Source organism: Ictidomys tridecemlineatus, chromosome 11, assembly GCF_052094955.1.
Source record: "Ictidomys tridecemlineatus isolate mIctTri1 chromosome 11, mIctTri1.hap1, whole genome shotgun sequence".
In the NCBI taxonomy this organism is placed as follows: domain Eukaryota; kingdom Metazoa; phylum Chordata; class Mammalia; order Rodentia; family Sciuridae; genus Ictidomys; species Ictidomys tridecemlineatus.
Window position 1 is genome coordinate 44,809,905 of NC_135487.1, and position 72,089 is coordinate 44,881,993.

At 44.6% G+C, this 72,089-nt stretch overlaps 1 protein-coding gene and 1 long non-coding RNA gene across 2 annotated transcripts; one reads left to right on the forward strand and one right to left on the reverse strand.

Moving 5' to 3' along the window:
* Positions 1–19,138: 19,138 nt before the first annotated feature.
* On the reverse strand, positions 19,139–21,831 carry Jun (Jun proto-oncogene, AP-1 transcription factor subunit). Its single transcript, XM_005326014.4, has one exon. The coding sequence runs from the start codon at positions 20,891–20,893 to the stop codon at positions 19,889–19,891; it is 1,005 nt and encodes a 334-aa protein (XP_005326071.1). The 5' UTR covers positions 20,894–21,831; the 3' UTR covers positions 19,139–19,888.
* Positions 21,832–22,024: 193 nt separating this feature from the next.
* On the forward strand, positions 22,025–23,809 carry LOC120890779 (uncharacterized). Its single transcript, XR_013427816.1, has 2 exons — positions 22,025–22,988; positions 23,100–23,809. It is a non-coding gene; the product is annotated as an uncharacterized LOC120890779 (long non-coding RNA).
* The last annotated feature ends 48,280 nt before the right edge of the window (positions 23,810–72,089 follow it).

Genomic DNA, 72,089 nt, shown 5'->3' on the forward strand with positions numbered 1-72,089 from the left:
CCTCTCTCTAAATAAAATACAAAGAAAGGGCTGGGAATGTGGATCAGTGGCTCTGAGTTCAATCTCCTCCCTACCACAAGAAAAAAAAAAACTAGCATAGTTCAGAGAAAGGATAATATACAATGAGAAGGTGCACAGGCTGCGGATGTAGTGCGGTGGTAGAGCACCTGCCTAGCACGTGCAAGGTCTTGAAGGAAGTCCCCATCTCTGCAAATAAATAAATAAATAAATAAATAAAGGGTGTGCCATGAACGTCAAGCTCGACTTATTTATCTTGCAGTGGCTGTCTCTGGCCTTTCCTGGACTCCCTCCTCCAGGGAGGGATCCTGCCTGCGGCTCTCCCTTCCTGTTATTTTGATTCTTTTGTTGGATGACTTTGATGAAAGTAGACATGGAAACCCCGGCTGTCAGAGAGCAGAAGCCATCAAGCTCCGCGCTCTTGCCATATTAATGAGAACATTGAGGTCCAGGGAAATGAAATGCTTTGTGCCCAAGTCTTCATGCTTTGTTTCTGACTTTCCGTGCCAAGCTGGTCTTTCCTCTAATAAGACATTGAGCTTTTACTGGGAACAAGGTACACCCTAAAGAGCACAGATATTAGCTCAGTGAACCTGGATTTAGACCTCTGCTTACCATTTCTTTGCTGTTGTGATCTTGAGCAAGTACTTAATCTCTCTGAGCTTCACTTCCCCACCCATAAACTGAAGGTAAAAAATGCTCACTTTGAAGTGGAGCTGCAAGTATTAAAGACACTCAGATCCTATTCCCGAAGTCTCCCTCCCATCTCCCCTCCTGTTTCTCCGTTCCTGAGTTTGACAGGAATCTGCAGAAAATTTATTTATTTGGAAGTTACTTGTGCAGTGCAACATTAATTTGCCATATCAAATATATTGTAAAATAAGCCTACATTTCCCCTACCTTTCATCTGGGGTACTGGTCCTTAAGATGAAAATGATAATTAAATCCTTTTCCCTACACAATGACTCTGCACCAATCTCCGGAAGCTTCATATGAAAAAACAAAAACAAACAAACAATAACAACAACAACAAACTCCTTGAAACAAGAAGCAAAAGAAACAAGAGAGACTTCTGTGGGAAACATAATATAAAAAGTAAGTCTTGAAGAAGGTGGGTTTGGAGGCTCAAAAAAAAAATAAATAAGCCATCATAGGCAGAATTGTTTTTTTCTTTCAAAGTGATTGTTGATGGCACGTAATAACTTTCATTTGTTCCCTGAATTTGAGAGGCTGACAAATAGCAGTCTTATTTTGAATGTCTATTGTTACTCCTGAGGTTTTTATGTAGAGTAGAAAAGATTGTTTTGAACATTTCTCCAGGATAAGTGGAAGCTGTCCTCTTGCTACAAATGATTCATCTGGGAGAAATGATATATAAACAAGACTGCCTGCTTGGGGAGTAGATGGGAGGCAAGTTATTTCAGAAGAACTTTTCATTCTCATGCCAGCTAATGAGAAATCTAGCTCTCAAAATAGAAGGGGTGCTATGGGATGAATACTTTAGGAAGTTTCTGACTCTTACATTCCATAGTCACTATCAAAGAAGGCATTTCCTAAATTTCTAAGGCCAGTTATTTTCTCATGGTAATATCAATAAATTCATTCTGTCTTAAGCTTTGTCTTGGCAGTGTGATGTGGCTGAAAGAGCAGGGGTCCTGGAAGCAGACCCAGCTGAACTTGTACCCAGGGTACACAATTTAAAGAGGTACCTCCTTTCGAGGTTATACAAGTACAGAGTCATTACTTGAATGACCATGAAAGTGAGTGCTTCCTTAAATTTGGCCCTCTGGGTGCCACTCTTGTCTTGCTATACTGGGCCCTGAAATGAGTTAAGAGTCAGGGCCACTTACTGGCTGTGTAACCATAGCGAATCAGTTAGGATTGGCTTTGGTTTGTAACAGAGAAATCCAAGTAAAGATGGCTTATTTCTCTATTACATAAAAATCCATAGTAATATAGGTTGGGGTTGGAATAATGTCCTTATTCCATAATCATCTGAACCTAGATTCTTTCCAGTGCACGGTCTGACATTTTTTGGGTTCATTATTGAAAATGGCAGCATCCAGCTGGGTACAGTGGCACATGCCTATGATCCCAGCTGCTTGTGAGGCTGAGTCAGGAGGATCATGACTTGAAAGCCAGCCTCAGCAATTCAGAGACACTAGGCAACTCAGTGAGAACTTGTCTCTAAAAAAAATACAAAATAGGCTGGGGATATGGCTCAGTGGCCGAGTACCCCTGAGTTCAATGCCTGGTACCCCCCCACCACTCCCCAAAAAGAAAGAAAATGGCAGCATACATGCTCCAGGCAGAAGGATAGAGGAAATTTGTGAGTGTATTATGGATTTTTAACCATAAACTTTTTTTTTTTGGTCTCAGCAATTGAACCCAGGGGCACTTAACCACTGAGTCACATCCTTAGTCTTTTTAAAAAATATTTTATTTAGAGACAGGGTTTCAGGGAGTTACTTAGGGCCTTGCTAAATTGCTGAGGCTGACTTTGAACTTGGAATCTTCCTGCCTCAGCCTCTCAAGCTGCTGGGATTACAGGGAGTGCCACTGTATCCAGCTAGTAATAACATTCTAATTACAAAAAATATAGATCAGATTTTTTTAAAAAAACAAGCCATATGAAAATAAAATATATGTATTTTTGGATAGTTAAATTACATGTTATTCCTATTTCCATCAGTCCCACTCCTAATTCTCAATTTGAGCATCAATATTTCTGTGTGTTTGGTGGTGCTGGAGAAGTCCTTGTACATGATCACTGAGGTACACATCCAGCCCTTAAACACCAAATTTATTCAAATTTTTGGGATAGAGCCATAGTTTTGATCTTCACAATTAAAATTGTTTCCAAAAGGAAGGAAAATATTCCATAATAGACCTTGAAGAAAGGAAATATTCTGATGTATCCTTGTGAAATATTTCTACAGCCACAGGTTTGGAAATGATAGCACTGATAGACGTCTGTGGTATTTGCCTGCTCAAAGTTCCCTCCCCCATCTGGTAGCCACACCCTAATTATTGTTTGTGGAACTACCAGGTTACATTGCTTGCAGACCTGGTAGAAATTGTCAATCAGGCTGTGGATCGGGAAAGGTAAAAATGTAACTCAAACGAAGACAGTAGCCTCCTTCTCTTCTAGCAATTTGTCTCCTGAGTACAGAAATATGAGGGAGCCCAATATTTCATGACAGAGCAGTTCAAAGCCCTTAAACTATTCTGGATCCTATTCTTTTTGTGAAAACCTACTCTTCAGTATTCCCTTCAAATCTTGCTTATGGGGGTTAAAAAAAAAACACAAAAAAACCTCTTTTTTGCTGGGAGGGGTGGAGCACACCTGTAATCCCAGTGGTTCAGGAGGCTGAGGCAGGAGGATCAGGAGTTCTAAGCCAGCCTCAAAAGTAGCAAGGGCCTAAGCAACTCTAAAAAATACCAAAAAAAGGGGTCTGGGCTGTGGCTCAGGCTCAGCGGTAGTGCACTTGCCTGATGTGTGAGGTACTGGGGTTGATTCCCAGCACCGCATATAAATAAAAAAAAAAAAATAAAGGTCTACCAACAACTAAAATAATTTAAAATATACAAAAAAGGGTAAAAGGGCTGGGAATGTGGCTCAGTGGTTAAGTGCCCCTGGGTTCAATCCATAGTTTTTTTTAAAAAAAATCCCTCTTTTGTTTATGTTAGTTATAGTTTGTTTTTTGTCATTTGCAATCAAGAACCCTGACAGCAGCATGTGTTCCTTTTTCTACCTCAAAATTTGGAATTGTGCAGGATGGCCTCCTACCTTGTCCATTCCGTTTTCTTCTCCAGCTTCTCTCAGATGAGATTACTAATGCCTCTCCTCACAGGCTTAGACCTGCCTTGCTTCTGAGCCAACTCATAAAGACTTTGGTTTTCTACTGGGTGGAACTAAGAATTATGTTGTCCCTCTCTATGTTTTAGTGACTAACAGAACTTTTTTGCCCTCAAGACTAAGACCAGCCAGGTGCAGTGGTGCATGCCTGTAATCCCAGCAGCTCAGGAAGCTGAGGCAGGAGGATCCCGAGTTCAAAGCCAGCCTCAGCAATTTAGTGAAGCCCTAAGCAACTCAGTGAGATCCTCTCTGTAAATAAACTACAAAATAGGGCTGGGGATGTGGCTCAGTGATCCAGTGGGCCTAAGTTCAATCCCTCCACCTCCCCCCACCAAAAGACTAAAACCAATGAGATGGTAAGTGAGTTGTATGCAAGATATCAGAGAAGTCCAAGAATTACCTAGAAGGCAGCCTTCCAAGGAAGGAGAGGTGAAAACGCTAAATAGATATCACAGGACAAAGGGGCTCACCTGTTTTTCCCCTCCCACCCCCGTGCCCCTAATATCTGGAGTGTGATAAATCAGTACATATATGATGTACAAAAGATTGAAAAACAGTATCAGGAAGAAGAGTTGAGATTTGTGGTAGTAGAAATCAAGTGAAGAGGTGAGGTGATATTCCAGCAATGGAAAGATAGGAAGTGAGCAAGGAAAGGGAGTACGTGGTGCAAGAGAGGTTGGATTTTTTGTTGTTATTGTTTTCATTCATTTGTGAGTTGTTTTTATTGGTGCATTATAATTAGACGTAATAGTGGGATTCATTATATCATAGTATAATTTGATCAATTTCATTCCTCACTACCTTCCTTTTCCTCCCCGCATCCACTTGCTTTACTTTATTGTTATTATTTTTAATTAGTGCATTATAATTATATGTATAAATGGGTTCTTTGTGGTATATTCACACAGGATATAACACAGTTTGGTAGAGTTCATTCCCAGTACTTCCTCATACACTTCCCTCCTGCCTCCCCTCTCCATCTCCTTCCTCTATTTTATTGGTTTGCCTTCTATTTTTGTGAGCTCCTTTCCCCATACCCATAAGAGATTCAATTCTTAAAGATTCTAACCAAGGCTATCACTGGGATGAATTCTAATCTTCTACAACTTTTTTTTCTTAAGTCCTCTTCTCTGCTAATTGCATCTCTTAATGAGTATCAATGCTAGGAAAACCAGTAGCTGTTATATCTAGCCTCTTGTTCCCCTACCAACTCCTTGGTGGTTTGGCTCAGCCACCAGAATGAATTCTATCTTGGTCTTTTCTCTTGAGTGCTGACGATTTCCCAGGACATGGGGTTCTAGTGCCCTTCTTTGTTACTCCAAATGCTCCTAAGACCAGAGGCTTGCCTCTTTTCTTGACAGGTTCCTGAGATGCTGTCACTAAAGTTAGGCTTCCTACATGATGACCTAGTTAATAAAAATCATAATGACAATACCTAACCTGTATTGGACACTTACAGAGATCATCTGCATAGTGCTCACCACAATCCCGCAAACTGAGTGTTGTTGTTTTGGGTTGGACTGCTATTTGCCTACCGGATGTTGATTCCTCCATTCACAGATATTAAAGATGCCATTTTCCAGTTTCCCTTGAAACTAGGAGTGGTCAAAGATATGGTCAAAGCTTGTGGAGCTTCTGAGGAAGTTTCTTAATGCTGGTACCTCCCTGTCCTTTCTTTCTTCTTCTTGGATGGAATGTGGATGCAATAACTAGAGGGCACTTTGTAATCATGAAGTGACTTTACGATGGAGACCCTGTGCAAAGAGGGGTGGGGCAGGAGCAGAAAAGGAGCATATGCTCCTGGTGACTGGAGAGGGGCCACCCTGACTCTTCAGAGTCCTTCTACAACAGAAGAAACAAATCTCTAACTTTTTAAAGCCATGGTTTATTTGGCTATTTTATTTTATGCAATGGAATCTAATTTTCATTGACTGAGTTATTACTCCACAAGGCAGACCGTTGTAGTGATCCCCAAATATCCATGTGGTCCCAGTCCTTTCTTGCAATTAGGTTGGGACATGGGTCTGATGCTGACATGTGACATGAATCACATGTGAGCTGAGGCAGCTCAGAGCCAATGTGCCTTATCCAGATCTCTCTTTTCTGCCACAGTAACACTGGAAATCACATGATGAGATGGTACTATCACAAGCCAGGAGGAATGGAGACCTCTAAGTCACTGAAAGGCTCCATTGACCTGTCTTTGAGTGACACTTTGGCTCAGAGAAAAATTAACTTTTGCTTTGTTAAGTCACTGTTATTTGTCACCACCACAGCACAGATTCATCGATCTTAATAAATCCCACTTTAAAGATGAAGAGATATGACCATAATGCTATATCTGAATCATTCATCTTGGTGTACTGGAATAACTTATTTGTAAAAAAAAAAAAAAAAACAAACAAACTTGTATGTGCAACAGTTGTTATTATATCCAGGGGTGGTAATAATGCAGGGGATGCAAAGAGAAATTTATACAAAAACACTTAATTTAAATGGTCCAATCAAATACCTGCATAAATAAACAGCAAAATAGTAGGATAAGCCCATAAAGAATCAGTATGCAAAGGCAAAGTAGTGAAAAATAATGACAAGGTTGTTTTTTTGCACCTGGAGTGCTCCTGTTTCCCATATGAATGGGTTTTAGTGATATGACCAGAAGAACTATTAGAGATGGAGTGTTGGAACATTTTCCATAAGCCAACTCCACTTCCTCCATAACAACTGCTAACATCTATTTCATGGTGCTCAATGAAGAGAAGAAACTTTCCCAAAGTCACATATCTAACATTCTAATTCAGTTCCACCCAACTCTAGAACTTCAAATTACCCCCAGCATACCAAGCTAGCAACACCCTGGTAATGCAGATGAGTTTATTCCAACAATTGAAACCTCTTTGGTCTCATTATCCAAAGAGTTCCATGAGCCAAGTGCTCTGCAGCTCCATCCCAGCATGGGCTTCTTGGAAATTCAGTGCTTGTTTCAAGGTCTCCCTACCTGCTGAGTCTTATTCTTCATTCCTGAAATAGGAGCTGTGTCTGGCTCTTGCTTCCTGGCCTCTTGCTAGTGGAGCAAGGACATTTCCAACACATGTGTTTCCCTACTCTGTAAAAATGTGTTTATGTTTGTTCCCCCTTGAAGGTGGACAACACCCATGCTTATGTCCCAGTTGAATTTGTTGGCTGGGCTTTTTCTAATCCATTACTCCCTGAGAAGCAGGGAGCATCACATTTGCTCTCTGGCGCCATCTGCTGGACGTTTCCAGTCCAAGGAACCCCCTGCAGAGGAGCTGTGTATTAAATAATTCATTGGATGAATCCAGCTACTTCATTTGCAAATTTTTCCCCCTTTATGAAGGTGACCAAGTAGCCAAGAGAGTATATAGCAAATGTATTATCTTTAAAGAGACTAGTCGCATCTGTCCTGCTTTTTCCATTCTACCACTTGTGACATTCCTTCATCTCTAACCCTTTCTTCTAAAAATATTTATTTTGTTATTGTACAGAGATCAGGGCATGGGGCATACAGCCGAACACCTGAGAAAACAGAGGGGCTGATTGATTTTCTGATGTAATGAAAAAAACATTGGTTTTGAGTTCATTACTGTGATTCCACAATGGGCACCAAATCCCACTTAAGACCCAGGAGGAAGTCTTCAAAGGGGACGCTGTTCCAGGTTTGTGCCTGGTGAGTGTGCTGCTTCTACGTGTCTTTGCACGGGAATAACCCATGTTTGGGGACCCAAACCTGTCGGATCAAAACCAGGCCCAGTCTTCAGACCTTGAAACAAGTTGAAACAGTGAGTCTTACTCATCTGTTTTCAAAATATAGCCTGTTCTCTTTGCAAAATGCAGTAAAGCTGCTCAGATGAGTGTTGGCTACAATATTTGATATATTAGAGGGAATCCTGACTCTTTCCAGGTTTCTATCCATCTGTTTTAAATTCAAATGGCTTGGTGGAGGGTGGTTTTATTTTATTTTATTTTATTTTTTTTAACCTGAAATGGAATTCAAAACAATAGGGGCAAAAAGTCCTGAGATGAATAGAAGAGAAAATAAAAAGGCCTTTGGACCTCCACAATTCACCTTCTTTGTCAAGGAAAAGGAGTTGGCATTTGTTATAAACTTACTATGTATCAAGTTACCACTGAGGGAATTGAGATTTGCGAGTTGTTGGAATCTTACAGCGTTTTTAATGCATTTGGTGGTTTGATGTAATGATCAAGAGCTTGACTTTCAAAGCCTGTTCCCATCCCTTGCAGACTTAGTCATTTTCTGTAATCACTCCATTTCAGTTTCCTCACCTGGCAATAGGCAGATAATACAGGAGACACTTACCACGAGAGCTACAAGAACAGCTCATGTCATGATCGGTTCCCCACAGCCAGGAGTTGGAGGTTCTGTCCTAAGTTCAAAAGGATGTGGCTTTCAGAAGAATCCTGGGTTTTCCTTTGCTTACTGTCATCTAACTTCACAGGTTATTGGAGACTTGAGGATTTGGGTGCCGTGTTCAGACAAGGAATATTAAACTGCACAGCATCGGGAATCTCTGCCCCTCTGGCCTCCTCCCCCTGAGAGAGCTGTACATTCTAACCACACTGGTCTTGCTACTTCTAACACATGCCTTTGCTGAAGACAGGAATGCTTTCTTTGCACCCCCATATGCCTGACTAATTCCTTCCGGTCTTGCTTAAGGTCATTTCCTTGGGAAGGCCTTCCCTAATAGCCAACCCTCCTCACCCCACTGAATGCTGTGGCAATGCCTCCACTATATCTGCAGGGACGCTGCTTGACACACCTTTGCAGAACTTTGCAAAACTTCTGGGCTTCATAAAGTCATTGTGATAATCTGTTTAATGTGTCTTTTCTTTATCTGACAATAAATGAGCAGAAACTCCATCTACTTTGTCCATGAGTAGTTGAGGTTTGGCTGGTGGGCACTCTGAATCCTGCTTACCTTAATCTCTGATGTCCCCTTTTACTAAAACATCATCACCCCACTTTACTGTCAAATTCTTATTCTTTCCTTTAAGGATGCAATTTCAAGTCACCTCCTCAGTAAAATCATTGCTGAACTCTTAGGTGGGTACTTGTCCCCAAGGTACATTGTATTTGCCTCTAACACAGCAATTAATACATAGACTGTCACCAGTTTTTGATAGTAGTATGATCTCTTCCATAGCTTCTCACCTCCAGTGTTTAGTGGATACCTGGCAAAGAGGAGGCATTCAATAAACTTGGGGGCAAGTGGGGTAAATGAAGAGAATTAACACCATCTTCTGCAAGAATGATGATAATTCAATTCCATGTTAGCATACTAAAATGGAGAGTTTGTAAGACTTGTTAGGCTAGGAGTCTGTTGCCATGTTTTCTCCTAGATGTGTCTCAAGCCACACAGTAGCTCGTCCATTTTCTCTGGAACTTTATACTTGCAACATTGGATTTATCATTCACTTTGTTATGTTTATTAAAAGTTTTTATTACTAGGAATTTTTAGAGACCTTTCTCATGTTCTGGTTTCCAGATGTCAGGATCTCATTGTGAGACGAAAAGAAGAAGGAGAAGGAGGAGGAAAAGATTTCATTGTACACTCGTGTCTCCTTTTCAAATTTTAGTCATGATAAATTTATCTCATTCTCTTTTCTTCTTTTACTACTTAAATAATTGAATTGTGGAAATATTATGCAGATATTGATACTGATGCAGTGAAATGAGCAAGTGAGTAGCAGAAAACACAGAGTGGTAGTAGGTGTGTTGGGTGAGCTGCTTGTCATTTTGGAATCTTGTCTGAAGAATCCGCAACTCTCTGCCATAAGTGTCCTGGGTGACTTCATTTAAAAAAAAAGAAAAATATATATGTATATATATATATATATATATATATATATATATAGTAACATATATATACCTATACGTGTATGCATACATATAAACTGCACATATACATACACATGTATATATACATAGACATAACATGTCAGCAATAGTCAATAGCTCTATTGCAGATGTTTTTACATATGTCATATCATTTAATATAGTCCTCCTGGATATTTTCCACCAGAAGGATATATGTTCTTGATGCTTTATGCCTGGAGCTCCCAACTTATTTAAACAGCCCAGGTTTTAGAATAGTATGCCCCTCTCTCCTGGTTTGTAAAGCTTGATAACAATAAAAATAATAATTACAAAATGAATGGTTCTGGTAGTTGGTAGTTTCTCTTTGACACCCACCCCCACCCCCAGCATCTGCTTTCTCTTAGATTCTGACTTTACCTTAAAGAGTTTCTCTGCCCTAATTCTCTGGCCAGGTGGTTTGAAGGGACTCCATAACCTTGGTTTCAGAGGTGGGCACTTGACCTATGTGAAATCCAGTTGAATATCCACCTCCACCCCTCAGCCACCCAGCAATTGATTCGAGGATGACTAGGAGAGCCAGTAAGGCCCATGAAACATCATGCTGGGGGGATATGAGGAACTGGTGTGACCAGAGAACAGGGTGCTGCTGGACACTGCCACATGGAGACTGAGGATGGAGCTAACTTTTCCACTGGAAAACTGAGTGATGGAGAGAAATCAAAGCCCAATGATATGGGGAAGCCCCAGATCAAGCCAGGTCTAGAGCTTTTCCATGATATATTTCAATGAAATTCCCTTTTGCTTAAACTAAGTTTTCTGTCACTTGCAATCACAGGATTCTAACTGATATGATAATAATAAAAAATACTAATTACAAAATGGATGGTTCTGGTTGTTGGAATTTTCTGTTTGACACCCATCCCTACCCCCAGCATCTGCTTTCTCCTAGATTCTGACTTTACCTTGAAGAGTTCCTCTTCCCTCCTTCTCTGATTTTCCAGCATTAGGCTAAGCCCTTTCACACACCAGCTTATTTGATTCTTATAACAATCCATTGGGAGTGGGTATTATTATTATTCTTATCTCCATTTCATAGCTAATGAGATGGAGGCTTAGAGAAGGTGAATATCTTCTTACACACAGCCAGGGGTTGAGATGAGAGTTCAGGTCCTAGCTACTGTACTGTTTCATAGCAGGGGAACAAGGCTGGAGAGTGGCAGCCTGTTCCTTTCTCAGGATACCACATCCTCTTTTATTTCTCTCCCTCCCCAATCTAACCCATTCTTTCCCCTCCCTGCACCACACTTGGACTCCAAGGAGATAAGCATTAGCCTTTCCACTCAGCAAGCTCATGGTGCCCAGGTTAATAGTCCCCTGCCCATGTTCAGGAGCTGGCTGAAATGACCTCTGTGTAGCCCTTCTGACTCCCTTGTTGTGCAAAACAGGGCTCTTTTCTGGGTGCTGCTGATTACCCTCTCTTTTTTGGCACAGTGCCATTCTTAGGGGCTTCTTTGACAGCACCCAGGGCAATGCAGGCTCATAGGCACCCTGCTTGGGCAAGGCATTTCATTGCCCGGGCATTTGCGTGCAGCTGGCTCTGTCTGAAATCTTGCCTCTTTCTGACTTCACTTCCTGAATGTGCTGACAAGCCTCTGAGCCAAGCCAAACAGGTTCACAATGCTGTGCCTGGAGAGTATTCCCCTGCGAGTGCAGCTGGGGAAACAAAACCTCTCCAGCCCGCAGAGAGGACCTGCCAGGCCTTATATGACCAAGAAGCAGGTCCTGTGAGACCTCGTTGAATCTTGATGGGAAATGTTTTTATTTCTGCGAGGGTGGTGTGTATGTCTGTGGGTTGTGTGTTTTTCTGATCACTTCTTCAATTAACAAGTCTATGCTGAAAAATGGCTAACTATTGCTTGCCTGCTACATACAGGTGCTTTACATAAGTGATCCTCCTGACAACCTCCTGTGTAGCTAGGGTTGGCTTCATTTTTACAAAGGAAGGAATTGAAAGTTAGCAATACTATGGGCCTGCTCCACCTTCTTCAGCCATAAACAGCAGAGGTGAGATTTAATCCAGGGGCACTTATCTCTGAAAACTGTACAGCTCTAACTCAATGCCCCACTTCTCTCTACTAATTCATCATACTTCATTCTTTGTGTATTAAAAGAGTAGTGAGGAACAAGGGAAAGAGCAGAAGTCCTGGTATCTTTTATTTTTTTTTTTTTTTAGAGAGAGAAAGGGTGGGGGAGAGAGAGAGAAATTTTTTTTTTAATATTTATTTTTTAGTTTTCGTCGGACACAACATCTTTGTTTGTATGTGGTGCTGAGGATCGAACCCAGGCCACACGCATGCCAGGCGAGCTCGCTACCGCTTGAGCCACATCCCCAGCCCCTGGTGTCTTCTTAGCTCTTTGAAATTTGGCTAGTGTTCTTCTCTGAATCTCAGTTTTTTTGTTTACAAAATGGGATGATAATGGTAACTGTGTGACAGAGAAGTTGTGAGGTTCGAGTGAGACAGAAATTTATCTGGCAACACTATACAAGAGCAAGGTCAGCTGCGGACAAAGCAAGCCCTTCGGAGTGAGAAAGACTTGGATTCAGCTCAGGCTTCCATCAAACATATATTTCGTGAATTTGAGGGAGGTCTGAACCTTCATTTTCCTATATATAAAATACAGCCTTAACATCTACTGTGGGAAACCAACCTTGCACGTGACTGAGTCACACTCCCCGACTGGGTGCTGAGGCGCTCAGTCACAGAAATGTGGTAGAGCTTTCCCCACCCTTTTTGGGTGTCTCCTGTCTTGCTACAGCCCCATGGATGGAGCTATCCTCCCTCACCTGTTCCTTTGTAATATAATCCCTTGCCCTGTTTAGGATAGAATCTTCCATGGAAATGCCTTGTGTGTGTCCCCTTCCCTTACTGTGCCCTTGGGTGTGGCCTACTCAGGTGTTAGTCAACCTGCTGACAGTGGACATCAGGAAGATAGACTCAGCCCCCTGAAACCTGACCCCTTGCCTCATTTGAAAGGCTTCTCCTCAATAAAAGGGGTCAGGGTGTGCGCTCGCTTGCTGGCGCTCTCTCTCTCTCTCTCTCTCTCTCTCTCTCTCTCTCTCTCTCTCTCTCTCCCCCTCCCTGTGGACCCTTAAGGTCTGAGGAGCCGTCACAGCGACCCCGAAGAAAAAGGTATTTGTGTCTCTTGTGTGGTTATTTTTCACAGCCCAGTCAGCCCAGTTCAACTGGAGTAAACCCTGAGCCTTTTAGTTGCGAGAACAGATTCCCGGCAATCAATCTACCTAGTGAGTCCTTAGCATAATACTTGCTACAAAGTAAATGGTATCTAATTATGATACTATAAAGATGTCAGGTTTTAGTATACAATAATTATGGCAGACATTGTTAATTTCTACTAGAGGATACTGTTCCTACTGTTGGTTTCAACTAGAGTTAGAATAGGTAAAGTGATGCTACAATAACAAGAAGGCCTCAAATTTCAGTATTTAAAAAACAACAAATTCTGGTTTTTTTTTTTTTTTTTTTTTGCTGGTGCTAAATGTTCACTGTAAGTATGCTGGGAGCTCCAAGGAGAACTCTGATCTTTATCACTCTTACTTAGAAAACCATGCTAATGGACTCTCCATCTCCATGCTTTACAGTTGCCAAGGCAGAAAAAAGGAATGTATTGATTCTTAAGGCTTCCACCTGGATACATGTCACTATTGCTTGAATATCATTGGCTGAAGAAAGTCAAAAGGTCTCTCACCCAAATTCAAGTAGGTAGGAGATACAGAAGTCCACCAACCATGGTGGACTCACTCTGTCTTTAGGATGAGTCTAGGTATAGATATATGATCTGCTCCTGACTAATGGACCCTGAGGAGAATTCTACTGGCATGGAGGAAGGGAGATACTAGGAAAGATTTCTCTTGCAAAAAAAAAAAAATGAGAAAAATGAGAGTAAACACCTCTGCATTGCATTGCTAATTGCTAGTGATTACTGTGTTTTCCTGTGATGCCAGGGACTGCTGCAGGTATCTTGACTCCACACAAGAAACTTCCTTGACTCTCTGAGAATGGGGAAAGGGAAAGACAGGAAGCACTTGGAATCCTGACAATGTTGTAGAGCTACTATATCAGCCATCTCTGAACCTCTTTCAGATCTGGACTTTTTGTTGAAACTGTGTCTTCTGTTACTAGCCCCTATAAGCACCCTAACCTGTGGACTATATAACAGGTGGTAACTATCCACCTTCTTGTAAGATTTGATGTAAAGGCAGGCAATGTTCTTCCTTTAAGCATGAATCTAGGATGAATTGATACATTCTGGAAGAGATCAACCATCAGTAGGAGCAGATGGACAGATTGTCCTGAGGAGATTTGAGAACTATCCAAATTCTGTTCCGATGGTCAGTGAGTACCCATAACCTATGAAGGGAGAATCTTGATCAGTGATCTAATAACATAATTTTCTAAAGCAATAATGAGTCAACTCTCAGGCAATATTTTCTAGAATACATTCAAGAAGTGAGTGTATATAGTAAGAAAATGTCAGGACTTCTCAGCACTGAGTATTTGATTTCTTCCCAAGTGCGGGTATTTTGTAGAAGGGCAAAGAGAGTTCATTAGATGTCTCTGTAGCGTGGACAAAATGTCCCAGGGGACTATCTTATTACCTTTGCTCAGATGCTGTGCATATCAAAGAAACTTCTAATGACTAATTCAGTTCCTTAGGGACCTGGATATAAAAGTTAGGGTGTATACTGGGTGAGGGAACAAAGGTCACCATCATATCTGCAACAATTTAGAAAAATCACTTGGCTCTTGATGATTGGTGTCTGAATCATGGTCTCATTAGGTATGGTATATATGAATTTAGAAAAATCACTTGGCTCTTGATGACTGATGCCTGAATCATGGTCTCACTAGTTATGGTATACTTAAAATTCACTGGGTGCCTTGGCTTTTGCTCCTGTGAAACATAGCTACTATCAGTGAGCACCCAGAGTAGTGGTGAAAATAATACGGGATAGAAGGGATGAAAAATATTCTGGAAACTACAAGCATATGAACTGGTGAACACAAATGACATCACTCTTCACTCTCCCCTCTGCCTATTCCACTGCAGGGCTTGGACTTTCATTGAGCTCCTACTGTAAACCCACATTTCCAGGCTCTACCCCAGGCAGACCCCACCTGGGATTCCTAATCCTACTCTTCCACTCTTCACCTGTTGAACTCTTCAGTTATCTAAGAATCCTCAGTTCAAATGCTTCTCCCAGAGAGGCTACACCCAATTTACACTATTTCTCCTTCCTTGTGGCCAGTTTTTTTCCCCCCACTGCGTTGATCTGTGCACACACATTTATTTGTGTTTGCCTATTTAGTGTTTCTTATTAGGTTATAAATGTCATGAGAGGAGACTTCTGTTGATTTGGCTCCCCTCTGTGTTCTTAGTATCTGGCACAAAATGGACCTTCAATATTACAAGTTGAATGAGTGTTGTATGAAGGTGTTATTATATTATTCAATTCCTCCAGTATAATAAAAACATTGGCCTCTTCCAAGTTAGTTTGAGTCCATTAGTCCCAATGAGCTTAATCAGTTCTGGTGACTATAGACAAAGTCAGGTTTGGGTCTTGCAGCCATGAGGACCCTCTCGGTGCCCTCCCCTGGGAGTCCTGGCCTAGGCAACTGCAGGCCCATTTCTCCGTATCTGTTTATTTGAGTTTCCTGATAGAGAGCATTTTTGTAAGATGGCTTTCTTTTAGGATATCAAATGGACCCAGGGGAAGGAAAAACTTCAGTAGCATAGGTGTTGAGTGAGCTTTCCTACATCTCTCTTTAGGTCTAACTTGTCCGAAAGGTGTATAATGAGAAATGTGCTGTGATGTAGCTTGGACAAAGCCATTTTCTTCCCCCGTCTCCCCCGACTCTAGGACTACTTAAATACCAGGCATTCTAGATCAACCAGAGACTTCTTTCTGGTATTACTTCATATCCCCTGCATTCTGTCATTGCAGTATGAATCTTTCCAAAGTTGAGTGGACGTTCCTCCATCACCTATATATTAACACAGAATACATGTCAGTGCACAGTCAGAGCCCTAAATTACTCCTCTGCTTCTTCTCCTCCACTTTTCTCCTCACACCTTCCTTCCCAGCCTCTTGAAGCAGCTTACAAGTCCCTTAATACACTGTGTTTTCTCAAGCTTTGCCTACAAGTTCTTCCCCCAATCTTTTCTGCCTAGAGAATTCCACTGGATCCACTCAAATGATACCTGTCCCATAAACTCTTTCCAAATAATGGATTCTTCTCCCTTCACCCGGCACCTCTTTCTTATAGCATGTGTCTTACGCCAATGGAATAGTCTCTGTTTCCTCTCCATTGTCTCTCACCAGAATGAGTTGGTTTTAATAGTCACATCTGTAACTGCTTTTTGTACCTGCTTAATGATACACACATCTCTCCCACCTCCCATCTCTACCTTCGAATCTAATGTTTCAGGCAGACTCATTTTACATAAAAAGATGCCCACTTGCATTAGTGGAAGACAGAAGGGATGCTCTGTATGGCTGGAGTATGAATGTGTTAACAGCTTAATTCTTTTAAGAATGTTCATCGAGAACTAGCTTTAAAACTTGGTGATTGGCTTTACTTTTCCAGCATGGGGTGGTAGTCTTTGATCCATCTGGGATTGTATACCAGGAAACAGATGAAGCATATTTCTCTAGGAGAGATTACAGCCTGGAAATACATTGAAGGAGGATTTAAGTTCACTCATTCATTCAGTCATCAGAAATGAACATCTAGGGTTGAGGTTGTAGCTCAGTGGTAGAGCACATGCCTCGCATGCATGAGGCACTGGGTTCCATCCTCAGCACCACATAAAAATAAATAAATAAAGATATTGTGTCCATCTACAACTTAAAAGAAAGGTATATTTTAATAAAATGAACATCTACTATGTGCTAGGCCCATTTCAAGAGTCTGGGGATCCCCTGATGAACAGGAGAGGGTCCTGACCAGGAGATATAAATGTTCACAATGGTAACATTGTGTAAGGGCTGTCATAGAAGTATTGATAAAATACTATGATGCTCAGAGGGAAATTATTTATTTTAACAGGAATAGCTTCACAGAGAAAGTATAATTTATACCAAGCAAGCCTTGATTAATGGGTAGGAGTCTTTTTTTTTTTTTTAAACCAGAAGAAAAGGTATTCCAGGCAGAGGGATAAGCTGAGGGGTGCAAGCAGAATCTTGGAAGGGTGAATCAGGGTGGGATTCAGATTCATACAAAGATGTGTTTCTGATAGAAGAGCATGTAGCCATTAGTTCCAGACTAATTCATCTTTTGGGGTTCACAGAACTCTGGGAAGTCCAAATAAAAGCTAATGATCTCTGCCTCCCCACATACCATTATGTAATCATTTCTATTGATTTCATGAATGCTTTATCCCCATGGACATAGTGAGTTAAGAATCCATGAATGAATTATTTATTATATAAATATATATAACAAATTAAAAGAGGACTAATGACTTTATTTGACATTAGCTTTATTCTCTGAGTGTTACCCAAAGAATAACTCATCGAAGGTCCATAATGAAGTTAATTATTGAGTATGTCTATACATAATTAGCTGATTTTCTGCTTTCAAACTTTATGTCACTTGTTAGTTTCCTCTTCAATTTCTCTACCCCTTTTACTTAGAATGATTACATTTGCAGGGATGTACTTTGAGAACATTAGTTGAAAAAATCAAGTGTGGGGATAGGCCTGACTTTTCATTTTTTAAACACTGAAGTCTAAAGTAAACTGGGGAGTGGTGTGGCTTTTCTGTGCTGCACTGTTGTCTGGGCTTAGTCTACCTTTGCAGGTAATTAATTCCCCAGCCTGCTTATTTTTTCTAGTTGACTCTTGTTTAGCTTCCACAGAGCCCCACCCCAATGTGCTTTACTGTCCCTCTGCTGACTATTCCTACATATGGTCAAAATCAACTTACCTTCCGGGTTGCTGACATCGGCAAATTCACTGTTTGGCAAACTCCACTCTGCTCCCAGTAACCCCTTTGTTTAAGAGTGTTATTACAACAGAGTATATCTGATACCTAACCAGGCTGTCCAATCTCTTCCACTCCTAGATGTACTCCTAAGGAGAAACTCTTTGTGTGTTTAGATTTACAGCCACAGGCAGGATATTAGCACTCCCAGACCTGTTGGGTACTAGAGCACTGCTAATGAGCAAACAGCCCTGCCTCAATTAGTGGTTTGTGAAATATTCCTGGATATCAAATTGCTTCTGCTGCTTGATAATCACACTGGCTCTTGGGATGAAAAGCAACCAAGTAAAAATTGTTCCCTTGTTGAGTACTGCCTTGTTGATATAAGTTATATCTGCAGACAGATTTTACTTTCGCCATTTCCCCAGAGCTGAAGTTTGGTTTACATGTATAAGCGGATTGCTGTTTGTATTTTCTCTTGTGAATATTTTCCATAGTATTTAGATTAGCATCTTTTGAAACTGTTTCTATAATAATTATATAAGCCAGTTTATTTTAGAAACAAATTAAGAAATAAATATGGATACAAAATCGTAAACTGCTATACTGTTAATTTTCTTAGGCATACATGTTCTTTTTAGGGGGAAAGGAGAAAAAGAAGATGGAGAGGGAGTTAGGCAGACAGACACTGGGACAATGTTTCATCACAACTTCTAGTTTGACTCTTTCAAAATTATTTTCTTCTTAATTATCGAGTAACTTCAGATTGCAATGTTAACCCCAGAAATTGAAAAGAAAGCTTCAGTCTAAGTATATAGCTTGGGAAGAAAAAGGTAGAAAAGGGAAAGGAATTCAAGATTTGTTATTATTGGTATTTGAATACATTTATTTTGACAAGAATGCTGTTATAAATATTCATAAGCAAAGGCCATTTTTTTCATCTAGGAATTGTTAAAAGTGAAGATTTCAAATTGGATGGATACATCTTTTGTAAAAATTTGCAACAAGCTCCTGTTTTGAGAATAAGCATCTATTGTTAAATTCTAACATTATAAATGGTCACAGCACATGCCACTTGATACAATTCCAAACTTTCCAACTGTTTGACTTCCCGGTGGGCTGCTCCCCTTCGGCCAACCCCCACTTCTTCTTCCAGCCTCCTGAAATACCACACTATCACAAAACCAGTTTGGTAAGCAATTCTGTACAGACAGCTTGGGAAGGGAAGAGTACAACCTGATGATAGGATCAGGTGCATTTATTCCTAAAGTCTAACAAAGAGCAGTTTTTATTGCTTGATAGCAAGAAGTGCTATGGGTGATTTTCATTGATACTCAAGTCTTTCAACTCCACCTAGATACCTTTATCTATAGATAATGCAGAAAAGAGGTTGGGGGATACTTTTCAACATTTTATTGTATTTTCTTAAATATCCTTTCTGGAATTTTCAGAAACAAAACATAAAAAAATTATATACTTTATTACAAATGGTAAACTCAGAGTGCTCCAAATCTCTTATTTACAAACAACACTGGGCAGGATACCCAAACAAACAAACATGAAATAACTTACAAAGGCAGGAAGCTGTTTATTGACAGTAATCAGCTTTCATCAAATTAAAAAAAAAAAGTATATATGTACATACACAGTTGAAGGCAGGCCCCAAAGAGTTCATCTGTAGGCTTGGCCTTCCTTGCCCTTTCAAACCTCCCTCCCGCCTCCCCTGCCCAACCCTCCCCGCTTTGTGTTCTTAAGGAGTACTACAGAAGCAATCTACAGTCTCTATTGCAGTTTGTAAACCCCCGCCCCCCTTTTAATACTGAATGAGATCGAATGTTAGGTCCATGCAGTTCTTGGTCAATGTTAAAGAAAAGTCTATCGTTCTGTTCTCGCTGGGACAGCCCGTTCGAAAAGCGGGGCAGCCCGCAGGCGGGCCCGCTCCCTGGCTTCACGCCAAGGGAAGGCGCGCCAAGTCCTTCCCACTCGTGCACACTGGGGGCGCCGTCAGGACGCAACCCAGTCCAACTTGGATACCCTTGGCTTTAGTCCTCGGACACTTCTTTTTTTCTCTCTGTCGCAACCTGTCAAGTTCTCAAGTCTGTTTCTTGTTTTTTTTCTCCGTTGCCCCTCAGCCCCGACAATCTCTCCTCAAAACGTTTGCAACTGCTGCGTTAGCATGAGTTGGCACCCGCTGTTAACGTGGTTCATGACTTTCTGTTTTAGTTGTGCCACCTGTTCCCTGAGCATGTTGGCTGTGGACGCCAGCTCCGAGTTCTGGGCTTTCAAGGTTTTCACTTTTTCCTCCAGCCTGGCAATCCTCTCCAGCTTCCTTTTCCGGCACTTCGAGGCGGCAATGCGGTTCCTCATTCGCTTCCTCTCCGCCTTGATACGCTCCTGGGACTCCATATCGATGGGAGACAGGGGCGGCGTCTCGCCGGGCATCTCGGGCACGGTCTGCGGTTCCTCCTTCAGGGCCTGCAGCCGCGGGTGCTGCACTGAGATTTGCTGGGGCAGGTGGTGCGGCGGCTGTGGCGGTGGCTGCTGCTGCTGGGGCTGAGCGGGAAAGCCCAGGCCGGCCGCGCCGTAGGAGGGCGCCCCGCCGCCGCTGCTCAGCGCGCCCGGGTTGAAGTTGCTGAGGTTAGCGTAGACCGGCGGCTCGCTATGCAGGCTGGCGCTGAAGCCACCGTTGCCGCTGCCGCCCGCCACTGAGGCCACGGCAGGAGCCACCATGCCCGCCCCGCTGACCGGCTGTGCCGCCGACGTGACGCTGGGCAGTGTGTTCTGGCTATGCAGCTCGGCCAGGGCGCGCACGAAGCCCTCGGCGAAGCCCTCCTGCTCGTCAGTCACATTCTTGGGGCACAGAAACTGGGTGGGGGTCGGCGTGGTAGTGATGTGCCCATTGCTGGACTGGATGATCAGGCGCTCCAGCTCCGGTGACGCCAGCTTGAGCAGCCCTACGTCGGGAGAAGTGAGAAGGTCCGAATTCTTGGCGCGGAGGTGCGGCTTCAGGCTGCCCACCGGGTCGGCTAGGTTCAGGGTCATGCTCTGTTTCAGGATTTTGGGGTTACTGTAGCCGTAGGCACCGCTTTCGGACTGAAGGAACGAGGCGTTGAGGGCATCATCGTAGAAGGTCGTTTCCATCTTTGCAGTCATAGAACAGTCCGTCACTTCACGTGGGGTTTGTTTGAGCTGTGCGGGGTCGCTGGTAAGCAGGGGACACCCGCGCCTCCCGAGCCTTTAGCAAAGAAAGTTTCTCTAAGAGCGCGCGCCCCTGCTGGCTGATCTCCCCCCAGCGCCCTCTTTCCCAGCTCGCTCCAGGGAGCGCAGGGTTAAGACGCCGCCAGCACTCTTACTTGTCCTATCGCGCGCGCTGCCCGGCTTTAAAAAGTCGCGGTCACTCACTGAGCGCTCTTTGGGCGCAGCTGTACCTCGGAGCCAGGTGATGAACTCGCCTCCCGGGCAACGGCTCTCCGGTGGCTCTGGGCAGCACCGATCCCACAGTGGCGGCGGACGGCGGGTGGTGGCCGCCCGAACTCCGATGTCTGTCCCCTCCTCCGCTGCGAGGGGGAGGGGGATGCCCGGCAGCCGCGACTCACGCTCGCCCAAGTTCAGCAACCGGTGCTAGCGAAGCTGAGCGCAGGTCTCTCCTCTCGCCGCTGCCTTCTTTTCTTTACCGTCGCCGCGGCAGCCTACGGCGCAGGATGGGTTTGCAAAAGTTCGTTCCGGGACCCGGGGCCACAAGTCCCTGGTCCTCGAGGCCGGGAAAGTTGCTTGCTTGCTGCTGCTGCTCGCTGACTTCCCCGCGCGGACAGTCGCGGCTCTCGGCGGTTGTCAGCAGTGCCCAGACAGCGGGGCTCTCCTCCCGGGGGCAGCAGGAAAAGGGGATCTCCAGGCACTCCCCAAAACACCAGCCCGGGCGCCACAGGCACTAGCTCTAGGCTGTTGGTGAGAAAAGAACCAGATTTGCAGCTCAGACTCCACTGCCGTCCTCCTGGCTGGCTGAGTGTCTGTCTCCCTCAGTCCGCACCTCCACTCCCGCCTTGCCGCTTCAGCTACACTCAGTGCAACTCTGAGCCCTTATCCAGCCCGAGCTCAACACTTATCTGCTACCAGTCAACCCCTAAAAATAGCCCATGATGTCACCCCAAGGCCTTCCCATTGGCTCGCGTCGCTCTCAAGGGGGCGGGCCCGCCCGTCGCCATGGAGACCCCACCCTAGAAGATTCTTCTCTGGGCCCGCGGAGGCTCACGGGATGAGGTAATGCTCCGCTGCCCTCCTACAGTTGGGCCCTTCTTTCTCCTCCTCTCTCCTTCCCCCTCCCGCGCTCCTCCGGGCCGTCTCTTCCCGGGTCCCCGCCCCGGCGCGTCTTTCCCGGCCCGCCCGGTGCATTGTGGGCTGACGTCTTGGGGTTTGACTGTCTAGTGACGGTGACTGCTGCGAGCGGGTGCTTGCTCGCAGTGTCAGACCCAGGCAAGCTCAAGTTCAGGGCTCAGGAGCGGGATGCGGGGACCTGGAAGGCTAGGGATGCGGGCCAGTCTTCTGGGGCAGAGTGCGCGGACTGGGAATGGAGTTATCTCCCCACGTGGGGGGCTCGGAGTCGGCCGGCCCGGAGACTGGGCGCTGGAGCCCGCGCCCCCCCCCTGCACTTCCGGGGGGCGGGAGCACCGCCCTTAAGGTGGCTCTGTGAGGTCCCCAAGCTGGCGAACGAAAGTGGGCTTAAGTTTGGGGACAATCTTGAGAGTTGGTTCCCTACGTTGAAAACGTTCTGAAGTTTGTCTCTTGTTCAAGTTCAGGGGTCCGCACGGCAGAAGCCGAGCTATTTCATTGCTGGATACGGATTTAGCTGAGTCCCCTGCACCCTACTTCACCCTCCGGGAACGTGCGGGAAAGCGTGCTGGGGGTTCAGCTCTGCTTCACAGGGGCGGTCTCTTTAGGGGTGGAATTGAGGGTGCAGCGTCTAGATGGGAATGAGCATTCCGGAAATCAGAAATTCGGGGAACCGGGATTTCGCCTGCGCCCGACTCCCGCCCCCGCGCAACGTGCGCACCTCCCCACCCCCAGCACACACTATAGCACTCCTTCCGCCCTGATTTGCCTCCGGGAAAACAAGTCGGGAGAGCTGGGGGCACTCGCCCAAAATCACCCTGGAGAACCGGGAGTCTGGAATAGAAGCACGCTTGTATCTCTCCACTCCCTGTCTGGTGGTGGGCCCATATTCTATGCAGCCTCTAGGAAGCGCTAGACCCATGTAAGTGGTTTCTTTTCTGCGGTTAGGATCTTACCCCTGCCCCCCACTCTTAGGGACCAGAGTGTGTGGTGGAAATACTGAAGTCGGGAATCGTGGTTCTCTCTTGGACAGGCCCCCACGGTGTGAAGTGCGCAAATCACGGAACTTCTCTGAGCTTTCATTTGCCTCATCAGCAAGTGGGACTGGAGAGATCCTCCACCTTGGTCTGCCAGGAGTTAATAGCATTGTTACCTTCAGGGAAGTGGTCACTAAACAGCCCCTTCCCTACCCTTTCTTAGAGTTTCCCAGAGCCCCGAGGGAATACCAGGATACTAGTGTGATTAGGGGAACCAGTTGTATTTTCCAGTGAGGAGCAGGAGGGGAGGAAAGGGTTGGCAGTCAGCTTTTCCCCAAGCCTTCCAACTGAGTCTGGGGTTTGACGTATGTCCTATAGCAGTTTTATTTCCTGGGTTATGATTGGGACTTTGCTGCTGCTGAACTTGGGGGAATTCATCCGTGGGTTTGTAGACTAGGGCCTTAAGGTATCTGTGACTTTTGTGATTTCAGAAACCAACAGCAGCTGGTATCAGTGGGAAGTCGTCCAACTTTTCTTCACTCCAGGCACTAACCTCCCTGTCACTCCTGGAGCAGAGGATAACTGGCTACTACCAGCCAGGCACTGCGTTGGGGTGGGGGTGGGGTAATGATACCAGTGATGACAGGATCCAGTTACTTCCCCCAAGGAGGAACATTATCTGTGGCCTGAATCATTATCTGCTGTAATCAGGGAGCTGATGTTCTATATAATGTTTTTATAATAAAACGAAGTTTCATGCACCAAACACCCACAATCCACCAGGTTTTCTAAACAATGTAAATATACCATTGTCTTCTTACAACCATTTTGAGAAGCATATATAATTATCCAGACCAAACCTGGGGAAATAGTCCCAGAAATATGGAGTGTCTTGCTCAGGTCACACGGGCAGCTGGAAATTGATCTCAGATTTGTGTGGCATTCCTTGTATTTTCTCCTTTCCTGCAAACTTTCTTGTAAAGTATTAGTTATCTGCAGAGGAAAGGGTGCTTGGGAGATGGAAGAAATGTTTTTTCCTGAGCTTCTGATTGTAACTCCTATCAGAGCTCTAGTATGTAGAAGCCTAATCTCAGGACCTGGTAAATATATATATTTTTGTCTAAGGGTTCTTTGTGTTCATCTCTGCCTTAGGTGGTGTAGCAGGCCGATTTTCGTCTTGTGTAGAGAAATAGCATATTTCACCCCAAAATTAACAGCTCTGATCATGGCAATGTCTCTGTCTGGAGGCCTTCATTGGCCTCCTCTTTTTTACCAGGAAAGATTTCCACTCCTTTGTCCAGAAGGGGCCAGTTCAGCACCTCCTCTTTCCATCCTCTCCTGTCCCTCCCAGTTCCCTGTCAGGGAAAGCTGAGTTCTTCTGTCCTAATGAGCAACCCTAGCATGGCCAAGTCTTACCCTGTTGAAATTTCCTGCTCCTGTTTTATCCCCACTGTGGGGTCTGCCGGAAGCACTGCTCACCGTGGTCACTTAAGGACTGTTGTTGAGGAGGCTTCGTATTGACGGAAGCTTCCCGACTACCTTGACTGGGGGAGAGTACTCAGCTAATCATGGACTGGGTCTGGGTACATCACTTCTGCTCATATACCACTGGCCAGAGCAAATCATGTGGCCCTGCCAACTTTAAGACTCTGTGACCATGCCAAGTGTCTGAAGAGGAGTGTCTCTCCAGGAGTACTTGAGGAAACTAAGGACTCTTGACAGTCTCCCTTTCTGTTCACCAAATGTTTAGTTCACTCTTGCCCCAAAGACAGTATTTGTTCATCCTTTCCTCAAGTGTGTCAGCCCTGAAGACCCTTCCAGTCACAACATCAGCTCTCTTTCCCAATTTTCTGGATGATGTGTAGAAGAGTCTGCCTCGGATCCAGATGTGTCTCTGCTTTATCAGAAGGAAAGCTACCTCCCCTGCATCCCCCGTAGTATTTATTCTGGGACAGACATAGAATCTCCATTTGGAAAGGGAAGGAATTAGAGATCACAGTTGATGCTGGCCCTCTGAGCAGACATTTTGAAGGTCCTCTCAACCCAGTACCCCCATTAAACCCTGGCTCTGTTTCCTAAGTATAGCCCCTGTCTGTTGTTTTCTCCTGGATTTGCCTCTCATAGTCTGCCTTATCTACATTAAAGTGTATCTTAGGGAATGTATTTTAAAATAAGCCTTTAAGAAATTGAGGGATGGATGGATGTAGGTGATGTCAAGTCTTGAAGACGGCCTCCTATAATCCAGGCTCCTGTTCTTTGGTAGGAACATTTCTCTCAAATATGTAGACTTCTTTTCTACTGGACACCAGGTATGCCATGTGCCAATAGCTGCAGCCACAGTTCTTTTCTAAACAGACTCCTATGGTTTGCATTTTTCTTAGCTTCCTTGCACTCTTACCTACAGATCCCTCACACTCTTGCCTTCAGCTTGGTTTTGAGTGCTTTAATCTTATTGGGCACTGATGGGAGAGCTGTCAGACTTTTTCTCTTCCCTTTTTCAGAGCCATTTTGTCCAGTTGGAAGCAGACACTAAGTTACATCCTGATTTATCCTAAGGTTTTAGCGTTAGGTTCACACCCCTTGACTTGATCCTCGTTCCAGAGCTGATCTTCTTCAAGGTCCTCTTTTTGGTGGAAAACACTTCTTAATTTTATAGTTTGGATTGCCTCTTCTAACCTTGCAAATCCCTGAATCTGTAGGTTATCTCTACTCTTTTTCATTCCTGCTCACTGAGTGGCCAGATCTTTTCTGAGCTCATCTCTTTGGGAAGTTATTTAGGATAATTTCCCAAATGCATCCAGCAGCCACCAACACATGCTGCTAACATGGTTTTACACTTTCTTGCTTTAGTTCAGTAGGTTGGTGACTTTCCTTCTACATTATCACAGATGATGGATTTACCAAATAGATCACTATCCTTTCAGCTTCTGATAACAGTGTTCTTTCATTTTGCCAGCTGATGAATATTGAGTACTTGACGTGTTTATTATTGTTATTACATTACCCTTTGTCTAGGTGCCAACTTTTTTTAAAAAAATATTTTGTTTTTAGTTGTAGTTGGACACAATACCTTTCTTTTATTTATTTATTTTTATGTGATACTAAAGATTGAACCCAGCACCTCACACCTCACATGCTAGGCTAGCGCTTTACCACTGACCCACAACCCCAGCCCCTATCTAGGTGCCAACTTTTGTATCAGCCAGGAGCAGGCAGGTTATGCGCTGTAACAAAAAAATCCTAAAATCAGTGGCTTAACACCGAACTTTATTTCTTGCTCATACTATATGTTTGAGGCCAAAGGGACTCTGCTCACTGTGCTCACTCAGAATCCTGTGCTGAAGATTTCATCCTGATGTTTCCACAGTGAATTCAGTCACCCTGGCAGCAAAAGAAAGCACAGCAAATTCATGTTGACTCTAAACCCTTCCTTCCAGGAATGAAACACATCATTCTGTTTATTGGCCCAGACCAGTCACATGACCATGCCTTCAAGGTATATGAAAGTATAACCCTACTGTGTGCCTAGAAGTCAGAGAGCTGGAAAAAGCACACCTCTGTCTAGACTAGGTGATGCTTGGATAGCCATCCATAAATCTCCTGGATTACAGCTTGAATTGTTTCTCACTTGTACTGCATGTCTGTCATACGTCAGCTGTATTTGTACTTTTACCCCCATATGTGCCCCAGGACCCTGGCTAATAAAGCATCTTTTCTCTAAAACATCACTGATGATTGTGGCAGAGAGAAAAGAGCATGGCTTCTAAAGCTTCTGTTGAGAGCAGTTTACATGGCCAAGCCTGATGTCAGTGGGGAGGGACAGGGAGTATTTGTGAATGGTAATGCAGTCCACCACACCCTATACTCCACATTCCCTCCATTCCTTTGAGTCTCAACTACTCCAAACATTTTCCATTCCTCTAGCATTTTCTTCTTTCCATTTAACTTTTTTTGTCCTTAAGCAAAATGTGAACTGGCGAACTCCTATTCACTCTTCAAGACCCAGCTCAAATAATCATTCATTCTGAAGTTTCTTCCACCCTGTTCTCCCACCTAGCCCTCAAAGTTATCTTCTTTGGCTCTCACCACACTGGGTACACATCTGAAGGAGAGGGTGGATGTCAATCGTATGAATTTGTAAATGCCTTCTTTAGTCCCTGACTCCAAACTCAGAAAATGTGTCCTACTTATTTTGTATTACCAATGCTTAATAAGGAACCGGGCACATGCAACCAGAGAAGGTGCTTAATGAATGGTTGTTGAGGATTTTTTTAAAAAAGCCTTTTCCATGGTGGAATTAAGGGGGTGTTTTAATAGTCACATCAGAAATGGTACCGTGTTTTATTACATAATATATGGAACATGTGAAACCCCCTAGCTAAAATGTTAGTCTGAAGCAGCTAGTACTTCTTCCCTTACTTTGTTTTCTCCAGCCACACTGGCTATGGCTAGATCAGTCAGGATCGCCTAAATTATGATATGATTCCCAGATTTTGGTGACTTATGATCAAAAACAAACAGACGGAGGGTGAGAATGGTGTTTCTTGCTTCTGCTACATGTCTATCAAGGTTGGGAAGGTCACTGTGCCATGTTCCTCTGGGATCCCACTTTTGGGTGCTCATGGTAGAGGAAAAGAGAGCTTTAAAGGGTCTTACCTGGGCCATTAAGTGTCTTTGTTTTAAATGGCCACATGTCACTTCTCACTAAACCTAGTCCACAGCCCCTCCCAGCCACAAGGGGCCAGGAAATGCAATCCTATTTGCCTGGAAGGCAGAGAGCTGGAAGTATTTGGTGACCAGTTCTAATGACTCCCACACTGGCTTTTCTTGGTTCCCCAAACATGACAAACTATCTGTTGCCTCAGAACCCTTATATGAGCCCTTCCCCCTCTTCCCTGTTCTTCAGCTGTTTTCTTTCATTGAATTTAGCATAAGTGGTACTTACAGAGACTGCCTGTGACTTCCATACTCCTGCCTGAATTAGATTTCCCCTTTTACATTCTCTCAAAAGTACCTATATTTTTTTTTTCTTTGTAGTTATTTGGATTTGAGGGTAGGTAATGAATAGCACCCCTTTCAGTTAAGAATCAGCTGAAAGTTTGACACAGGGGTCATCAGATAATGGGGATGGATCATGATGTTATTTTGACAGTTAATATAGACTGTATTGGAGATCCTGGTAGGCATGAAGCCACAGTGGATTTCCTGATGCTTCACCCCTGAATTAAACTAACCTAATTGTTCCTGGCAGAGATGGGCAGCTGCATGTTGCTTCCAAAGGGGCAATTCATGTAAACCTCCTTTGGGTGAATTAACTGTGAAAGAGAGCAAGAGGTAGGCTGAGGTAGGCTTGCTGGGGCTCCTCTTCTGAAGCAAGATAGTAACTCACTCTCCTTCCCAGGGGAGGTAAGTAGGTCTAAAAGAGTCCTGCTGACAAATGTCCCTAACAAATGTCTCCTCACAGAAAACTGAGGCTAGGGAAGTGGCAGTTTTCTCTTAGCAATAGAATCAAATATGTTATTATGTATTTATTTGTATGATTGTGTATTTTTTAATTTTTTGTTTAAGGTGTCTTTCACCAACCAGAGGCCAAGCATCAAGAAGGCAGAAGAAAGTATCTCTTGGTCTTCACTGAGTCTACAGCATCTAGCATGGCACAGAGAGTGTGCTCAGTCCATCTGGGTTATTCATCAGAGGTTTTTGTCAAGGAGAAGTTCAAAACTGTACATCACCCTTATGGGCATGCCTAGACTGCACTCAAAATTTTCACAAAACTTTCAGGATCATAAAGTAGCCAGAGTCCTTCTGGGTGATCTTCCAAGACCTGTCCTTCTCCCAGTGAAGGACCTCCTTTGGCAGCATCTTGGCTACTTAAATATTGTAGCCACAGAGTGAGGACATGATGCCCAGAGAGCAGTAGTAATAATTCTACTTAGTGCTGTTGGCTGGACACCTTCAGGAATACTGTGGGTATGAAACTTGGAGAGCAATTTTGGCCAACCATAGAGATCTGAAGGTAGGATGGCTACACCATAAGAGACCTGAAACCATGCTCCATCGGAAAGAACTGAAAGAACTGGGATTATTCAGGGGGTCATGGGGTAGGGATGGTGGGGACAAGACAGAACATATAGGAGTCTCCAAATAAGGGGAGTTGACTTACTCTGTAGGCTTTGAGGTCAGAGCTAGAGTAATGTTAGAAGTTAGAGAAGACAGCTGCTATATTTAAGGAAGAACTTGCTGAAATTAGTTATTTATCAATAGGACAATTACTTTAACTGTAGAATTGAAGTCCTTCCACTCAACACATATTTATTGTCTTCTATGTTCCAGACACTCTGTAAGGTTAGTTTATGATAATTCCTAGCAAGCACATAGTACTTGTGGTAATCATCACTTATTTTCACAATTCATAAAAGCCATCTTAAGTAATCTCATTTAGAATTTGGAGTTTGTCTCCAACATTAGTGGTTTCTCAATTCTAGAGTTGCACATTTTTACTCACAAAATTTGTAAACTGCATTGATGTTTTCTCATGTCCAATGTTAGTTATGGACATTCTTCTATCAAAACAAGTGTTTTCAGTATCATAAATCAAAATTACCTATACTTTATCCACTGTCTTTATTGCTTCCATATTTAAGGATCACTTGGGACGATGAGATACTTACTGTTCTGGTAGAAGAACTATAAAGTATTCACCAAGCCCCTGCCCTTTTGTACCTTGGTACACAGCTAGACTGCATTTCCTGGCTCCTTTGTAAGTAGGTGTTCCTGAGTTTTAAACATTGCAAAGAGGGTCAGAAGGATGTGCGTCACAGGCCTGGTTCATAAAACCATCTCTCCCTATCTCCTGATAAGGGACTCCAAGGTCATATACAAGGATACAACCACAGAGAAAAGGAGCCTGGATCTCTGAAAGAAGGTCGTCTAAAACCCAGAAATAGGGTTTGGACTTGGAATGAGAAATCAACTTTATTGTGTAGATGGACTGAGATTTGGGATATTTGTTAGAGCTGCCAATGTCATCTTACTGCAGTTGGTGCTGCAGGATAACCTCAGTGAGGGATCACAGATCCAAAGTAGGGGTTTTGTCCCAGTTTGAAGAGAATTAATGGAGAAGACAGAGTAAAGCAGATGGCACTTAATTGCATATGGAGGCTTCCTTTTGCTAATATTTTCTTCCCATCTAATTTATAAACTTCATGAGGCATGTTAGCATGTCTTATGTCCTCGTAGAGTGAGTATTTACTGAGAAATGCCTCGTGCTTTTGGGTTTTCAGAAAGAATCCAGAGAGCACATACTGTTAAACATTCATTAATTCAACCGTGTGTGAGTATTTACCATAGACCTGTCTCTGGTGATCATGGTAAACAGGAACTACAGGCCTACCTACAAGTTGACAGATAGCAAGGAAAGTGGGTAACCAGGAGGCAAGACTATTCCAGTCTGATAATGCCGTGATGTGACAGACAGGAACAGGATTCTCTGTCTGCACATGGCACCTAACAAGGGTAGAGACCAGAGAATTGTTGTTAAGAAGGTGGTGAAAGTTTTAAACTGAGACTTCCAGGATGAATAGAAGTACCCAGAAGAAGTGGAGGTGGTGCAGAAAGAAAGAATAATCTAAGAAGAGTCAGGACGTACAACAAGGCCTGGTGTTAAGGAATGTAGGGTATGTTTGGAGGGACAAAAGGGAAGCAAGAAAGGAAGAGTGAGGATGAGCATCAGAGGAGGGCTTTGTGGTTTATGTGCACATGTGCTGAAGTGCACCTGGAGGCCTTGCACTATGTTCAAGCATCATACACTAAGATGTGTATGCATGTTCTTAGGAAATATGACTGGGTAGCCATCAAGATGTCAATGAATGGGCTGGGATTGTGGCTCAGTGGTAGAGCACTTGCCTCACATATGTGAGGCACTGGGTTTAAATCTCAGCACTGCATATAAATAAATAAAATAAAGGTCCATCAACAACTAAAAAAATATTCTTAAGAAATGTCAATGAGTGCTATTTGGGTAAATTCCACTGTCCTTATTGCTTCCCTGTTTGTTTTAAACTTTTCTGCAATAAACATGTATACTCGCAATTTAAAAAAATAAAAATGCCTTTTTGTTGTTGTTTTTAAATCTTGTGACTACTGTAGCTGCTGTCCCTCACTGGAGTCTCACAGCAGTCCTCTGAACATGCTGAAGTTCTCAGAGTTGATTAACAGCAAAATTGCAACTAGACTTCCTATGGTCCTTTTAGTCCCTGCTCCACGGTACCTGCACAATTCTAAGAAGGGATAATGACTTTTCTAGGAACCATAGACTTTGGTGAAGTGTTACATGTCAGTGTATATGTAGTTGGCAACCTGGAGAAACTGGGTCAAAGTTTTCATGATACTGATCTGAGAGACTTCCCCCAACACAGAGGATGGTCCTGAACTTACTGGATTGTGAAAATTTATCTTTTTGTGATTCTGTCTTGTCCTTTGCCTAGTGATGTGGCAGATGGGGAGGGGGGCTGTTGATAATTTGCTAAAGTGAAGTTAGGGGGTTGATTGTTGCTAATTACTCTGTCAACTTACCTCTTTACCTAGCATATTGGTGCTTGGCCAAACCAGTGATGATGAGTATTTGCATTAAACACTCAAATTCCTGAAGGTCTGGAAAGACCATAGTAGTAGTCTTTAAATCTTGATGTGGCATTGAACAATCACCCAAATCTCAGAGGCTTGAAACAATATAAGTTTATTTTATAGGTGTTAACAGGTCCATCTGGATTCAGGTTTGAGCTCTTTACTGCAAAACCCAGGCCAAAGGAGCCTGTCTGGAATATTGCTGGTGCATGTCACAAAAAAAAAAAAAAAAAAAAAAGTGATAACACTATGGGGTAGCTCCTAAGATCACAGATCACTTCACCTTTCATTGTCCACAGACCACTTTCATTCACCTTTTATTGGTTAAGGTTTATTGCAAAGCCAAAGTGAGACATGGAGGGCTTGTTAGGGAGGGAAGGCAAATGTTCTGACAAACACCTCAGTTCTCTGAGTCTCGAGTTCTTTAAAATGAAAATAAGTAAAATAAATACATGACAGAATATTGAAACCATGGAACATTATGCAGCCATTCTAAAAGATGAGTTAATTGTCTATAAAGAAATGAGTTGACCTGGAGAGATCCCCAGGATATAGCATTGAGTGAAGAAAGTTTCAGAGTGAAGTACATAGTATGGGCTCCTTTTTGGATGAATTTTAAAAAACTTTGAGAGTATTTGTGTGAGACCGTTAATAAAAACAGCTTATGTTTAATGAGTGCTTCGTAGTCACTGCTAAGTGTTTTTATATGCATTTGCTTACTTAATCCCTGGAAAAACCAGAGGAGTAGAAAGCACCAGGGCTATTACCAGCTACCTTAGTTGGAGGCAGGATTAGAGACATTTTATTCACTTTGAAACTTAGATCATTTCTGTAAATTCGTGTTTGTCATAACAGGTGAAGCAAACCACAAAGTCTGAGTGCCATCCAGTACCAAGCACTTTATCTTCTGCTCACTGGCCCACAGTTGAGGTGGTTCAGTCTTCCTCAGGCCCCAGTCAGTCTTCTGTACTCCCTGTTGCACATAACACCACTGCAGTTTTCTAAGTAATGACAGTGGCTTTTCCTGGAACTACCTACTTTGGTGTCGTGTTGCACGTATACAGTTTGCAGCCTAGAGAGGGTCAAATACAGGGCCATCTCCTGCATCTCATTCTAGAACCCAAGCTGGAGAGACGGAATCTACTAGGGACATATTCCTCTCAGGAAACAGATTACGGTAAATGAGAGCACACAAAGGTTTTTAAGGCCCAGACATGGAATGGGAGTGTTGCCATTTCTGCCCACCCTCTGTGGGCTGAAATGATTCACAGGGCCAAATTCAATGTTGGAGGAGCTGGGAAGTCATGGAGGTTGCAGAAGGAGGAAGTAAATAGTTGCTGTAGAGTAACCTACCACAATAAGCATGGATTGCTTTCTTAGTTAAAAACAAAAGCAAACTAAAATGATGAAGAAAAGAGAATATTGACCAAGACTAGTTTAAATTATGTTCAATACAATAACGTGTCCAAAGTCACATTATGCATTTCTTAAAAATAAAAACCCCATATCTACAATTATAGCGAGTACAGTGGTGTTAATAAGGACATTTAATTAACCCGAGTACTCATTGCCTGGTTGGGCAAGAGAGAGTTTGCACTAGCTTGACTTATGCTGCTTGTGATGTGACATTAATAATAAGCATAATTCAGGGACTGTTTAATGGCTCTTTGTGTATATTACTGCTACTTGTGTGGCCAAGTGCAATCCAAGCAACCAAAGTCATGAAATCACAGGCTTTCAGAACTGGAAGGGCTTTCGTGCCCGTGGTAGGCAGGTGCCTCCTAACTTGGCTGCTTTTGCCAGTTGTAGTCATTCTCAACTGGGTGTGTCTCACGTTGCTGGAAAAAATGGTTCTGGAAATCAAAGCTTCTTCATTTAACCAGTGGGAACACTGAGGTCCCCAGCCATGACTTACCTGAGTGTCAGGAAGTTAGTGGTCAAAGATGGAATGGAAAGTCAGATGTCTTGAGTGGGCCCAGAGCCTTTTATTTTGTTTGTCTGTACGACCCAAACCTTAAGCATGTAGATCACTTGGAAACATTCACCAGGCTCTGAAAACTTGCATGACTCTAATGCTGCTATTTCTACATCTCTAGCTTCCTCTAGCATGAAAGAACCCAAGCACTTCTTAGAGGAGCTACCTCAGAATCCTATGAAGAAACCACTGACACAGAATGTTGAAAAAGAGTATCATGTTAAATTCCCTAAAGCACTCTTCAGAGAAACAGGCCTGTTCTAATGTCCTTTCTTTTCTAAGTAATGTAGAAAATATCTGCCAGTATAACTTATAAGAATCAATCATTCACATGCAAAATGTTTTATTAAGTATTTATTAGGAATAAAAGTCCCATTTCTCAAGTTTCTGACATTTACCCATCACTTTTTTTTCATTTTTACATGTCCACTTACATGTCCAAAATTAATTAATGTTTTCTTCTAAATAATTCACTTCTTTAAAACTCTAAAAAGATGTTTATAGATTATAAATAGATATTGTTGGATTGGATTGGATCCTGTGGTAAGTGGAAAACAAGTATTAATTGCCACAGACATTTAGTTAAAGAAAATATTAGCACAAAACCATAAAATAAGTATCGATTTGTCAATGTGCCATTGAATGTTGGCCCTTATTCTATAAGAGGCAGGCATCTTCCACTGATTATGTAGACAAGTATGGGCTTTGGAATCAGGTGGACTTGAGTTCTAATCTTATAAACTCATTCCCTTTATGGTAGTATAAGATAATTTCCTTAAGTGGTTAAGCATAGTTTCTCATCTGTAAAATGGAATAATAAAAGCTATCTCCCACCTATGTGCGTGTATGTATGTGTGTGTTCAAAAACATCTATTGTCATTCTAGCTCATAGTAGGTGCTCAAAACATTTAATTATCTTCTTTTCTCCTCAGTATTCTTTAAAAAAAACACTTTAAAATGACACACATGAATTGTATTATCAGATAGATAAATAATCTAGAGACAGTGGTAATTTTACCACAATAATTTATTGATTGCCTACCATGGACTAGGGACTAGGCTATGATGAAGACTCAGTAAATGGATTTGGAATTGAAGCCTTGGATTCAAGTCCTGATTCATCTCCATTAGATAAGGCATTTAACAATTCTGAGCCTTAGTTTCCTTATCTGAAAAATGAATGAATTCATTCCCACCCAACAGCTTACAGGAAAGCTTTTGATAAATTGATAGACATTTCTGTTTTGACACTTATATTACATTGTAAGTTACATTATACATATATATATGTATAATGTAACATTATACATATGTATATGTTTGTATATATATGTGTGTATATATATATAAATATATATATATATTCTGAAATAATTTGTGTTCTGCAGAATTATATATTAAAAATAACAAGGTGTTTGTAAATATAGGTTTGGGACAGATATGGAAATCTATATAATACTGTGATCATAATGCTAACATAAAACTCTACATGTCCTAATAAAAATAATAGAGCCAAAAAGCCCTGCCTGTCAACCTTTGAATAAAAAATATGCATAAACATATGTGCTATATCTATTACAGGATGTTACCTTAAAACCAGTGAAGGTTGCTTGAAGGAAGCGATAGGTAGGGATGAGCTGCTGAGTCATGGAGCAAGGGCAAACACTCAGAGGGTCACCGTCCAATAAACTCTTCCAAGAAAGAGCAGGCAAACAGCCTAGGAGTGGACGGAGGTAGAAGGGCATCAGGTCCAGTACCTCCAGCACTCTATTCTATGGTGGCTGCTTTCAACTGTGTCCGTGTACCTTCCACTCCACAGCTTCTCCTTCTTGGAACTAAGCTTTAACATCCTGGGGAGAATCAAGCAGCTTGCACATGATTCTTGCTGTCATTCCTGTGGTCATCCGTCTTATCCTGTCCTCCTGTGACATGGGTCACGGTGGCATGTACTAGAGCAGAGTAGTCCACATATGCAGGTGAGAGAGGTCGCATCTCGTCTTGAAGTCCCAGCCTTGGGAGCAGAATACACAGTGAATCCCAGAGGTCGAATTCAGTGAGTCTCTCCCTTCCCAACCTGACATGGCCACTGTCCCCTGCTCTCCATAGTTTCACAGTTCCCCTTCCTCCTTAGCCTATGAGCTCCTCAAGAGCGTTCTCTGTCATATTTATCTACAATTCTGTAAGGGGGAAGTGCAGAATGGTTGCATTACAGGTGAACTTCCTGTTGTAGGCAAGGAGAAACTCGGGGCCCACCGAGAAGGTCCAGGCCTCATGTGGGATCATCATGAGAGGAGAAGATGGAGGCCCTCCTCCAGGACAGGGACACTGTCCCACTTAACTCTATCTACTGCTCTCTCAGTTTTGTTTTTCCCACAAGAGGCAGGGACTTCTGGGTGGGTCCCAGGCCTGCCTCACCCAGGAGGGAGCCAGGATAGAGCTAGGAGCACATCTTCCTTCTCATTCTTCCTTTCCTCTTTCTTCCTTCCAGTGCTTCTTAAATCCCTCTTCCATGCCAAGCATTTTACCAGGTCTGGAGACAAAGTAGTAACTAACAATGATGATGAAAAAAATGCCTGGTGCTTCAGTATTGTTTATAGCTTAAGTGCTTCCCCTCTGGAGCCCGATTGCCTGGGTCCAATATTTGTCTCTGTCTTTTCCTCACTGTTTGAGCTTGGCCAAATTCTTCTGTGGATCTCAATTTCTCATCTTTAAAATAAGATTCAGGATGGACCCCATTTCAAAAAAATCATGAATTTAAATGGATTGATATGTACTTGCAACAGTACCTGATGGCGTAGATGACGAATACATATCAGCTATAATTGCTAGTATACAGTTGCTATAGATAATGAATAAGCCAATTCATAGAGAAACACAATAATCAATAAATATTATGGGTGTAAATACCTGGGTGGCAAATGCCTCTAACCTGAAAGATTTTCTTGTGGTGTAGCTAGTTGAATCAGTGAGCCGGTAATCGGTATCTCACATGGGGGTCAGTAATGAATGGGCCTAAGGATCCAGAAGTTCTCTGAACACCCATCTCATGGGGATGGGGATGACGGAAATGAACCCCCTGAGAAGGGGACCCATTTGGCAGAAGAATGATCTGAGGGGGTAGGCCAGGCAGAGAGGAAAGACCAGAACTATCCCAGGCAAGAGCAGTCCACCAATGGCCAGCTGTTGAGGACATTCACCTACATTGTCTACATTTGACCAATTTTGTTAATAGAACCTTTGTTCAAGTGTCACTGGGGAGCCCTTAGTCATGTCTTTCAAACATGGGAGCCCAGGCACTGGTGCCTTCCATATCCCACCCGAGCCTTCTGGAGCGCCACACCAGGCCATTATTGTGACCCTCTCTGCCCTGCCCAGGAAGCTCTACACCACTATGTGTGCTGGGCCATAGTTTCATTTCTCATGTTATATTCCAGCGAATTAAAGGAAACTTAAAGAGCAACCCTTTCTGTGTACTACAGTCTAAATTCACCCTAACCCCTAAGTTTAAGTCATTACGCAATACCAGCCATCTACAGTTTGGGCAACCTTGGTCACGTCATTTTGTTTGCCTGTTTGTTCACAGGTATGCATTCGATGAATACTGATTGAGCAAGCCTTATGTGCTAGCATGACGGGTAGATAGGTCATCCGGGGCCTCAGCTTCTCTATCCTGGAGACTCCGGCCAGAGCGCTGGTTTTCGACTCAGTGTACACTCCTAACTTCTATTGTATTAAATACATGAGAGTAGATTCTAGGTTATTCCTTGAATAGCTTGAGCCTCACTCTTTCTCAAGAGAGAGGGGAAATGGTGCAATGCCAGCTAGCAGCTGGGAATCTTTACTATTGTTACCAGAACTCATTTTCTTTACCTAGATTATTTGCTAAGGGAGCGTCTCTTGTCACGAGGTCTCCATGGAAAGGATTGAAAGCTGAATATTCTTGGAGGTACTTTCTAGCTCTCAGTGTCCTTGGACAATTCTTTTTTTTTTTTCTTTTATTTCTTTTTTTTTTTTTCAACACGTTCATATGCCTATTTCCAAGTGTTTCAGTTGTGCCCAGGAGTGTTCCTGTCCCTCTGGCTCCCCCTCATCTTGATCCCCTCTCCTTTTACAGACCTTTTTCAGAGTTTTCAAAGAATCCTAAAAGACTTTTGAGTGCATTCCCCCACACTAGTGGTGCTCGGCAACCACTAGTGGGTGAATTTATGTATTCTTAATAATTGTGACACACCCTAACTTTTGGATTATTTTATTTCTTTTGCAAGGTTATTCATTCTCAACGTGGGATTGCTAGATCCAAAGTTCGAAGCAGGTTTTATGTTTTTATTACCAGCCACCAGATTGCTGTGCTGTTTATGTTGTGTTATCAGTAGCCTTACCGATAACACTTGTAATTTATTATTTATCAAATTAGCTTATATAATTAATCAAATCAAGGAGTACTTCCTCTCCCTTATTTTCTAGAATCAATATTCTTTGCATCTCAAACTCCAGTAGTTTTCCTAAAATCACTTAAATCAGTGCTTTGTGCTCTGGTCTTAGCCAGAGAAAAAGAAATGGGCCAATCCAGCTGGGTACTCTTTGCAGTTCAATGCCTGCCTGGTTTGGGCTGGAATGATGATGATGATGATGATGATGATGATGATGATGATGATGATGATAAAGATAACTCTAACATCCCTGGGAGAATGCTACTTATTTATTGTCCATTTTATACACAAGGAAACTAAGGCTTGGAGGCAAGGTGATTTGCCCTCAGTCAGACAGCTGGGAATTGGCAAAGACAGAATTTTGTTACATCTGCTTCCACGTGACTCAAAGCCAGTTTCTACTCTGCTACAGGACACCACTCCTCCAGCGGATGCTCAGGGTCGGGAGGCTCCTGGGAGCAGCAGGTCTGTCGAGTTTTGCAGGGTTGAGCTGTTTATCATTGTGGAGGACACTCATCACTGCGCTAATTACATTAATTGCTGCCCACTCTGCAGCTAGGTGGGTGGCTTAACAACACCTAGCAACGTGGCAATGATGCCCAGGCCTGCCTGCAAATGTTGGCCTTCTTTTTTTTTTTTTTTTTTTAAATAACTCCTTCCTGTGGTGGCCAAAGATAGTAATTATAGGTTCTATTGGTTGGCACTTAGTGACTCTCTACCATGTAGGGGAAAGGTTAAGTCTCTGACCTTTGCCCTCCATCAGCCTCTTTACAGGAAGAGGGAGGGAGGATAAAGACTTATTAAGCATCAATTGTGTGCTTGACATTTTATGTAAAGGATCTTTTATAATCCTCGTGATTGCCCAGAAGTAGGTATTATCTTCTCCTAATTTTGTTTATAAGAGAACTCAGTCATCTGCCTGGTGTCACAGAGCTAGGGAGGATAGGAATAGGCTTAGAACTAGGGACTATCTAAGAGGACAAATTCAGACTCTAAACTTTCTCTACACCACAGGGCCTCTCCACAGGAGACTGTTCTTCTAATGCTTGGAACTGAATTACTGACCAGTGGAACCGAGTCTATTTCCGGGATAGAAGCAAGGCATTGGGAATTGTTCTGCGGCATTCTCGGTTCCTAAGGGATGAATAATTTGAGATTTCAACCTCCCAGCTTCCACCCCTTCCGTGAGCTTCCGAAGAAAATTTAACACAAATTAAATTAAAGGTAAATGTAAAATATGTTTTCCAGTTGAGTTTTAAGAGGTAATTTGAAGAGTTCATCTGTACACTAGTTGGTAAGAGATACAATGGCTTTGACAATTCTCTGTAATTGGGTAAATGACTGAACTTCCAAAGATCCAGATAACAGAAGAGGATTTAGGAAGTAATTGACTTTGGAATGCTGGGTGTTTGTGTACTTCATGGGTGTGCCCATATCTATAGGTGTAGGCATATGTCAGTAAGTGTGTGTGTGTGTGTGTGCTCTTCAGGAAGCCTTGGAGTGGTAATGGACTTAGATGATTCCGTTCCCGGGATCTACTTGCTTTAGTTCAGATCTTGAATGTTCCCCAAAGGCCAAGTGCTAAAGGCTGGGTCCTCCGCTTGCTGCTATTGGAAGGTGGTGGAGAGATCTTTTAGGAGAACTCAGTGAAAGGTTTTGGGTCGCTGAGGGAATGACTTTGAAGGGGACTGTGGGACAATTGTCTTTCTCTCTTTTGTGTCCTGTCCATGAGATGAATGGGCCTCCTCCACTAGCTGCTTCCGCCATAATGTCCTATACTAGCCCAGAACAATGGGGCCAATCAATCATGGACTAAAACCTCCTAAATTGTGAGCCAAAATAAACCTTTCCGTTTTTTAAGTTGATTTATCTCAGGTATTTGTTATAGTCACGGAAAGCTGGTTTAAGATGTATTTTACTAAAGCTTAAAACAATTACATTATATGATGGCACAGGGTAGTAGTTAAGATCTTTGGAGCTAGACCAGTGTTTGAATCTTGGCTCTGTCACTTATGAGCCTGTGCGACTTGAGCAAGTCCTTCAACTTCTCTAAGAATCAGTTTTCTTATTTCTAAAAATAAGAACAATAAAAATTCTGACCTCATAGGATTCTTGTAGATCCAAGGGGGATTTTTTTTTTGAGGGCAGGAACTGTGCCTACACATTTCTCTGCACCCAGACAGGAGGAGGTTTGGGAAGAGCAGGCTTTGGACTCAGATAATGCCCTGACTCGGATGGCAGCATTCCCATATTGGCTGTGTGACCTTGGGAAAAAAATCATTTAATTACTTTTCTGAGCCTCACATTCCTCATCTCTACAATACGGACTTGCTACTCCTACCTCAAATGATTGTTGATGATAAGGTGGGACATGTGCAGACCGCAGTGAGCACGGAGGCTGCATCCAGCAAAGCCTGATTCTCTCTGCCTTCCCCATTCCAGAGCCTCATATTCAATAATGGATGGTTGAGCTCCTGTCGGATAGGTACAACACATTCCTTTCTCTCACCCTCCATTTTTTTCTTCCTCTTTCCATTCTTTTTATTTTTTTCTCCTTTTGGGTCAGCTCTGTTCTGCTGTGATTGCATCCCTCCATCCTGGCTACCATCCTCTGTCCCCTGGATTGCTGCAACAGCCTCATCACTGACCTCCCTGCCTCCCTCTGGTCCTATCATTCTGTTCACCATGCAAAGCAGTCCTTCTGTGACGTGGTGCAGACCTTGTGCCTCTCTGTGCTTCTCCTCTGGGGCTCCCCCACACTCAGCCTCTGTGACCTCACCCTGGCCTTCAGGCTTTTATGAACTTTCTGGAAAACTCTCTGCGCCCCCCCCCCCCCACCTCTTAAGCACTTGCTCACTCAATCTGCTCCAGTCTCAAAGGGCTCCTGGCTGTTACTGGAACTTTCCACGTACAGTCTTGCTTTGAGTTTTTCACACTTGCAGTTCTCTATTCCTCGGGCTCATGGGCAGACTTTATCCTCTCACTTCCGCAGGCCTTTCTAGATGACCTGAAGAAAAATAACACCTCCAGTCCTCACTCCCAGTCCTCCACTTTATTTTTCTTCTTCTCATTTATCAGTGACATATGACACATTCAATCATTTACTTTTTTTTTTTAATCGGCTCTCTCCCCTGAGTGGAATGTGAACTTACAAAAGCAGACTTTGTTTTGATTTTGGCAGACCCTGGTGCTTAGAAGGTGCTCAACAAACATTTGCTGTATTTATGAATGTGCGTGATTCTGTTTATGCAATGAGAGAACGGAGCCTGGCTGGATGCTCCAAAAGATTCCAGGTCTGGGTGACCTGCCCCTCAGTTGTCTTACCCAAACCAGGATGATGGGGAAGGAGAAGCAGTGGCCATGCAAGGGCCCACTTGCCTTCACGCACATGCCCTCTGGAGCAGCAGTGTCTAGTCTGTGGCAGGGATAGGCTTGCTTTCGTGCTGTGCTTTGTGCCCCGGTTGCAATGTTGTCTAGAATTCCCCTGGCAGCCTTACACTATGATTAACTTTGCTCATGCAGATATGTATGGATTACAGATAAAGATCACCCAGGTTTAAATTTAGCACTGCCATAACAAATTGAAAGTTCGAGGTGTGCTACCTAATTATTCCCAGACTGTGAGACAATCACAATGTGTGTGTCCTGAATCGCTCCCTCCCACCCTCTCTCCCTTCCCGTCAGCCTCCCTGTCCCAATTCTGCAGGAGTCATAACCCTGCAGTGATAAAAATCATGGGAAATCTGGGGTTCCAGTGTCCACCACTTACTCACGGTGCAATCTCAAGCTCCCTGGGCCTCAGTTTCCTCCTCTGTACAATGGGCCTGCTTGAAGAACAGGTGCTTGGCTCCAAGAGGAGCTGAAGGAAGATGACTAATGAGACCTGGCAGGAGGAGAGGCTGCCCCTAGTGAGAACTCCATAGATGCCAGTCCCCTTCTCTGCTGATGATATGCATCCATTAGGATAGACAATTCAGGTGACAATACAGATGGCTCGTGTCAAGGCCTGAATCAGGTCCTCTTAAAGGCTTTCAAGGAGATCCCACTGTGTCCACCCAGAGGTTGAAGATTCAGGGGTGGTGGGTGGGTGGGACACACCAACGCAGTGAGAAGCTTGGTTTCTCCTGGTCTTAGTGTCCTGGGGCTGCGGTAACAAATCACCATAAACTTGTAGCTTTGAACAATGGATTCTGTTCTCATCGTTCCAGAGGGTAAAAAGCTTTAGAGGGTTGTACTCTGTCAGGGGGCCTCCCCCAGTTTTGGTGCTGCCTGGTATTGCTGGGCCAGTGGCCCCATACCAGGCTCTGCCTGTGTCTTCACATGGCCTCCCCTTCTGTGTGTCTGTGTCTCCAATCTCCCTCTCCTCTCTCTGATAGAGACATGAGCCTCTGGACGTAGGACCCGCCAATATCATCCTGAGATCCTTGACTTATTACATCTACAAAAACCTATTTGCAAATATGATCCAGGGTTAGGACTTGAACATAATGTGTTTTTTTAAAAATATTTATTTTTCAGTTGTAATTGGACACAAGACCTTTATTTTATTTATTCATTTTTATGTGGTGCAGATGATCCAACCCAGGACCTTGAACATGCTAGGCGAGTGCTGTACCGCTGAGCACATGTTTTGAGGACACAATTTAACCCACTAAGTGACTATCCAAGCCTTTCAAATTAGGGAAAGGGACAGAACACACAGAGCTGAGCACCCAGAGTGTCAAGGCAAGAGTTTATGAAACAAACCCTGCCAGCAGGTGGGTAGGGAGATGATTGATTCCTTTTTTGATTCAGAGACGTTCGCTAATTCCTCGCTCTGCTGGGTTCTGGAAAGCAGAAATGACAAAGCACTGACCCTGCGCTGAGAGTTCACAGTCGGATTTGAAGACCAGGGAATCAGGCAGGGCCAATTCAGCGTGGAGGGGCTGAGATGAGGCAGGGCCCTGATGCTGTGGGGCATTCCCAGGTCTCACTGCAACCCTGGAGAGGTGGTGGTCAGAGAGGGCTTCCTGGAGGAAGCATTGTCTCACTTGAAACCTGACGGCTGAGGGAGCAAGAGCCAGCCAGGCCAGAAAAGGGATGGGCTGTAGGAAGAAGGAGTGAGGGAGGAAACCTTGTCCTCTGTGGGTTTGGCACAAAGTAGGGGCTAGAGAGGTAGACAAGGGATCAGACTGAAGAGAATACTGGAATGCTTTAAGCCTTAGAAAGATTCTAGGGAGGGGAAAGATGGGACCAGATCTGTTAAAAATAAAAATGACAGAAAGCTGTTTGAGAAAGGTGATTTCTAGCAACTTGAAAACTGTATTTATTATGCTTTTTTTTTTTAAGTCTAACATACAGAAGAACATGCAAGTTAGAAGAATGCATCCGGATGTGTGACCACAAAGTGAGCTCTGGGGCATGTGCACATTGCTTAGGGCATCTGGGCTCAGGCACTGGTAGAGGAGAGGCAGGATAGAGGAGTGTGTAAGGACAGGACTCAAATTTCTCTTCTTTGTCCTGAGGGAAAAAATGGCCCCCACTGCAGAGAGAGCCGGAGATCTGGAGCAGAAAAACTCCATTTGGAGCCCCCTCTCTGACATTTCCTTTATGCCTGATTCCAGGCAATTGGCCACACTTCTGTTAGCCTCAGTTTTATCAGTTATAGAAGGGGTCAGCAGTGTCTGCCTCACCAAGATGGTGTGATGGTGACAGAGGACAAAACTGGAGAAAGCTCTCTGTATTACTCAAGATAGTCATAGATTCCCAGCTGCCACCTATTTGGGCCACTTCCCTTGGCCTTCCTCCTTCTCCACCAGATTCTTTGACAGGTAAATGAGGGGCAGAAGAGCTTCTCTTTTGGGAGTGCTCTTCTTATTTGCTCCGCGCCCTGAAAAATCTAGACCCTTTCTGGAGTAGCTCCCCTTTACTCTTTCTTATCCCCACTCCCCTTGTTCGATGTCAGCTGTCCCCTGAGTCTCCTCTCAGCCTCCACTGAGCACCTGCTATCCCAAAGGGATACGGGGCATTTGGAAAGGGACAGAGAAGACAAACATGGCATTTACACTCACTCACTCTGTTAAGACATTGTGAAAGCAGGTCAGTAACAGCAAGACCAGCTCAGGTCAATGGTGTGTCAGCTTTTCATCCTTGGGACCAAAATACCTGGCAAGAACAACTTAGAGGAGGAAAAGAAAAAGTTCATCTGGGCTCACAGTTTCAGAGGTTCAGTCCATAGTGGGCTGAGTCCATTGCTCTGGCCCAAGGTGGGGTAGAATATCAAGGCAGAGAGTGTGGCAGACGAAAGCTGCTCACCTTTCCGTAGCCAGGAAGCAGAGAGAGAGAGGGGAAAAGGGGCCCAAGGGAAGATGCACCATCCAGGGCAGGCTCCCAGTGACACACCTCCCCCAGCCATGCCTCACCTGCCCACAGTTAGCATCCAGTCAGTCCATCAGTTAGGATGGAATGATTAGGTTGTAGCTCTCCCACTCCAATCACTTCACCACCAAATAGTTCTGCATTAAGAAACCTTGTCTCCAAACCCTGAGACCTGGTGTCAAAAGCAAATAGTCAAAGAAGTTAGACCCAGAAGAGGTCATAGTATTGGGTAACACACCATAAAGTAGGTGAACTCAGGGCTGGACTTTCTCTTTCTCTTCCCATTTCAAATTCTTGGCTTCATGCAATAAATACGTGTAAGCACCTATAGCATATGTGACCATTATTTTATATGCATTATATTATTTCAACATTATGCTAAGACTGAAAGCTAACCATAATAATGACCACCTTTTGATCAAGGAACATATTTATGGCCATCTGCTCGAGGCACACCATTATTAGAAGAAGGAATAGCCCTGGACCCACATCTGCCCAGCTCCAGGGCTCCCGCTCTCTCCACACACGATGCCATCTCCCTGGGTGTGTGTGGGAGGGGGTCATGCATTTTATTGGGCTGCATTGTATTGCATGCACTTTTAGTTTATGCGTGCACATGCCAACAGGCCTGTGGGAATCCTGCTGGGTGAGTTGTAATGATTGTGCTTTGAGTGGCTAAATGGATTTTTGCTGCCAAGGCCTGGCTCAAGGACAAGAGGCAAGGAAGCCTGCAAACCTCACTGTGTGGGAAGCTAGTCACACGGTGTGAGGGCCGGTCCTTAAACCAACTATTGGGAAATGGGTCTGTTTAGCCCTGGGGAACTGTCCTTCATTAGGGCCCTGGGGTTTTTCCATGACTATTTGATTTCCAAAGCATAATTCACTCCCCTTTTCTTGAATAAAGAGAACTTTAGTACTCTCTGTGTGCCAGGTGTGGTGCTTGGCGCTTTACACCTGTGACACTGTTTAATCCTCAAAAGGCCCTGCCAAAGGGGCTTTGTGAGCACCTATGTCCAGCCCAGGAAAACACTTTCCAGAGGCCAGGTGACTGGCTGTGAGGAGCAGAGCGAGGCTCCTGCCCAGCATTGACCCCAAAACAGCCACAGTGGCATTTCAAGTTGATTGGAGGGACATTCTATTTTGCAATAAATGTGTAAGTTATCTCTAATTCATGAAGCCAGACGCTGGGCGTACTGATCCTACTCCTTCTCTTTTAGAGAAAGAAGTGCTTTGTGTTTTCATTCCTGAACTTCTGTGCCACAGAGATAGACATCTTCATTCCAGGCCACTGGAGTGTGGTTATCAGGAGAGGACAGCATGTAATTCTTGCTCATTTGACTCCCCCCCCCCCTTTTTTTTCCCTTAAGGTACCCGGCTTCCTTCATGACACCTCCCATCTATCCCCTGGTTCCTATCACCACAGAATGTGGCTGTGGAGATGTACCAGTCTCATAAGGAAAGCAGGGGCCTCTGCCTGGATGAGCCTGTGGTCAGGGAGACCTGGTGCACATGGAGCCCAGAGGGACTTCTGGGATTTGAGATAGACTCTAGGTGTCTTCCAGAGACCCCTGGTCCCTCCTCACCCAGAGCTACCAAAGAAAGCAAACCATTTTCTCAGTGTTGTTAGAGGACATTTGGCCTCTGAAACAATTGTTGGGGCCACCAGCCCCTTAGAAGAGTGGATTACAATCCCGAATGCCCAAATGGCCTTACTTTTGCATCTAGCAGAGGGATGGACCAAATTTTCCAGAAGCAAAATGAATAATAAAGAGGAGAGTCTTTGAGATGCCAGGGCCTGTCATTTTGTACCACCTTTAAGGCTTGCAAAGCAAGGAGCAGTGAGGAGGGGATCGGGCCCAACGAACACTCCATGTGGGCTGTGGTGGAGGGATCCTGAGCATCTGGCTGCGTGCCCTTGGCAGGCCGCTGCCCTGCCCTCAGCTGCTATGTTCTCGTCCACCATTTGGCAATAACGTTGCTCCCCCTGTCCCACTCATGAAGCCCCAGATGGCTGCTATGAGAATGTAATGAAAATGTTTATGGTTTTGGAGCTCAGCAAAGGTGATGGCCAAAGTCAGGGGGCTGAGGTCCACTCCAGACTGCCTGGGCGCCCCCCTCCTCTCTGAGCTCATCTTTCTTTCTATAAAGCAAGGGAACTTGTTTTTGTCTCCAGGGTCTCATTTGACTCCAAATGCCATGAATCTTTTGTCTAAATGGAGGACTAGAAGTAACTTTTAGGAGATGAATGGATCATTTAATATTTAGCAATTTATTTATTGACAGATGTTTATTGAGGACCTTTTTAGTGTCAGGCACAGTACCACATAATAGACACAGGGTGGAAGACCCTGCTCTCACGGAACTTGTAGGCTCAGTAAGACTGTCCAGAGGAACTTGATCATCTCAGATAGCAGAAGAAGGTCCAGGGCTCCAAGGGGAACATTATTAGCTAAAAGAACAATATTAGGCATGCCACAGGGGCTCAGGTATTTGTTAGATGAATAAGTCAATGTGAGCACCTTAAGGAAGCTCTTGGGCTGACCCTAGCTAGAGTTAGGAGCAGTTGCCCAGAGTCCAGAAAGACCGTGGGAGTTCCAGTAAAGGGGGTGTGTAATTGCTAAATAATTCAGTGAGACACCTGTGCATAGGAGGATCTGCCCCTACTTGCCCAGTTCTGAAGGGGGTGCATTTACTGGGAACAAGGATGGCTTCACCTGCCAGATCCCTTTCCCAGAGACAGAACCATTGCATATGCTGAAATCCAAGGAGAGAAGGAAATAGGGCCAGAGAAAATGCCAGTATTACCACTACATTTGGGCAAAGCCCAGAGGACCCTTAAAAGTTGTGGAATCTCATCTGAATCCCATCGGAGTGGGAGCCGGGGTCCAGCTGGGGCGTATGGCCACACAAATATTGGCTGTAAAGCCATGGTCACGAGGCTGCATGGGGAGGCAGAAAGAACTTGGGTTCAGGAGATGAAGACTGAGTAGGTGTGAAGGCTTTGGAACCTTGGACAAATCATTCAACCTCTCTGAAACAACTTCCTTATCCATTAAAAAAAAAAAAAAAGAAAAGAAAAGAAAAAGAAATCATCACAATGGAGGCCTCTCCAAGATGTCTTGAGGTATAATGTGTCTCAGGCACCTAAAACCAGGACCTGGAACTAACTCTGGGCCTGACAAATAGTTTTATAATTATTACACTATGAGGTTCCAGGTTCTGTTTCTGTGCAATATTGAGAGACAGTGATAAGACAGATTTGATGAAAGCTTAGAAAGAAGTTGTATTATTTTGATGAAATGGTAAAACGGGACTGAGTGGATTTGGGGAATTTAACTCTGGTTTATCTCAAACAATAAGAGCTGTCACCTTACATAGTTTTGCTCTCTTCAAGACTTGGTTTTCTCTTCTGTCAAATGGGAATAATTTTTATGCTCAACTTTTCTGTATCCATCTGTTAGATACGTAGTGATGGCTTGTTCTGAGCTACATTGTGCTTGGTACTGAGGACACAGGAAACAGGACACAGTTCCTGACCCTAAGGAGCTCACCATCTAGTGGAATAGACCATTAAGTAGATATTTAGGGTGCAGTAAGGGCAAAGTCCAGCAGGAGCCTAACCCTGACTGAGTGAACCAGGAAGACTTCCTGGGAGAGGTGATGTTTAAAACTGAAGACTGAAGGATGAATGTGATTTAACCAAGTAAGTAAAAGTGTGGAAGGCACAGGGTGTTGGGCAGGGCCTTCCAGGAAGGGAAATTGTACACCAAGGGCCAGGAGGCAGGAGGTGCAGCACATGTGATGATGTGGCTGGCTGAGTACGCCTTCCTGCAGCGAGGGCTTGGTGAAGACTGTGGGAGGCCTCGAGAGAGTTTCAGCAAGGGAGTTGGAGTAACATGATCATATCTGTGCTTTAGAAACTACTCAGGGTTCTATGTGCCTGTGTGAAGTTTTATTAAGGAGAATGATGGAAGGAGTGGATTCTTTCCTCCTCCACTTTCTCCTCCTTCTCTGCCCACAGGAGTTGGCTCACATAACATGAACAAATCAAGAGCAGGCCTGGGGTAGTGTCTGGCACGTAGTAGGTGCCCAATTAGCATGTTCCCCCTTGTAAAATGTAGCTCCTGAAAGAGAAATTCCTAGCAAGTTGGGGCATACACGGTGAATGAAGGTGTGGCTGTCTGTATCCTCTGGCTGGTGTTTGTGTATAGCCAACAGGATTTAGGTTGAAGGAAGTTTCCCAGACATTTGGCCCCAACCAGTCATCTGGGGTTTCAGAGGGCAAGTGAAAATCAAAATATCCTCCCCATTCAGAAGGCCATCCCTGCTCAGCGGCCTGGTCTGGAAGACTTGCCAGACATGGGTTTAGAGGGCTGATTTGTCTGGGTCAGATTTCTGACCTGTAAAATGGGTATGAGGTTACCTGCACCACCAACCACATGGAGTTGTAGTAAGGATTAGAAGTGAATGAATCACAAGAAAACAACACAATGAATGACACTCATTAATGCCTGTGTTGGGTCAGGCCCCATTCTGTAAGGCAGATATTATCATTATTCCTATTTTATAAATAGAGAAACTAGGGTCAGAGAGATTGTGTGAATCACCCACTGGCACAGAATAAGTGCCTGTAACCAGAGCTCTAGCATTTTAACCACTACACCACGACACCATGACTTGCTCTTCCCTGAAAGCAACCCAGTGGTCACTGGTTTCTTAGCATGATGTTGGTGCTCCAGCACTATCTGTGGACAGAAGAAGGAGGGAAAGGGACAGTGTTTGGTGTACGGGAAAAACTTTCTAGATGGCTCCAGACTGACTCCTCTCTAGGCTGAGACTTCGGAGGGCAGGGATTTTAAGTATATCATGCTAGTATCTCCAGGGCCGAGTGCAATAGGGAATAAATATTTGGGAATAAATTATTTTTCTCACTTGCCCCGATTTTCTACCCAAGCTGTCCTCTTGACCCATTCCTCTAAAACAAATAAGCCAGAGGTTTGGGGAAATTTTGGCAAGGTCGTTGGGCACATGCGTGATAGAAATCCAGGGACAGGTCAGTGTGACCAGCCGGGGCAAATCCAAAACTGGCCTCTGGCATCCTTCAGGGCCTAATGGATCCAGAGTGAACAGAATACCCTTCAGCCCACTTTCCAGTGGGACCTGCAGCTGACCCTCTGAGCACGGAGAGCAGATGGAGCGGGAGGATATCTAAGGATGGGCTGGGTGGCCCTGCGCGCAGGACTACGTTTGGGTGCCTTGAGTGGGGCCCACCTGGCTGACTGTCTGGAGGACAATTCGCCTGAGAACCAGAACAGTCCTCAGGCACATTGAGCAATCCACTTCCCTTCTTCGCCCCCGGCAGGAGTCGGGCCAGGGAAAGTGAAGAAACCTGTTGGGGCCGCCGCGAGGTGGGCGTGGGCGGGACCCTGCTGGGAACGCAGCAGCTGGACCAGTTTCCAGGGCTCTCAGGCCGGATGCGGAACCGGGATCCCGGTGCAGGAAGGAGAAATGCACGCCCTGGGCACACCTGTATGTCCCCCAGGGCGTCGCTGGCTTTGGCAATACCACTACCAGGGGCTCTGGGTCAGCGGTCGCCGGACGTAGACTTCCGGTTGCTAAATCAGGCGAGCGGGCGGGGCTACCGCGGATCAGCTGACTCCTGGAAATCGGGAGGTTTGGGCCGCCAGTGGGAGGTTGAAGGGTGCTGGGGGGTGTGGGGGGGAAGGAGCGCGCCCAGAAACCCTGCTGGGCAATCGCGCCGCTGTCCGGACACCGGAGCAGCTCATTTTCTGCCCCCTCCCCTGTGCCTTCCTTGGGCCATATTTGCAATGGGGTAGAAGAAACCCAGGATAGACGCATGTTTGGCTTCAAGCTGTTCCACCTAAAGGCTTTTGTGTTCTTGGGCAAATCACTTCACCTATATGAATGACCCAGAGTTTTTCAAGACGAAAAATGGGAATACCTACCCGAAAACGTCATGAGATTGCAATAACATAGGAGCCTGGCACCTAGTAGGTGCGCAATAAAGCGAGATTCTCTTCCTCCGACGTTTAGAACCCAGATCCCACTCCCGACTCTGCAGCCCTAGGAAGGCAGGTCTGGGAGGCAGGTGGCCTGGTCTGGCTAGAATCATGGAAGGCTCAGTTTGCCTGTCTGTCAAATAGGATGGTGCGTGCGGGTGAATTCCGAAGGTCAACTTTGGGTCTTGGTTCTGTGATCCCAGAAGGGAATTTCGGTGCAATCTTTCATTCACGTATTAATTCGAAGATTCCTATCAGGCTGCCTCTCCTTGCCCGCCCCGGTGGCCCGCCAGCATTTCATCCATACAAGGCCAGCCTCCACCCGCAGCTCCTTGTGTAAATAAAGCTATAGCCTTCCGCCTGCAGGTCGCCACAGGTCCCGCCAGCAGCGCCTGGCCTGCGGGGGAGGCGGCAAGCGGTGCCACCGCTGAGCAGGAATCTGAGACTGGGAGCCGGCCACACCCTGGCTCTCACACTCGGGCCGGAGCTCTGGGTGTGGTTGGGGGGACCTCCAGGTTCAGGCCGTCTTGCCTGCACCCTGGTCCACCGATCACCCAGTATGTGGCAAACCCTAAACAAACAACATCTCGATTCTATCAGCAAAACCCTGCAGGGAGTCTTCCTGATCCTCATTTTACTGGGGTTTGGCAAGTTAAAATGGTTTGGCTAAGGTCCTGCAGCTAAAATAAATAAATAAATAAAATAAAATAAGAAAAACTGGAAAATGCAGAACAAGAAATTCTAACCGAATGTCTGGTTGTAAAACTCAAAAGTCTTTCGCTCCACTTGTCATCAAGTGAGATTGTAAAAGTACTAACGGGGAAGAATCAAACATGTCCACAAGAGTCACAGATGAACAGACCACAGGAAGCGGGAAGGGAAGTTTTCCGGAGCTTCCTGGGGTGTGTCAAACTGGGAACCGAACCCTAGAATGAAGCACAGGCTAGTTTTCCTGGGTGACAGTTTAAATCCTTTGAAAAAAAATCTAAAAATACAAATTCGAATTGAAACAATAACTGAGAAGATCGTGACACTCTTGGAATTATTCTGGTTGAAATAGGAGACTTTCTAGAAAATTTTCAGGCAGTTCCCACACCCTTTCCTCGATCCTGCAGAAACACGCTGGATGCCTGTGCACAGGTGAGCGAACCCAGGGCGCAGAGCCGAGGAGAACCGAGATTTCCCGACTGCCATGTTGGGGTGTTTTCCGCTGGGGCGAGAGGTGTTGTTCTCAAATAGGTTTCCTCCGATCTTTGTCACGCAGCCAACCGAGTGGGGGCGATTCTGAGTAAACAACCGCCGGCAACCAGAGCTGGGGCCAAAATCAAAAGGGACGTGTGGGGGGGTGCCTGCTGGAGAGGGTGGTGGGCGCCCAGCCCAGGCGGTGCAGGAGGGGCGTGCCCGGGTTCCCTGGACCCCAGCGCACCGGTTGCTCCCCAGTCAGGTACCACGCCCTGTCCCAGTCCTGTTATACCCAAAATCCAGGCCTGGGATCTTAAACCCAGCAAAGGCTAGAAAAGTGAACATCTGAGTCTACAAATTTCAGGTTCCAAGGTTTAGTGACCCTCTCTTTGTGAGTAGGGCACAACCAGGTTCTCTTGACCCGGGATCTCAATCCACATCTGATATTTGCCAACTCTATGGTTTTGAGAAAATTACTTAATCTCTCTCGGTCTCAGTTTCTGCATCCTTGAAATGGGGGTTAGCAACACTTACCTCATATAATTGTTTTGAGAAAAATGTACACTTATCTGTCAAGGGCTAGGACATTTAAAAAAAAAACTAATTAAATGCTACATTTTGCTGTTATTGTTAGACAGGTCTGAGTAGGAATCTCAGGCCAATTAAGAACTGGATGACCTGGGCAGGTGTGCATTCGGCAGTTTCCCCACCTGGGAAAGGGAGCTTCATTACCCTTGACATCACAGGGTGGTGTCGGGCATGTTAAGCTGGACAGCATCAGGCAGGTCGGCAAATGATGATGTTGGCAACTTTTAGGCTATTTGCCCACACTGTCTTACGCACTTTACACTTCCTAGCTCACTTAATTCTGCAATTACTGTGTGAGAGAGATCTAATATCCCATTTTACAAGGGAAACTGAGGCACAAGGTAAGTGATTTATCTAAGGTCACACAGCTACCAATTTAGGGTGTTCCTAATCCCTACAGGACTTATGGGGCAGTATGCTAGACCACTGGGATGCCACCAGGAATGCTAGCACATAGGGCCACCTCCTCAGAGTCAGGGACTCAGAAATTTCTGAGTTTACTGGCATTCTTCACGTATGCTTAAACATGGCATGCACTTTATTATGTTTTAGATGATAAGGTACCTTGTAAACAGTAGGCATCCAACATTGTTATTGTCTCTCTTCCTATGGATTCTTTTTATTTTGGGGGGGGGGGTCCAGTCACAAGCACTTGCGTGGAGTATGGAGGGGGAGGGTTTGTGGGGGGACAGAGCAATTGGTATCTAGTAAATGATCCATGTACCTGTGCTCCTCCTTCTCTGGGCTTACTGATCTTCCGGTTCAATAGACTGAAACAGCACATGCTTAAGGTCTAGACCTTTTAATAATAATAATTGCTTCTGCCTCTAAGAATTACTGTCTGCACTGTGGGGTTCCCAGAACCGAGGATGAATTTACTGTATTTATCACTTAATCATTTCCAAAACAGCTCATGGCTACGGCATTAAAGATCCAGAATTCACTCTCTCCTACGCTCCCTCTTTGGGGTCCTGTGATAATTCTTGCTGTTAAGTGGCTCGTGCTGCTGAATACAGACTGTAGATCTTTCTGTAGTGCAAGCGTAAGCTGCCGTTACATTCATTGCTTAAATGTTATGATCAAGTTTGGCTTTTGCGTCTGCAGCATGGAGTTAGATGTGGAAAGTAAGGTGGGGGGGGTGGAGAGGCATAACGGTTTGAAATTAAAACATGCAGTGGGTAGGTTTCCAAAATCATAAAAAAAAAGAGAGCTTTAAATTTTTTAAAATTTGATAATCTGGTGTGGTTCCAGGCAGCATACCCTAAATTCCCATCATTTATGTGGCTGTATTCCGAGGGTCAAAACTACCTGGAGGCAATTCAGGGAACTCCAGTGACAACCGAGTATGAAATCAGTTAGAGTTTCCTTGTCAATGCGGTAGCCCAGGGAGAAGGCCCAGTCTAGCATCAAGATTCATAGTGAAGCTGTTAGGATTAGGGCCTGGCAGGCAAAGGGAACACGGCAGGACTTTTTAAGCAGCCTACACCTACTATGTGCCAGATGCCTACCAGTCTATTATTTGAAATAAACCCACAATAAGCCTGTGAGGAAAATAACATGTTCTATGGAGAGGGGAGGCTGACACTCCAAGTTCATTCACTCATCCAGGGAGTGAGTGACAGAGACTGAGGAAGAATCTGGTGCCTGACTCACCACATCTTTTTCTGCAAGTCCAGATGTTGGCCGTCTTAGAACTAGAGGACAGGATCAGAGGGGGATTTTAGGATCACCTCAACCAAGGTTTCTCTGCTTCTTTTATAATCCAGGTTACCCTAGATAAACAAGAACTTCACAGCCTCTTCTAATGAATTTCAAACTCAAAATAAATACCATGATTCCAAGCAAATCAAAGCAGGGGTACCACATTTTCAGTATTTTCTCTTTAAACAAAACAAGCTTCCCCAGAGCTCTGGTTCCCGCTGCTCACCTCCACCAGCCCTGCTGGAGAGCTGCCAGTCTTCACGGTGCTCCTCCTAGTCATTTATTTCTGAGGAGGCTGAGCCCACTTGAGAACCAGTTTGCTGGAACCTCACGTCTCGGTCTTCCATTAATGCCCTAGCCCAGTGGCCGCGCTTCAGAAGGAGGTTAGCACCTCTGGTTCCCACGATGTCTTCCTTTCGGGCTTTGTACAGGCTGTGCCTCTGCCTAGACTGTTCTTGCTTCTGCTTTCCCCTGGTAACCTTCTATTCATGAAGAGTCAGTGGAGATGCTGCTTCCTCCAGGAAGCCTTTCTGGATTCCTCCCTATTTCCAGAAGAGGGGCCCTGATGCCTTTTGCATACCTGCTTTCGTAAAAATGATCTCCTGGTTTTTTGCTAACACTTGAATGTTTTTTTTCCATGTGTGTCTCTCTTAATCACGTCTGGGCTCCTTGGCCACCTTACCACACACACACAGTGCCACTGACAGATTATTGTCATGGTATTGTTTGTCTAGACCGAACCTCTCCAGGACAACAGTTGAAGTAATAGGGGGCCACTGCACGTTTGTGAGGTAGAGAGTTCCTTGAATCACAGGTATCATGGAAACTTGCTCATGGGATCGTAGTTGCAGATCTCCCAGTTTCCAAGCCTTTGCCCTTGTGATTTTTCCTTGGAAAGGCTTTATTTCCTAAGTAAGAGGCCAAGGGAGGTACATTTTTATTCCTTCATTCTTTATTAACAAAAACATACCCAGTGCCTGCTGTCTCCCAGGGGCTCTTTTGAGTACTGTGGACATAGCAGTGAACTAAGTGGGGCAAAATGTCTTCTCTCTAGAAGTTTACATTTTCCTGGAGGAGAAAGAAAATAATTAACGAAGAAGTCTGTTTGTTCAGATAACAAGTATCAAGGAGAGATGAAAGCTATCTTCATCAAAGACAGGTAGAGTGAGGGCTGGGTAGATCTTTTAGATGGCAAAGGTAGGAAGGGATCTTTGAGAGACAGAGTCCTGCATATAGTATGGGATAATTGGGAGGGAGTGTAGTCCAAGCAGATGGAACAGTAAGTACAAAGGCCCTGAGGTAGGAACAGCTGGGTATGAGAGAGGAAGAGCAGGATGACAGAACAGGCAGTGGCTGGGGTAGGTCCTGGTTATTGTCAGATAGCTACTGGGATGGGGTGATAATTTGTTAGCTGAGATAAGAGGCATGAGTGACTGACTGCGTGGAACACAGGCGTTCAGCTAAGAAGATGGGCAGAATGCTTTGAACAATTTTTTATTGCTTTAGCAACAAAATGAAGGCTTGTGGAACAAAACACAAGAACGTCATGACCTTTACAATGAATTAAAATGATCAAACTAGGGACAAAGTTAGAGTGAGATTAGGGGGCATTTTGTTGCTCTTTTCCTTAACAAGAAATTTGCCAAATCCTTCCCAAGGTTGTTTGAACTAATTTTAACATTAAAATTCTTTGCACTCTGATTTAGGGGATGGCACCAAGGGCAGATTGGCTTCTGCTGGATCCTGCTGGGAGGCTCAGTGCAGCACCAGGTTCCCCTAGAAAAGCTGCCGAGCCAGGCACTAGCTCTCCCCTCCCCACTCCAAACTGCAAAAGGAATCCCACCCCAATCTGGGTGGGACAATGACATTGTCCAATACAATCAGGAAGAATCCGAAGGGATGGCCTGACGGTTGTTTGTCTCTGGGCCTTGTTTACAGAGCATGCATTATACTGTAATGATTATAGGATCCAAGATGGTCAAGGGCGGCCAGGGGCCAGGCCTCTAAGCAGTAGCAGCCTCTTGCTTTCCTTTCGCTCAGCCACCAGAGCAGACAGATTTACTCCAAAGGGGCAGCAAAGCAGTGCCAGTGACCTGGACCCAGAGTCCGCCTTCTCTTCCACCGGTGTGGAAAGCTATGTGACCTTCTCCATGTTACTTCACCTCTCTGAGCCTCAGTTCTCTACTTTAGGACACTTCATAATTCCCACACCTAGACTTCTCCCACCACACTGCCTGGTCTGGTTGTCTGATCATTCCATGTTTTTCATTGCAAACCGTCCCTGAGGGTCTGAGACAGTGTGTTGTAATATCAAGATTTGGTGGTGGCCTGGGTGGCCATCTGAGGTGGCAGGAGAGGGCGTCCTGAAGGGACAGACCCACTCCCAGGTGATTCGCAGGCCTGCCTGAGTTTGAAGGAATCAGTGTGTAACTTGTTTCTTGTCCCATGATGGAGGGAGAGTGTGCTCTCACCTTGCACCTGAGCTCCAGTCGCAGGCCTACCTCTTGGGTGTGTCCCTTACCCTCTCCATTTCTTGTCTGCAGATTGGATGTAGGGGTGGGTGGTGTCAGACTGGCCCGGCCTACCTCTCTGGGCTGTTCTACAATTCAGGTGCTGTGCAAATGTACCTGTTTATTACCTGTGATGCTGTGTGCGGAGGTGTGATAAGGTCGCTCTGCGAGATTTCAGGAACATTGCATGGTGCTACTAAACTCTCCAGTTTTATCATCTGTAAGTGGAGATGATCCCTCCCTGCCAAATCCCACCATTCAGTGAGATTAACGGATGGAAAAGCATCTTCTAAATTGTAAAACACCAAAAGAGCAATAAGGGATTTTTATTTTCCTCCTCCTATTCTCTCTTGGTCATTATTAGATTCCTAGTCCCTAAGAATCCCTAATGAGACACTCGATTAGGGTTGTGCTGGGACAGAGCAAGGGCTTCTAAGTCAGAGAGGACTCTGCTAAAGACCTGCTTTACTGGCTACTAGCTGCTGTGTGAACCTGGGTGAGATACTTAACCTCTCTGAGCACTGAGACTCAGAACAATGAGACCCACCTCGGATGTGTTTGTGATAAGACTCAGGCAGGAAAGCATGTGTTCAGTGTCTAAAATAGCATGTGGTATACATTCAACAGTGTGAATTACTTCCCTTGCCCCTCCTCTGTGTAGCCTAAGGTGGTGGTGGTGGTGGTGGTGGTGGTAGGGGATGCTGGTCTATGTTACTTCTAAAGGCACTTGTCACATGCTAAACCGAATCATGCTGAGTTGCATGAGTTTCTCTCTCCATGCATCTGTGCACTCTTGAAAGAAAGGACACATGGCTTGCTGTTCCAGCCCCTTGAACTGAGCAGACATGCTATTCCAGGCACAGGGCCAGTGGCTCACGGAGGAGGTATTGCAGCACAGAAGGAGCAGATGCTGGGTCACAGAGAACTGGGTGGGAATGTCCCTCTTCTACTTCCCATGTTGGGGTCCTGGATGAGTCAAATAACCACTCTGAGACTCAGTTTCCCCTTCTGATGAATAACAGAATAAAGATGCATAGAAGTGTGTGCCTGGGATTCCCAGGAAAGGTGAAAGATAATGCTCGGGAATGGCAGGTATGGTGCCTAGCACACAGTAGGCCCTCAATGAGTGACCATTGCTTGACTAGAGACTGCTCCCAGATTCCCTTCCATTCCTGGACCCAGGAATTGGAACTATGCACACTAGCGGGCCCCTAGACACAGTACCAGGGAGAATATCAATGCCTGTACCCAACACCCTGCAATGTCAAGGATGGGATGCTCCCTATCCCTGCTTGGTGTCCATTCCTGTGGGCACTTCCCACCCAACCTTGTTCAGAATGGCCTGTGTGTGGTGACAATAAAGATGACTCACTAATTTTTTTTTTAATTTTTATTTTTTCAGTTTGCTGCAGATAATGCAAGCTGATTCACCATTGGCTCCGAGAGGGGGCGAGGATGCCCAGGGCAAGGCTAGGGAATGAGAGGAGAGAAGCGGTGCTGGAGCTACCTGGCTGGCCCTGCAGGAAGTGCAGGACCATGCCAAACAGGCAGGAGGAGAGAGGGGCCTGCGAGGCCCGCATGCCCTATTCTGAAGCCTCCAGTGCGAGGGATTGCTTGGGACAGAACCCACAGGGCACTTGCATGTGACATTCTCCCAGGAATGGCTTCAAATTCCACCTTCCTGCAGGGGTGGAGGAAGGGTCCCGCCTGCTGCGTTGTTGTTCTTGGTGGAACCATGTCCGGTCCAGTGCTTGTTGGAACCATGGTCTGGCCCACAGCCATTAGGATGTTTCTCAGGGAAAGCCCTTGGCCCACTCAGTCTATTTTCTCTTTTCTTTGGAAACTATGGTGCTGTCTGTGAAAACAAAGGGATTTGGATTCTGTTCAGGAAAAATGTAACCTACAAACAAATAGCCTTGGAAACTCGGTGCCTCACCCGCAGGCCAGGTCAGGCATAGGAGCGCCCCACCCCTCTGCAGCTCCGTAGCTGGAACCTCCACCTGCCCCATGCCCTTTGACCTCTTCTGGGTGCTGGCTCTGGCTGCCCCCTGGGCATTTGCCTGCCACATCCTTGCTTCTCCCTTTCATATTGTGCAGGCCCCCAGGTTTTTGCAAGTGCTCTTGTGCTGCCTGGAATGTTCTTCCCTTCCCATCTGTGACCCTTAATCATTTTCTAAGAACCAGCTCCAACACCTACCCCTTGGTTCTTATTTCCCCAGATGATTACTTGCTTCTCTAGTATGTTACTTTAGATCATTTGAATTTTAAATCGTTTTCCTTTTGTTCAGATAACCATCCTTGATTTTATGTAAAAAAAAAAAAAAGTCAAAATGACTGCCAATTCTTAAGTTCAGCGTGGTATGTAATGTTACTCCCGATGCAGAGTGTTCAGGACTGAAACTGGCACGTAGTAAGTGCTCAGTAAATGTTACTTTTTCTTAACCTTGTTAATTACATTTTCTCATAGCACTGGGGGAAGATATGCTTTGGCGAGTGCCTTCGACTTAGTGGCTTACGTGTCTGTGAGCTCTTTGTGGGCGGGACACATTTTTTTTCCCCTGAGTTTATGCATATCCAAAGGGTCTCCCTTGGGTGAATGAATATCTGATTGTGACAGCTGAGAATTGAACGTGAGATTTATTTTTAGTGTTCTTGAATCAATTTGGACTCAAGATGGCCTAGAGATTGTGGGACAGGAGATGGGAAGATCTGGGCTTGCTCCTACTCTAGATACCTACTAGCTCTGGGAACTTGCACAAGGTTAGTCAATCTTTCTGAACCCTCAACACCTGTTTTCCCAAATGAAGCTAATGGTACCTAACATGCCCTGACAGGTTTCCCTCAAGCATCAAGTGAGCTCACACATGAGAGAGCTTCAAGAATTGTAAAGTGTCTTACACACACGTGACATTAGCATGAGAATCATTTTGGACCCATCACCACTTGGCAGAATGTGATCCCTCAGGTAGCTCTAGCTGGACAAATATCAAATGTCATTTTCACTTCCAAACATGTAGTTCCTTAAAATTAAAATTCTTCTCCTCAAAGCATGCACCCAAGGTGTTAGCCTCAACCTTTTAAAAGTTTTTTTTTTTTTTTTTAAAAAGGCTCTTGGTTTTACTACTTGCCTGTGTAAATCTGAAATTTCACAGTCACACTTTCTTTTAGAAAACATCCTATAGGCCCTGCAATCAAACAATCATGGAATGTGTTGATTGATACTATTTATCAAGAGTTGAGAAGCTGGGGGTATCAAGACAGATAAAAAGAAGTCTAAAAAACGTGGTCTAACTCTCAAGGAGCTTAGAGTCTAGCTTGGGAGCCAGAGCCAAGTTCTAGACTGGTGGGCAAAGTATATGATCTGAGAAAGCCGGGATTCCTCAGTGCCGAGGTGGTTTGTGAAGATTTCAGAGTCTTAAAGAAACACTGATAGCCCTGGGGACATCATTCATAAACCAAGGCCTTGACCATCAGGTAGTGGTGGTAGCACTTCCCCATTCAGCAAATTATTGAATATTTTAAAAGTTCTTGGTGATGTAGGAGGAAGATCTGAAAACATTTTAATGATTTTCCCTTTGACAAATGTCTGAACCCCCCAAATTGCTGATGTTCTGTGGCTGAAGTTTTCATGTCGAGAAACATCATATAAGTTACAGGTCTATAAGCCCCTTCAAGGCTCCCAGCCGTTATGTCTTGAAAGAGGGCAGAGAGAAAGCTACTTACAAAAAATTTTGTTTTTTTATCTTCAGCACCATAATAATAACAGGTGCTCTTGGATCAGTAAGGCCAAAGCATAATATTGGGAATATAGGATGATATTAATAGCAAGTTAAAGAAGAATTTTTTAAAATACACAATCGTAAACTATTTAGGAAGAATAAAATAAAATGAGAGTACCATATATGACAATATGCCAAAGCACACCCAGCCAAAGCTGTAGTCAGAACTCAATTCATAGCATTTATGTTTGCACTTAAAAATAAGAATCAATGAAAAGCAATTAATGAAATATATAATTAAGAATTTAGAAAACAAGCATTAAAATAAAACCAAGAAAAGCAGTACAACAAAAACAAGGATAAAAAGTGGATTAGAAAAAGTAACACAATAGTTGATCCATTCATAAATAAATTCCCTAAGCTGGTCCTTTTAGAGGAAAATAAAATAGACGAATTTCTAGGAAACATACTTAAGAAGAGGGAAAAAATATATAGCTTGTACCACTTTCTCATTTCTTGTCATTCTTTGTACCTAAACTATCTTATGTGTTATATATTTGTATTCCTATTTTGCTAATAATGATAAAACTGAGGATTGAAGAGTTGAGGTTACTATTTATAGTCACACAGATCGTAAGTATTAAATTATTACAGGTCTTCTAACTTTGTTGGATATTTTTCCAATAATCTCATGGCATACTTTCAAGATAAATATAAAAAAAAGGAAGAATGAAAATTTCATACGTGTGTATTGGTTTCCTGGGGCTGCTATAACAAATTACTTAGAAAGACAGAAATTTATCTTTCACCGTTTTGGAGCCTGAAAGTCTAAAATCAAGATGTCGCAAGATCATACTCTCTTTGAAGGCTCTAAGGGAGAATCCTTCTTTATCTTTTCCTAGATCCTGGTGATTGCTGGCATTCCTCAGCATCCCTTGGCTTGTAGCCAAACACTAATCTCCATCTCCATCTTCAAGGTGTACTCTCCCCATGAGTCTTCACATGTCTTTCCTCTGCACAGAGTATCCTCTGATTTTTTTACTTAAAAGGACATTAGCTCTTAGTACCCACCCTCATGCAATAGAAGCTCATCTTGTTTTATTATATGTGCAGTGGCTTTATTTCTAAATAACACCACATTCTGAGGTTCCAGGTGCTCATAAATTTGGGAAGGGCATTATCCACCCCAACAAGGTGTCTATTTCTTGTGGTCTCCGCAATCTTTATCTTATTCCCTCTGCCTAGTGAATCTGCACATGTACACATCCATCCATCCTGCCAACAATCTTTTGCCCAGTAGTTAAAGGAACCAGATACCTGATTAGATGGATCACGACACAAAAAGAAAAAGACATTTGAGATCTTAGGCTACTGTATGATGAGTTTACTAAAATAGGGACAGAGTGGGAGTGTTAGTCCTAATCTACTAATTAGCCCAATCTGGAGAACTGTTTAATTTGGGAAACTTATGAGGGAGATAAATTGGGACAAAGTCAGAGGTCAGTGACCAGAATCTTAAAATCTTATTATTCTGGCCACAGTGAGGGAATTGGAATAACTAGGAAAAATCTCAGGTGTGTACATGGGTAGTGAGGTGGGGTAAGAGGAAGGACTTGGCGACTCTCTTCTAACACTTGCAGGGCTACGAGCTGTGTGAGTCTAAGTCTGGTCTCTTGTGTCTCCAGTTACAAGGACCATAACAAATGGGTGGAAGCTTCCAAGATTTATTTCTCAACTCTGTTAGTGGAAGATCTTTAGAGAGCAGGAGTGTCTAAACACATCACTAGGATTGGGTGACTCTGGTACCTGCCTGTGGGTAAGTTTCATCCCTTAGGCTGCTGTGACTGCTGAGTGATACCTGGTGCTGGTGGGAGAACATAAAGGAAGGAGAATGGTTAATGGATTTTGCTACTTGACCACTCCAAACTTATCATTCAGTAGAGATCTCTGTCTAAAACTTGGAGGAAAAAAAATACTTTAAAATTGCTTTGCACAAATTTACAATGTTTCTCGATATAAACGTAGTATTTGCATAAAATCAAGTTAGTTTCATGGGCAGAGACTGTGCTGGGGACCAGCAATGCCAGGTTGAAAAAGACATGGGCTGGTGGGAGAGATATAACACCAAATAGAAACCACGGACTGAAACAGTGTAAGAATCAGGCACACAATAAATATTTAAAGAATGAATGATGTTGTGAGTTTCTTCATAGAATATATTTGTTGTTGTTCTGAGATGGCTTTTATAATAGCAGAGTGAGCAATGGTCCTGATTTGCCTGGGACTGGGTGGTTTTTCAGGACATGGTACTTTCAGTGCTAAAACCAGAGTCTTGTGCAAACTGAGATGAGTTGGTCACACTGATTTATAGACTTTTAAAAAAGGAAAGAGACATAAAGGCAATTATGGTAATAGCAGCAACAACGGTTATGGGAGTGGTGAGAGGGGATCAATATCGTCTTTAAGGGGGATCCCTGGCCTCTTGGAAGGAATTGAGGTCACTGAGTGTGCTGTCTTTGAGGGGGGAACTGGGAGCCCAGCCCCTCCTCTTTCTCTCTTTTTACTTCCTGCCTCCATGAGGGAAGCCTCTCAACCTCATGAGATGTCTCTCTTACTCACTTCTATATTCTCAGAACCCAGCACAGTGTTTGGCGCAGAGTTGGAATTCATCCTGTATTAATTAAGTGTATACATTAATGAATGTAAGTCAAAAAGCATTCGGGTAAGCCTTGAAGGCTATGTTGCCTTTTGACCGTAGGAGAAAGAGGTGTGTAAGGGAAGAGTACAAAAATAGAGGATCCGGGCCTGGTCATTGGTAAGTATGATGTTTGGAGGAATCTAGTCTTTTCCTGTGGCTATTCATATATTTCTTGGGGGTAAGCCCTTGAAACAATGAGTCCATTATGTTTCCTCTATTCTCTTTTCTACCATGGAGTCTCTTTTCTACCCCCTTTTTTGCTTCTTTTTTCTGGTTTGGAAGAGATAATCTTTTTGCCACTAGATTCTCTTTCAGGAAAAGCCTCAGTGGCAAGAAAACTGTTCAGAAAACATTCTGTTGGCAATACACAGAGGTGTGGGTGGAGCTGGGAGGGCGAGAAGTGGCCAGAGAAGGACTGATTATCTGGATGGTGTGGAGCAGCAGGGGAAGAGGGAGGAGTATTGGGACTGGGGAAGACACCTGGGGCCAGATGGTGAAGGGTCCCACGGCTGAATCACAGTGCACTGTACACTAGCCCGCCTTGGGGCACACAGGTGTTTCCTGCTGGATCCTCATTATGGAGGACAAAGCGTAAAATTACTCCTCTGAGAGAAACAAAAGTAAAGGGGGAGAAATATTTATCGGGCGACTATCACGTGCCAGGCACTGCGATGCTTTGATTATGTGCGTGAACCGCATCCACACATCTTGAATGAAGATGTTATGATCTTCATTTTACAAATGAAGAAATAGAAATAAGACATGCAGTAACTTGTCCAAGATGTTAATTAGTAGCCCATCCAAGCCATAGTTGAACCTGCTCTGGCTTTTCAGAGATGGTTTCCAACTTCCCATCCTTCCTTTTACATCTCAGCTGATGAAAGCAGAACTGTTCGCAGCTTCCACTTTCTTTCTTCCTGCCTCTTCTCAACCAGCTGAGACTTCCATCTCCATACACCCATTTCCTTCTGGTGGACCCGGGTCAACCTGTCCCTCTTAAAAGCAGTGCTGGATCTTGGTATCTCTTCATCATGAAATATGATATTTTGACCTGGACAAAGCTCTAGATGCTCATGTGAGCCTCTTTCATTATTTCTTAGAAATCTTTCCAGCAAATATTAGTGTATGGTCTAGTTGAAATCTTGAATATCCCCAAAAGAACAGCTGGAGGCTTCGTCCCCAGCTATGGTACTCTTTCTTGGGAGATGGTGGCACCTTTAGGGGGTAGGGACCTACTGGAAGGAATTTAGGTCACTGAGTGTGTGTCTTTGAAGGGGAAACTGGAAGCTCCTCCTCTTTCCCTCTTTCTGCTTCCTGCTTCTATGAGGGAGATGTGCCTCCTCCACCCCATGCTCCTGCCCTGCTGCGTTGTGCTACCACAGGCCCAAAGAAGCTGGGCCCCTGACCAAAGACTGAAACCTCCGAGACCATGAGCCTCCTTAGAAACGGATTTATCTCAGGTGTTTGTTACAATAATGAAAAGTTGACCAACATATTATACTATCAAGATGTGCTTCTTAAAACGGCAGAGTTACCCAAAATAGAAAGTTAAGGGAATTTTATGAATCCAACTGGCCAAACTGCCTCTCTTGGTGCTCATGGCCATGACTCATTAACAGAACAGAGAGGAAATGTAGAGAAACCTAGATTCCAGCCAGGCTCTGCTGTTCCTTAGCTGTACTTCATTTATCCTTAGTTACTTTGTCTTTAAAATGGATAACTTTTTTTTTTTTTTGAGAGAGAGAGAGAGAGAGAGAGAGAGAGAGAGAGAGAATTTTTAACATTTATTTTTCAGTTCTCGGCAGACACAACATCTTTGTTGGTATGTGGTGCTGAGGATCAAACCCGGGCCGCACGCATGCCAGGCGAGCGCGCTACCGCTTGAGCCACATCCCCAGCCCCCCCAAAATGGATAACTTATACTTGATTTGCTTAACCCAGAAAACTATACTGAGAGATTTACCTTGAGTGTAGCATGAAGTCCTAAGTCAAAGACCGTATGATAAATCAAAGCTGTTAGCTTTAAATCTTTCGAGGGACAAATGGGCACAAATAAAATATGAAGTATTATTGCTATATCTTGGTGGCTAGTCATTTCAATTTAAAAAAAGAAAAGAAAAGAAAAAACCTAACACAACGTAGCTCAAGTCAGAAAGGGAACTTTATGTGCTCAGATAAATCACGAGAAGCCAGCCAGCCTCAGACGTGGCTAGCTCTGGGTCCAGCACTGCCAGCTGCCATGCCCGTCTGGCACCCCTAACTTATTGCCTGTTGGCATCTCTCTCGGCCGCTCCTCATGTGTTTCCTCCATAGGATGAGCAATGTGACCACTGAAGCTGGCCTGCCTCCCAACTTTGGTAGGGTCTTTTATTTGTGAAGTATGACTTATGTAGAAAAGTATATAGTGACACATGCACCATTTAGGCTTCTATTTTTACAACTTGTGATCAAAGAAAGTTTGTACCTACATCTCAAGGTAGGAAAGTCCCATGGGAGCCCTGGGACTGACCTGGCTGGGGTTATGTACATGCCTTGGCCAAATCGCTGTGGCTAAGGGTGGTGATTACCTTTGGCCAAGTTTGGGTGTCAGGCTTACTACCGCTAAGGCCCAGGGGAGAAGTGAGCAAAGACGAGGCCACTCCCATTGTATTTGCAACAATGGAATTGAAACAATAAAGGGTAATTGAAGGGGATCCTTCTGCAGGTTTCTGGTTCCTCTGTGATGTTCCAGCTCTGAGGGTGCAGGCTTACCCGGAGATGCAGTTTGTACTTTTGCACTGATTGGGCAATCTTACCAGTCCTTGCTCAGTTTAAGTTTGGCTAGGTGTAAAGAATAAGCACTTAGTATAGAGAATGGAGTGACATGAACTAGCCTGTGGGTGAACTCAGACCCATGTCAGGGGACTTCCCAGGCAGCAGGAGGACAGATATGCATTAAGTGTCTATGCTGCAAAAGACAAATCCGGAGCACCCAGCAGCATGGGACAGTCACAAAGGATGCCCTGACATCACTTCAGGGAAGTGTCCCCAGGGGATGAAGGTCTTTTAGGACTAGATGAGCAACAGTCCTGGGGTTGGAAAGAGCACATTGAAGGAGGTGTATCCTGATACAGAGAACTAGGGGGAGAGTGGCATAAGATGAAGGAGGAAGAGGCCAGATCAGGCATCTCCAGATCTACTCAGATGCAAGATCCAAGGTGAATGCTCACCAGTGCTTTCTCTGTCTTTGGCTAAGGTTGGCCCATGGCTGTTACATCAGGCCCAGGGCCCAAATTCCAATCTCCCCTCATCCTGCCGCTATGTTGTCCCCTTTAAGAGCAAAACATCAAGGAAGAGAGACTTGGCAGCTGGGAAATCATTGTAGAGCTATTTCTCCCCTTTCAAAAGAGCTAAGCCCTGCTCTAATAATAATTATTATTAATGCTAATCATCACATTTGACACCTCTATTGCCACAGAGCATGTCGACCTTCAAAGCTCCCAGGAGCAATTACTGCTCCTCCCAGCTCCCCTATGAAACAGGTAAATAGGGGGCTGAGAACAGAACAAGGAGCCAGAAAGTCCTGAAAATCAGTCTCCTTCTCTTTGGCCTGAAGCAGAAAAAAGGAATGTGTACCCCCAAACACCCCCCCCTTTGGCTCCTGACTGTAAAAGGGGGAGACAGGCAGGGGCAGGGAGGGCATGGCTCCTAGGTGTGCTGAGAAACTTAATTAGAAGGTTCAGGGTGTGCTTTCATGAGGAAAAGGGCTGCTGAGCACCTCCTCTCCAGACTTCAAATACCCCTTTAGGTAGGCAGCACATCAGGGCGTGCAGCCAGCACTGGGAGGAAGGAAGGGGAAGGAGGAGGCAAAGGCATCCCAGGAGGTGGCACTTGTCTGGTGGACAGAAGGCCAAACAGGGCCCAGCACTGAGGCCCTTCACTCTTACCTCTTCCTGTGCTAAAATGCACCATGGGACCAGGGGCCGTTGGCTCATTAAACCTTCCCAGGTCTTTGCTTTGGTTCAAATAGGACTCATTGTGGTCTTGTGCTCTTGTCCTCTGTCCTTTCTTAGATGCACTTTTTCAGCATTTTCTGTGTGGTGCAGGCAGTAGGATTACAGATGGGGAAAAAAAGGCCCCCAAACTTAGGATTTGCAGAATCCTAAGTCTGGAAGCAGAACTCCAGAATTTCTGTTCATGGCAGTGTGCTTTGAGAGAGGGAGGCACAGGAGTTATGAGACCACTTAGGGAAGGATACTCCCAAGTTGGAGGTGACAGGGGCTACCTCCTAGAGGGCTGAGTTGGCCTATCCAAGCTCTTCCCACTGACCCCAGTTAGTCTCTGGAAAAGAAGCCTTTCTGACTCCATTAGCCATGTGCAGCACAGCCTCTTCTTGGGGAAATCCTATAGCTCTGAACACCTGCCCTGATCCTATAGCACTTCCAACCTGTTCTTGAGTTTCTGAAAGTCTCTTTAAGCCTAAAGTCTTATGTTCTGAATGACAGACTTAATGACAACAATTACAATTTCATGTGTTGGTGGAGCACTGTAGAGCTTACCCAGCACACATTCTCAGCCATCACCTTAGGGAGCTCAGAGTTTTAGGGATGGACCAGGTCATCCAGATCATTGCACATGTCTGCCTCTTCGTCCTGATCTTCTCTCAAATTTCTGCTCCAGGTGGACAACCAGGAAAAGAATATGGATATGCCTGCTAACCACTGCACAAGCATTATCTTGTTTGTCATGTTGAACTACTGATGATGTCTTCCTTTGACCACCCCCTCCCTTATAGGTAGGAAGCTGAAGCTCCAAGAGGTGATGTCATGTGTCCAACATCCCACAGCTCATTGGGAATGGAGCTGGGATGCCTCCTGGCATGGGCTGAACTCCCACTGTTCACTCTTGGCTGTGCCATGATACATGGTATTTGTCTTGGTACCTATATGTCAATGCCAGGCATTTAGGAGGAGTTGAATAAAGATTCGTAGGTCTGATGTACTCATGTTTTCTTTTCTTTCTACCTTACCTTTTTGATCTTGGAGTCAACATGCGGAGGGGATGAAAGAAAGTTGTATCCCTGGCATACTGGCCCGTGGGCACTGAAGAAATACCAGTCTGTGACTTAGGCACCTGTTTCCCCTGCCCCCCACCCCCTCCTGGAAGGTCTCCAGTGAGGAGTAGGGTGTTAGGATGTTGGAACACTGACTGCCCAAGGTGAAGGGTATCTTCCTGTCTCCAACCCCTCCAGACATGAATGTCTTTGGAGGCAGCTGCCCATCAAACCAGGAATAGCTCTGCCCTCCAGAATATCTTCTGCCTCGGCCAAGATCAGGGACACACTGTCCAGTCCTTCCTCTTGGGCTCCTGTTTTCCCAATGTCCCTTGCAGATCAGTGGTCCTGGATCCAGCTCATGACCTGTGATTTCAGGGTCCCTGTTTTCTTTCTTATTTACCAGTGGATCTTCTGGTTGTCTGCATTCTACAGCCACCTTCTAGGCCAGGCACCTGTGGGTCTCTGTGTGGTTGAACACAGCCTGTGGCCTGGTGACATTCTCAGGGAGGCCCTGAACACCCCACCCAGGGAAGAATTGTGGATGGGAAGAAATCCAGGGGCTTGTGGGAGCGTGAGGGAAGAACATCCATGCAGACAGGGAAGACCTCAGGGAAAGGGGGTGCATGGGCTTGGGCTTCAAGGATGTAGCAGAATTTTCCAGGAAGAGAGAAAGAAGGAGGTGATTCCACTGAGAGAGATTTTTCTCCGCTCATCAGTCTTGGGGCCCTCTAGGAGCTGCCCAGTTGTGTACCCGGGTGCTGTGGGACAGCCTCTAGAAGTGAGACCAGCTCGCTTGCTGCTCATGTGGCCCAATCCCTCATCCATGAGCATTTCTGTCCTCCAAACCAGGGCCCTGGTTCCTAGCTACCTTCTCTGCTTTAAGGGTTTTCTTTGGAAGTGTTCCATTTTGACAGAGTCCCTCATACTATGGTCCTCGTGGCTCTGCATTTGAATCCGGCTTTGTCCCTTATTGGCTAGAAGGGCTGAGGCAGTTTTCTCTGGACCTTAGTTTCCTGATCTATAAAACGGGAGGGTCATGGTGCCTCATTGGTTTCTTGGGGTCTTTAAATCAGAGCATGAATGTGAAGTGCTGACACGGAGCTGGGCACACGGTGTTCAATACTTAGCAGCGCTGGCCATATGTAAGGGGGTGGGCAAACTGGGCACAAAAAGACTTGTTGGAGTCTCGCGCAGACTGGAGTTTGCCTTAGCCCCCCCCCCCCCCCACACACACACACTGTCCTTCTCATGCCTGCGAAGATCTCTGGCCATTTTGGCAGACACACCCTCTGCTGACTCACCCCAGGCTGCCTGGTCCTTGGAAGCCTTCGACTTCCTTCTCCAGGGCTACACTGCGAAGTCACGTCTCCTGCACCGTTTCCTGGAGCCGTTGGGGTGGTGGAGTCTCGTCCAGGGCCTGACATTTAGGCTTGTGAAATTCCACTGTGGGTACATTTAGCCCATCCTTCAAACCGGCTTGGAATCCCAGTTGGGCCTCCTAATATTTGTCAGCCTATTTCCTAACAGGATTTCCTCCCAGCCCAATCCATTTAACAGACCACAGCCAGAGGAGCTTTTTGAAAATGCTATTTCCCTCAGCCTCTTCTCCTGTTCCAAAAAAACTTCCAGGACTGCTGAATGCCTAAAGTTCAGACTCCTTAGTTGTCGCACAAGACGCTTTATGATCTAGCACCGACCTGCATTTTTGGAGCGTTTTATATTCTTCCTCATGCTCAAGGAGGGATGGTAATTGTTGCTATATCATGGGATTTTTTGAGAGGATTAAATGAGCTCATACTTGAAAAGCATTTAGTTCATGATTTTTTTAAGAACTACGAGGGGGTCTGAGATCTTATACCACTTGCCAACTAACAGGTTAGCTTGGCACTGTGTCAGACACCAAGGGCTTTATCGCTACACTGGCAATAGTCAGTTCCCATGTGCTACATGAAGAGGACCAGATGACCCCTGATGTGTGTGGGTTGCATTACGAGGTGAGAGATTTTGATCCACCACTCACTCCCTGCCATTGCTACCTGGCATCCCCACCAGAGCCCTAAAAGCAACCAATCTGCCTTATCATGGGCCATAAACTAAAATAAACCTTTTCTCTTTGTAATACAATTACCTCAGGTATTTTGTTATAAGGACAGAAAGCTGACCAACACAGATGCCTTGATAACACGTGCTTCAGAGTGTGTCTGTGAGGGTGTTTCTAGAGAAGGTTTGCAGATGGGTCAGTGAACTGAGTAGGGAAAACCCATCCCAAGTGTGGGTGGCCTTGTGCAGTAGGCTAAGGGAACAAAAAAGGAGAAGAAGGAACAATCTAGCTCTTATGCAAGTGCATTTTTTTTTTTTCTGCTGAAGTCACCATGAACATCAGACTCCAGGTTCTTCAGCCTTTGGCTGTGGACTTGCATAGGCGACTGACTCTCCAGGCGTATTTGGGTCTTCAGCCTTGGCCTGCAGCTTCATCATGGTCTCTTCCTCATTCTGAGGCTTTTAGTCTCTTGGACTGAACTGTGACTGGTTTCCCTGGCTCTCCTGCCTGCAGGTGGCTGTTTGGCAATTCTCTGCCTATGTCACACAAACCAATCTAATAGATTCCTGGTTGCATTTATGTATATTCCATTGGTTCTGTTTTTTTTTTTTAATTTTTTAATGTTCTGGAGAAACTTGATTAGTGCAGAGAGGAATCCTGAGCTCAAGGAACCCATATATATATATATTTTTTTTTTTTCGAGAATTTTTAAATATTTATTTATTTTTTTAGTTTTCAGTAGACACAACATCTTTATGTGGTGCTGAGGATCGAACTCAGTGCCCTGCGCATGCCAGGCAAGTGTGCTACCGCTTGAGCCACATCCCCAGCGCTCCCCCCCCCACATATATTTTTTAAAGGAATGTAAGCAAACCTGCCCTCTGCTCTGCAGCTAGACAGTGTCCCTTCTGTCCTGTCCAGACATCCTTGAGACGTTGGTCTGGCACGCAGGCAGCCAGAGCTCTGGTCATAAACATGCAGAAATGCAAGATGCCCGTGGAGGATCATTGCCCTGCAGGTGCCCTGTGGGCCCTAGCCATGGTGAGGATGGTGGTGTTGGTGCTGTTTGTGCTTTGCTTCCTTTGGTGTGGCCGGTCTGCTTTGCAGTGTGACCCTTTTGTGTTATGCTTGTGTAGTTCCCTGTCCCTCGCCAGCCTCGTCCCATCTAAAATCTCCTCCTTCCAGCTCTAGTTCTCCAAGCTCTCTCTCCTGACCACTCCAATTCAAATGGACCTGCCCTCTCAAAACTCTCGACAGGTCCACTTGTCCCATTGTCTCAGCAGTTAAAAAATGCCCTTTCCCTCCCTCTGGATCTCTGCAGTGTTTTCCCCTGGAGGCTGTCTGTCTCTCTTCAGATGATCTCCTCTACAACCTTTGTTTAGCAGCTCCAATGACACTTCCTCCAGGAAGCTTTCCTGATTTCTCCTACATCCAACCTGGATTAAAGGCCTGTGTTTGCTCTCATCAGAGGCAATCTCTCTATGGCATTTCCTGCCTTACTTCCCTACTAAACTGGGAGATTCTGGAGGATCCCTGTGTGCCCAGGCACCAGCCATGGTTCCTGGCACATGGAGGCATTTAAGCAGCATTTACAAATGAATGAATGGCTACGTGAATATCCAATACTCATATCTTTATGCAAATTTAACAAATCTAACCATAATGGAAGCTCCTGGAGAGTACCCAATGGACACAGACATTTCAGTGGGTGTTTAGGATCTGTGGATTGATTGACAAGATAGGCAATTAGCCTTGACGATGCTTTTCAGATGTGTCAATCTCATCTTGCTTTAGCAGAGATCCGTGAAGCCAAAAATGTTTACATTGTCAGAGGTACTATTCATTCTGACTTTATATAAGGGAAAATTCTAGTAAGCCTCTTCACAGTAATTTAAAAACCATAAACTTCATGTTCCTTCAACTTAGTAAATATCAAACTCATTTCACCCTTAATAGTTTACAAAATCAACACGAGTTTAAATTAATGGTCTGTTTGTAGCCTACATGGCAAGTTTCGAATTGCAAATGCGTTTTTACAGTGGCTTTTGAAGGTTGATGTTGGAAAGAATGACAGACTGAGTCCCCACCAAACCTGGAGCCGAGCTGGAGACTAGCTCCCAGTTTTCCATAATATGATAAAATTACACCAAAGAATGGAAAATCTG

Bases quoted from the DNA above. Each gene is read 5' to 3' on its own strand.
- Jun (XM_005326014.4), bottom strand. From the start codon at position 20,893: ATGACTGCAAAGATGGAAACGACCTTCTACGATGATGCCCTCAACGCC.